Here is a 72089-nt window from a genome sequence, read left to right on the forward strand (position 1 = left end):
CATCGTTAGGTGCCTTAAAAAGGTTTTCACCCTCAGAAGCGTCCTTTATTTTTACTTTTTTGTGATCTAGAGCTGCCATTGACTGGTTTTCAGCATCAGATCTTTTACTTGGTTCATTTTTGCGACTGAGAGACTTGGCACTCCCTGGTTTACAGACATCGTTACTTTGTTCACTGGTAGAGCCTGTTTCTGGATTTACAGTACATAGGTAATGGATAATAGATTCATCATCTGGGATAATTGGTATATCATGGATTTCAGGTTCATCCCAGTCGATGAGGTCAGGAAAGATAAGCGGTAAGGAATCGTTAGGTGGATCAAGTTCTGCTACTGTAAGTGTTAGGACAAGGTTTTCATCGTGATTGTTCTTGTTTTTAAAGAAGTCCAGGATTTCGTCGAGGTCTTTGATGGTATTATCTTGCATATAGACTTGTTCATAATGTTTCTGTTCGCTTTCCTTGGTGTCATAGATATTTTGTGGTTCAAATTCAAGAGGTCTATCTTCTGCGTTATATTCTTCTTGAGAAAGAGATATAGAATCAATATCATTAGGGATATCTGTAGTAGCATTGGAGCAGGTACTCCATTCATATTCATTGGAATCAGTCTCTGAGGCATCATCCCAGATTCTATCAGTGTTGTAAACTGGTATGTTGTATGGTGAAAACAAATCTTTGATGATGGATACCATTTTGATAGTTTTTGTTGATTCTGTGTCAGATCCGGCTTCTATTTTCTGTATTTGTTCATAGACTGTGCTTCCTCGGGGAGAAATAAAGGTATTCGGAGATGATTTTATTGGTTCTTGAGATATTGGTGTTTGAATATGAGCTACTGCTGCAGATATGGCCTTTTTGTGGTTTAGAAGCTTTTCTTGATGTAACTTCTGATCTTGACGTTCCCGTGCCTTGCGGATTGTTTCTGCTGATTCAAAGAGTGCTTCCTGCCAGGATTCTTCTTTGTACTTCTTCTTTATTTTCCATTGAGGTTTTGTAGTTAGGCAGGGTGGCCTTTTTAATAGGAAAGTGAGCTCACAACCCAATCTTGCTTTGTTTCCACTGGGTTGTGAAGGAAGATCTATGGATTCAGTGACTCCTTCTCTGCGTTTCCCAATAGGTCCTTTACCATCATATCCCATTTGCTGCATGATTAAGTATCCTTTTCCATACAAGTGTGTAGGTAGAACAATGTCTAGAGCAGCTGCTCTGTTATTTTCTTCCTCATTTTTGTATAACCAGCTAAGAATATCCTTGTCTTCTGATTCATGTGCTAGAGTGCCCAATTGGATGAAGGTACCATCAAATTTGGTGATGGGCTGAGTGACCAGATGTGTTGATGTAGTAGGCAATCCATGAGATCTAGGTGATGTTGGCAATTCAGCCAAACATAAGGGCTCCAAAGAGTATTCTCCTATGCCTTGGTCTTTGATTTGTATTTTCTGTTTGAAGTCTCCAAATAAGGAGTTGGACTTTGCTGTTTGTAGATCTGATGTTAAAGATCGCTGTTTCTCTCTATTATGAGGAACCAAACTATCTTGGGCTGCCCCCATTGCATTGCAATGTTGAAATGGATTGTGATCAGCAGATATGGAGACTTCTTGTTCGTCATAAGGAAATTTGACACACTGGTGATATGTAGAAGGTACTGCTTGCATTTCATGTATCCAGGGTCGCCCTAACAAAATATTGTAGGTAAGATCCATGTCTAAGACCTGACACATAGTATCTTTTTACACTGGTCCTACTTGAATGGGTAACATCACAGTTCCTTTAGAGGACCTTTCCTCATCATCATATGCCTTTATGGTAATCTTCTTACAAGGATCAATAGACTCTTCTGAAAAGCCTAATGCACAGATAAGCTTTAAAGTACATATATTAAGTCCGACTCCTCCATCTATTAAGACTCGTTTTACTCGGTGTTTGCAAACAATAACTTCGATATGGAGAGGAGTGTTATGCGGATGACTCAAGGAAGTATTGTCATGCTCTGAGAAGGTGAGGTTATGAGGTCAAGTCATATGGGCGACCATGACTTGAAATCTGTCTGTATGTAGATTTTGAGGTACATTGGTTTCCAATAGTGCTTGTTCCAAGATGTCTTTGTGCTTCGGTGATAGTTTCAACAATTCCAGTATAGATATCTGAGCTGGAGTTTTGCGTAGTTGGCTAACCAAGTCATATTGGATTTTTGGTGGGGTAGTTGTAGGTGACGTATGTTCTTTTAAGACATATTTCTGAGTTCGGGTTGTTACATTGACAGATTCATGATCACGCTTATCTCAGATGGTGATGACATTTACTTGATGATCTTCAGCTGATATGTGATTTATGGTGTTGTTGTAGATATGGTTGATATGAGCTCCACGTGTATCGTTCAAGGTTGAAGCTCCATCTTTGTTATAATTTGGAAGAGGATTTTTAAAGGCTCCATGATCACCATTTGTTTTGAGACCATCTACTGTTAAGTCACCTTGATCAATCATATCTTGCACCACGTGTTTTAATCTCATGCAATCGTTTGTTCGATGACCCTTGTTACGATGGTAATTACAATAGTGTGAATCATTCCACCAAGGTGGTTTGATTTGGGGTTCATAGTTGCTGATTGGAGGCAAAGAAAGAATCTTGTGTGCCAAAAGTTCTCTGAATGTGGATTCTAGTGATTGCCCCAGTGGTGTGAAGATACGCTTTTGGAAATTGTTTGTGTTGTTGCGTGAATTGTTGTTAGGTCCTGGATTCATGTTTTTGCTTTAAGTATCATTGGTATTGTTTGTGTTGAGTTGTCCTTGATCAGTGTTTGGTGCATATGTGTTAGCATTTGGATTAGCATTTTTAGGATTTGTCGTATTTTGAGGATTTCTGGATAATGCGAGCACTGGTTGCTTAGATTTTGGATCATGCGTTTCATTGTTGCCTTCGTTTTTGTTTCGAGTCTAAAATCGAGATTTGTCTAAGTTGTTGTTGTTCTGGTTATTGTAGTTTGATGAGTTTGTTCCTTCCTTGTAGAACTTGAGTGTTCCCTTTTTGACACACACTTCCTCTACTTGAATGCCATTTTCAATTAATTTAGCGAAAGATGGTATGCATTGAAGTTTCAGCCTGTAACTCATTTCACCATTCAAATTATCAATGAAGATTTCCATTTTTTCCTTTTCAGGAATATCTCGAGGATATCTGGATACTATACGTCACCAGCATTGAAGGAACATCATGAATGTTTCGTTGTTCTTTTGTTTGGTGTTGCAAACATCTAGCATGGTTATGGCATGTTGAATGTTATAGGAATATTGGGTTATGAATTTGTTAACCAATTCATCAAATGATCTGACAGGTGGTGTAATTTTGGATAACCATTCCATTGTTTGCCCTCCCAAGCTTCTTGGGAATAACCTCATCAGATAGGTGTCATCATGAGCAAATTCAAGACTCATTGTGCAAAATTCTTGAACATGATCTCGGGGATCACTTTTCCCATCATATTTATCAAATTTGGGAACATCTGAGTTTGGAGGAAAAGGCACCATGTTCAATCTTCTGTCAAATGGATAAGGATAGATTTCGTTTAAAGAGTACCGCACTGTTGTCCCTTGTTGCATGTCATGTATTTGTCGTTGTAACATTTGCATTTGTTGAGTAAGAGCAGCCAAAGGTATATTGTCTTGTCGAGGGAAGAGTTCTTCCCTTGTATTGGTTCTCAACTGAAAAGGTGTGTTAAATGGTATATTTTGCTCTGGAGTTTCTAGCTCAGGTATACGCATTTCTGGTTGCGTTGTTCTGGAATGTGTTGCTCAGGTATGTGTTGTTCAAAGTTACGAGTTTCTTCTTCTCTTTGTTGTTTTTGATATGCATATTGTCGAGATCCGTTTCGAAAGATGTTTGTGTCTAAATTTTTGGGAAGTTTAACGCCTTTACTTGTGAGCATGAGCAGATATTTTTCTTTGTCATTTTCCATAAGCCTTTCTACAAGCTTTTGGAATGAAGGGTTTTCCTGACATTCCTGAAGAAGCGCTTTAGAAATTTCAGTATCTTCCAAGTGTGGAACTTCAAAAGGATTTGACAACCTTCGATTCATACTAGACTCTGCATGTGTCTCGCTTTGTTGGTTTCTTTGAGAGCGAGTAATAGACATTTTAGTAAAAACTTTCAGTGATGAAGGGGACAAAATCCTCGTTGATATGTTGCTCAGGGGTGGGTGGTTCTGGTCGAGATGTGTTACACGTGATACACTCATCGGGCAAGAATGTTGGATTGATCTTTCCTCCGCGGTTTATGATTTGATTAAAAGCAGACTTTTGACAGTAGGCTCTTGTTTTTAAAGGTTCTTTGTCAAATTCGTTGGATTTGTTTTGGATATAACATTTGACGTGATGAAGGAATACCCGATGAAATTTGAAGAGTTGACGATTGATGTATAAAAACTTATTTCTCTTGATGAACTTGGAAAAACTAGATTGTTGTTTCTTCAACGTGATGTTACGATAAAGGTTCTTTCTTCTCAGAATATGGGGATTAGTCATGCATGAGTGATCAATGGTTTCCTTTGATTTGTTTGGATTTGGTTGATCTTGTTTGGAAAATTTCAAATCTTACTCTATCAAAGTGAAGGTTTAGATGCCCCTTCATGACAAAGAGTGTCAAATGATATGGATAAAAGCCTCCCGATATGGAGACTTGATTTGACAACATAAAATTTTTAAACAAGTGTTTTTTGAGATGAAATCCGTAAGATGGTAAAAGATTCTGTTGATATTAATGATGAGGTTTCCGGATTATGATAAGATAGATATGTTTTATCGTGCAATCAGTTTAGGATTTTTACAACGTTTGTTTTGACACAAATTTAGCTCAAGAAATAGTTTTTAACGGTTTGTTTTTGCCACTTTGCTTTGATGAAAAATGATGTTGATGGAAAAAGCTTTTGAAAATGTTTTCAAATTTTTTAAAATTCCTCACTGTTTTGCCCTCTGCCTTTTTGATTTTGGTCACGTGCTAAAACAGAGACAAGATGCGCTACCCAATTTATTTCACACGCTAAAATAAGGACCACACGTGCTAGGCTGCCCCCAGACACGCGCTAAAGTTTTACCTATTCAAAAATTGTTTTCTATCTATTTAAAAAGCCATGCGCTAGCCTAGGCCTGTAACGCGCTAACTTGTGAACTTGATGCGCTAATGTTTAGCTTCCACGCGCTAAGTTGATGCTTCCACGCGCTAGACTGTTTCTCTGATGCGCTAAATGTTTTAACACTAGATTGATTTGGGATAAAACGCTACTATTTGGAACCGACGCGCTAAATTGATGGTTGGATGCGCTAACAAAAGTACCTCACGCGCAAAGAAGTTGCTCTTATGCACTAAACTGCCCTAATTTTTCCTTTGGTTGGTTTTTTTGTAAATTTTGGAATTTTGTTGTGAATTTTTCAGGTTCGATAGATGATTTTCTGAAGTAGTAAATGCAAGCACGACACAAAAAGTACAACCATTTTGCCTAATCTAACAAAAAGTGTATGTTCTGCGAGGATGTGTTCAAATCCCCAATGTTTTAACAGGTTTGGATACAAATAATACACTTTAGAAAGACTCTTTATTCAAAGGTCATAAATAACATCATAGCCCACTAGTCTCGATACTCCGTCAGCTCAAACAACCGTGTCACCCCCTAGAGGGCGCCCGTTTTTTTGCCTTTTGCCAGAAATTAACTCAAAGTGAATCGCTTCACAGTTGAGTAGTTATCTTGGGAGATATATGGTGAGTAATCTTGGGGGTGGATTCTTCCCCACCCTTGCACTATGATGTTATAAATGTCTAGTTACTGACTCGGTTCAAAGCTTCTATTTCTATGGTTCGTAATCAGGCTTCCCGTTCGGCCGTAAGTGATAAACTCCCTCAGGAGGCTTCCCAACCTTTAGAACAAAGGCTTTACATATCTCGAGGATACTGGGGGAAGGCTAATCGCTGCGTGCAACCGTTGAAAAGGACTTTCGTCACTTTCCACATTTGATTATAGTGGGTTGGAATTCTTGGCGTCAAAGCTGTTCCCCAGTTAGGTCGTTTCCTTCACATCGACCATAAATGGCTTTAAGAGTTGATTCCAACTCCTCAGGAAAGCAGGCCTGCTAAAGGTTTTATGCTTGAAATATAGAAAGCTTAAGAGTGGTTTGGCTTTTTGATCACCCAGTTAAGGGGAGAGCATATACCTTCCACTTTCGAGACAAGGCAATCAAAGTTCTTTTTAAGCCTTCAATTCAATGATTTGCTAATCTCTACTTGGAGATGTTGCTCCAAAAAAGCATGGTGTTCTTTTTAGTTCCTCAAAGCAATGATTATTTAATTTAGCGAAGGAACCTGGTCGACAAAGCAAAATTTTCGATATGGTCAACAAAAGAAAATCAAAAAAGGGGAACAACTTCCCTCTTTTGATTGTAACAAAACTTCGTAAGTGAGGTTCTTTCCTTTGCAAAATTTGAAAATGAATCCTTTTATACACCAAAGGATGGTGAGGTTCTTTTTAAGCTCTATTTTTTTGCGAAAAAGAAAATTTTGTGTTGTTCTTTTTAGAGCTCAAAAAAAGTTTTTCTCCTATAAAAGCAAGAAAATTTTCGATAGTGGTTCTTTTTATAGCCCAAAAGAAATAAGTGAGTTCCATTTTAAGAATAAAAGATTTTTAAAAATTTAAACTAACTTTAACTAAGTTAGTGAAAATCCTAACTATCTAAATATTCTAAGATTAAGCTCCTTTCTGCAACAAATTTGTTAGAATTCTGCAAGAAAACCAGAGAAAAAATGTTAGATGATTTGGTGGACTTCCCTAAGTCTAATTTTTTTAACTTTCGGTTACAAATTTTAGTTCTTTTCTTTTCTGTCTGTGATGCGTTACAGAACAAATTGTACGCGCTACAAAATCTCAGTGATGCACTAAAAGAAACCCGTGATGCACTATACTGTCTTCGGGATGGGCTACTCTGTGCACCGAAAGCACTGCTCTATTTTTCTCCCGCACCGAGACCTACAGGAAAAGATTATTGGGAGTCACGTGCTAATATATGGACTTCACGCGCTAGATGATGGACTCCACGAGCTGAACAATGAACCGAATGTGCTAGGCTGTTAACCGGATGCGCTAAACAGTTGACTTAACGTGCTAATTCATTTTTCTCGCGTGCTTGCAAAAGTGGTTAAATTCAAAAACTGATTTGATATATGGGGTTGGGCCCCACAGTGGGCGCCAGAAATGTATGCGGGAAAAGCGAGTCGATAGAACTCAATATGCGAAAAACGGAGCTCTATGGAGCCTTGCTCACACACACACAAGACTTCTTGGTGCAAGCTATAGAGTAATGAAGTATCACTCAGCTTCCCAAGGTGGGTCCCATGGTTCTCTATCTTACACGGTCCCTCAAACCAATGTTTTTGCTCTCAGATCACTGAGCAAAATGGGTTAGGGATGGTAAATGCAAGAACGAGGGCTGCTTTTTGTTGATTTAATATGAGATGCCTCCTAAGCTATGCATGATTCTAGAAATGCAATAAACTAACTATAAGATGACAAGGTTAGTAAACAAACTATCCTAGCATACTATATTAGTTAATGATTTAGCTAATGATAATAGAAATACTCTAAAAATGTATATTAGATTAATTTCTATTTTAAAGAGAGGCTAAATGATGAGCATATATGAAATGAAAGCTTGAATGTATTTGAGCATAAGTATGATACTACAAACTTGGATTCATCTTTTTAAAATGGAGGAATGAGAGCTCTATTTATAGCAAAAACAGGGCAATGGATGGTCAGGATTGAAAGAGTTGATCAAGGGTTGAGTTTGAAAGTTGGGGATCCATGTTGAAATGGTGACAAGTGTCAACTTAGGGTTGGGTTGAGAGAAGGGGTTGGAGGCATTAAATGCCTGAAAAGACCTTATGGTTATCTAGAGATAAGGGTTAAGCTTAAGTTAGGCTTACCCTAATGGATTAAGAATTAATCCAAGGATAAACCCTTGTGCAAATGATTAAGAGATAATCATGGTCAAAGCATTAAAGGCTTGATGAGACCCTTGGGTTGGATGAAGGTTAAGTTAGGCAAAAAGTCTCTAACCATGTAAGAGGGTTGAGTTAACCATTAATGGTTTGGGAGACTTTGGGGATATTAAGTGGTTGAAGACTTGAAGCCTTTAATGGTTATCAAAGACTTTAAGGTTTTGAGAAGTGACTTCCCTTTGCTTAGGGATGTGTCAAAGTTTAGAAGATGGGTTAGGCTAATTAGAAGCGATTAGAAGAGTCTAGAAGGGATTAGAAATAGGTTTAGGAAGCAAGTGGGAAATGTAGGAGAATGCAAGTGGATGGAGGGATAATAGGATTTAATTGAAATAAAGTTAATTTAATTCAATTTGGTTGCAATTTGGGGAAATTAAATAAATTAGATTTATTCAGTTTAGGATAACTATTTAATTAAATTTGAATTTAATTAAAAGTGGATAGGGGGAATTTAATTGAATAAAATGATTTATTCATTAAATGGGTATAGTGAATTTAATTGAGTAATTTACTTAATTAAATAGAGGAATGCGGGTAATTTAATTAAATTGGATTTAATTAAATAGAGAAATGAACATAAAATATTCATTTAGGAATATGGTCATTTTTATACGTCTACACCAATAATCTTATTTTCATATATTACATACAATAAGATCAAATAATTACAAATCTATCTCACCCAATAAGAAATGAGCACAAATCCAAAAGAAAGGGTACTTCATAGTCTCACATAATATGAGTAGTATTCTAATAATAACGAATTAGAAACAATCTCTAAGTGAAGAAGATGACCATTCTAATCCTTAGTGTAAGAATGGCTTTCCATACCATGTCAAATTGTGGGTAATAAATGACATTAAACAACCTTTAGATACATGCATCTTGTGTGTGATCTTGATGTCTATCATAAGTTTCACTGAAACCAAGGAAAACACTAGACTTTTTCATCTTGATCTTGATGTTAGTTGAATGCTTTTCTTTTGTGGGCTACTTGCAGAGCAGATCCCTTTTCTGGAAACTAGTATTTGTGTTATGTTTTCAATATTTTCTTAAGAATAGTATTGTCACAATAGTCCTCCTTTTGTCTATATGCTTCCTATTGGCTTTAAGTCATAGTTTCCCTGCATACTTTCCTTTCTCTCTCACTCATGCTTACTATAAATAGGTAATGAGAATCAAGCAGTATATCATTTACTTAGTATGTGTCCCATTTTAACTATGTGTCATTTGACAACCATGGCCTACACTTATAGAAAAAGTAAATGTTGTTGCAAGTTCAAGAAGTACACCATTAAAACAAAAAAATTTCATACCAAGTTGCAGAATGTAGGTGACATTCGAGGGAGATCAGATTCCTCACAAAATTCTATATAACTACTGGTGTTTGTAATGTTCACAACATAACAGTTTGCATTAGCCATCGCTTTAAAATAGCCAAGATAATTATAAGCTTTTATTCTTAGATCTGTTTGAAATGACAACAAAGCTTCTCATGCCTTCACTATTGGGTGCTAGATGAGTTTTCTTTTCATACTTCTCTTTGATGGTATGATGAAAGAATAAGTATCCGGTAGAATACTGAGAGGGGGGGGGGTGGGTGAATCAGTATATTGAAAAACTGATACAAATTCCCAAACTTAAATTCAAACTCACAAAGTAAACTTTCACTTATCAAGATCAATACTCAACATTAACCAACATCAACTGGTTTGACTGTTATGACAACTTAACAGTAAACAACTTCAATCTTGTAAACATAAAAAATGATTAATCATATGCCAACATATTCATCTCTCAATGCTTCCAAAAATCATGCCTTATCAGAATAGTTAAGTAGTTAATCAAATCAACAAATAAGATCATAACCACAAAAACGTTCACCACTTGACACAAATATTTATACATGGATAACCCAAATAGGTAAAAACCACGGTGAGATGAGACTCACAAGGATAGGTATCTGAACTCTTCTGAAGTTCATCCTGTTAGGAGCCAAGCTTGTTAAAGATTTTGCAATAAGTCTTGTTAAGAACTAATTCTGGTTAGGAATCACCCGGTTAGGGGATTTACAAATATTCCTTGATGAAAAGAACAATACCCTGTTAGGAGTAGCCTCGCTGGAGGATTTGAGAATCCAAACTAATGGACCACCTTGTTAGAGGATTTAGAAAGTAACCAAGCTTGTTAGAGCTTACTCGGTTAGGGGATTTCAATTTTTACTATAATTGTTAGAAAATGACAGGTTTTCTTGATCTGTTTGAATAGCACTACATCTATCTGATCAGATCCTTCTTAAGCTTCAATCTGCCTTTACTCAAATTGTAGATCCATCCACCTGTTAGGCAACCACACACTCAACTGGTTTCTACCAATCTTGTTAACTTTGCCAACACTTAACAAAACAATATCATCAACCTTAAATACAAATAAACTAGGTCGGTAACACAACAAAAACGTAATTCTCATCATCGAGATTACAAACAAGTCGGTACAATCTTGACCATTAGAAATCATAACAATCTATTCACATTCTTCAAGAAAATTCCAACCGCTCCATGATCACCACTTCATTGAACTTTGTAACTCATCACGCGCTATGCATTATATGCAATCCACTTGCTCCTTTCCAAGATAACAAACGCGCCAAATCAATTTGAACTAATCCTCATTCAATGATCACACGTGTCTCCATCATTACTGCTCAACATTAGATCTTAAACCAGCAAACTTGATCGGTTAGGGTTTTAACAGAAAATAACTGGTAGGGTTTACCAGTTACATAAGATAGAAAGGTTTAACCCTTTACACCGATTCAACTTACAAACTACCATATACCGGTTTACAACATCTTCCTTAAAGTTTATCATACCGGTTGCAAGACAATAGCAATAACAACAATAACATTAGCAATATCATGAATATCATTCATCGGTTCAATTGACATCAATGACAACATATCATTAATGCAATCTATATGCAAAATGCCAATAATCTCCCCCTTTGGCATTGATGGCAATACAAATATCAACGCCTCTGATTGCTGTTGTGATTAGTGAATAGGAATCCTAGTTTACATTACCAAGTATTCACCATGCTTTGTCTATCTTCAGTCCGTCACTAGTTTACCTAATCAGACACATAATTCTTCTCCCCCTTTGACAACAATGCCAAATTGAAAGTAAAACATGTAATTCAAAATTCTTACTGTGCATCAATATACTACAACTTGATGCTCCCCCTGTGGAATACATCCACTTCCAAAAACAATCAATCCATGTAAGATTCTGCAAGTAATTAAGGGACTGATGCAATCAACATCATGCTCAACTGACTTCATGAAGAGGGACAACCCCCAACTGACTTTTAAGATAATCAAAAGTGGTCTTAGGCAGAGGTTTGGTAAAGATATCTGCAAGCTACTCCTGGGTAGAAACATGCTCTAAGATAACATCTCCACTTTGAACTTTTTCCCTCAAAAAGTGATACTTCAATTCAATGTTTTTAGTCCTTGCGTGCAAAACAAGATTCTTAGAAATATTTATTGCACTTGTATTATCACACAAAATCTTTATAGGTTCTGAGATCTTCATCTTAAAACCTTCCAAAATGTGCCTCATCCAAATAGCTTGTGTGCAATTCATGTAAGCTACCACATACTCAGCTTCAATAGTAGATTGTGAAGTACAACTCTGCTTCTTAATACTCCATGAAACTAGCCTTCCTCCTAGAAAGAATTCTCCACTGGTAGTACTCTTCCGGTCATCAATATTTCCTGCCCAATCAACATCAGTGTATGTCTTCAAATCAAAATTGCCTCCATATGGATACCATAACCCTTAGTCAGCTGTACCTTTTAGATATCTAAAAATTATCTTGGTTGCTATCAGATGTGCTTTCTTTGGATTTGTCTAAAATCTAGCAACTATACCAACTGCATGGTCAATATCCAATCGACTGTGAACAACATAGTGTAATTTTCCAATCATTGACCTGTATTCCTTTTCATCTATAGACCTAGATGCATCTTCCTTATCTGTCAATGCATAACTATCAGTCTACTCTATATAAACCTCTTCTTCCAATATCCCATTCAAAAATATAGACTTAACATCCATTTGGTATACCTTGAACTTCTTATGAGCTGCAAATGCAAGTAATGTTCTAACTCCTTCCAGTTTTTCTACTGGTGCAAAAGTTTCTCCATAATCTTCTCCTTCTTCTTGCACATAACCCTTGCAAACTAATCTTGCCTTATTGTGAACTACAACACCATCTTCATTTAACTTGTTTCTAAACACCCATTTAGTACCTATAACATTCTTGTTTACCGGTCGGGGTACCAGGGTCCAAGTGTTGTTCTTATCAATTTGATCCAATTCCTCCTCCATTTCTTTCACCCAATGATCATCACCAAATGCCTCCTTAGCACTTCTTGGTTCAATGGTGGAGATCATGCAAGAGTTCTCTCTAATTTTCCTTCTAGTTAGTACTCCAACATCCTTATCCCCAATAATCTTCCCAGGACTGTGATTCAATCTCACATATCTAGGAATAACATGATCATTCTCATCAGGTTCAGCTTCTTCATTGTCTTCTTTCTCTGAATTTATTTGTTCCGGTTGAACAAGTACATCAAGATTTGCTTTACCGGTTTATGATTTAACAGTTTCAGGTTCCAAAAGAAAAATGCAAGGATCTTCATCCTTTCTCTCTGAACAAGTTCCTTATAAAATTTTAGGACATTCATCTACACGAACATCAACACTCTCAACAATTCTCTGTGTTTGGTTGTTGAAGCATTTGTAGGCCTTACTCTTGGTGGAATAGCCAAGAAATATGCCTTCATCACTCTTAGATTCAAACTTTCTTATGTAATCACCTCTTTTAATAAAACATTTACTACCAAAGATCTTAAAATAGCTAACATCAGGTGATCTTCCATACCAGTACTCATAAGGTTTCTTGTCCTTACCTCTTTTCACCAGAACTCGATTCATTGTGTAGACCGCTATACTTACAGATTCGCTCCAAAATGTTTTTGCTACATTTCCTTGTATCAACATAGTTCTAGCTGCTTCAACTACTGACTGATTGTTCCCCTTTGCTATACCATTCTGCCGTGGTGTCCTTGGTGCAGAAAGCTGCCACTTGATACCATTCTCATCACAATACTTAGTGAATTCCTCAGAAATAAATTCACCGCCTTGATCTATTCTTAGACATTTTATCTTTTTGCCACTCTCTTTCTCAGCTAAGGCTCTGAATGCCTTGAATTTACGAAAAGCTTCATTCTTATCCTTCAAGAATGTGACCCACATCATCCTTGAACAATCATCAGTGAAGATCATGAAATATCTATCACCTGAAATGCTTCTAGTTCTTATTGGTCCACATAGATCTGTATGAACCAAATCTAACAAGTGCTCTGCTGAGAAAGACTTGCTCTTGAAAGTTGAAGAAGTCATATTTCCTAACTGACATTCTTTATAAATTGCATTAACCAGTTTGTCTAGCTGAGGTAGACCTCTTACTGTCTTATACTTGCTCACTTTAACAATGTTATCAAAGTTTATATGACAAAATCTCCTATGCCAAAGCCCACTATCATCTATTTTTGCAATCAAACAGTTGCTAACTTTAGGATTAAGATGAAATAGATTACCTCTGGTCTATTTCCCGGTTGCAATCAATTCACCTTTGTTGTCAAAAATTTTGCACATACCATTTCTAAACTCCAGTGGGTATCCTCTGTCATTAAGTTGTGCCACACTTAGAAGATTGTGCTTTAGGCCTTCAACCCAATAGACATCGTCAGCACTGCTCTTCCCATTAAGAGAAATAACTCCCTTACCTTTAACTATATAGGGTGACTTATTGCCAAATCTGACAACACCGCCATCAAATTCCTTCAAGGAAAGAAATTTGCTCCGATCACCGGTCATGTGATGTGAATAACCACTATCAATGATCCAATCATTAGAGTTATCCATCCTGGACACTAGTGCTTTTTGATTTGACATCTCTTCCTTAATAGCTACAAACACAATATCTTCACTAGCATCATCATCAGATTCTTCATCAGTAATACCACTATCAATAGCAACAAGACAATCTCTCTTGCCTTTACCCTTATATTTCTTAAATTTGTCTCTCTTGAATTAATTTTCACCATTAGGGCAATTAGCTGCTATATGACCAATCTTATTGCAAGAAAAACATTTCAACGGTAACTTACCTCTGTATTTTCTAGTGCCTCTAGGCAGTCATTTTGCCAACAATGCTTCAAGCTCCACTAAATTGTCTTCATCATTAGCATCTCTACTGGATCTAGATTCATAGCTATGGCCGACATCTCTACTTCTTCTCACAGATGAGTTAGAAACAGAAGCTTTGAATGTAGATTCTGAATTTTTTACATTACCATCATAGCCATTTAGTTCAAAAGCAGTAAGTTTTCCAATGATAGAGTCAAGAGTTACCTTTATTTTGTTAATGGATTTTAGCTCTTGAATAGCTGCAACTCGGATAGCATAGACCAGTAGCAAGGTTCTCAGTACCTTACTGATCACTGTGTCATCTTCCACTTTCCCTCCTGCACTATTTATTTCACCAACTATCTCTTTTATCCTTTGACCATACTGCTGGATATTCTCACCTTCAGACATTCTCATGTCATCAAAATTTCCTCTTAAACTCTCCTCTTTGGCAATCTTAACATGTTCATCACCACTATAAATCTCTTCAAGTTTTTTCCATACTTCATATGCAGTTTCAAGACCATGAACATCTACATATTCAGCATCAGACAAGGAACTGATAATAGCCTTTAATGCTTGATGATTCTCTTATTGTTCTTTCTTTCGATCACCAGTCAGAGTTCCAGTAGGTGCAGTATACTTAGTTTCTATATGATCCCAATACTGACTACCAAGACTCTTAATGTAAATCTTCATTCCGTCACTCCATATCCTATAGTTATCTTTGTTGAACTTCGAACCTTCTTTCTTCATCATGATCTACAAGATCTTTTCCTCAAGCTATTGGACTTTATGTTAAAGAGGACCTGAAATGCTCTAATACCAATTGATGGTATGATGAAAGAATAAGTATCCGGTAGAATACTGAGAGGGGGAGGGGGGGGGGGGTGAATCAGTATACTAAAAAACTGATACAAATTCCCAAACTCAAATTCAAACTCACAAAGTAAACTTTCACTTATCAAGATCAATACTCAACATTAACCAACATCAACTGGTTTAACTATTATGATAACTTAACAGTAAACAACTTCAATCTTGTAATCATAAAAAATGCTTAATCATATGTCAACATATTCATCTCTTAATGCCTCCAAATATCATGCCTTATCAGAATAGTTAAGTAGTTAATCAAATCAACAAATAAGATCATAACCACAATAACATTCACCACTTGACACAAATATTTATACGTGGAAAAACGAAATAGGTAAAAACCAGAGTGAGATGTGTAATGTCCCTACTAGTTAGAGATCACTGTCCTACAAAACAGATTGTTAGAAAACAATATATATATATATATATAACTGATCTAATTTGCAATTAAACTTAAATTACTTAATTAACACTAATCTCAATTCTTATTTAATAAAAAGGATACGAGTGCAGTACTGGGACATGTCCTTAGGCGGTTGTGAAGCTCGCCTTCTTGGAACCCATCTTGGTTCCAAGCCATACCAGGAAATCGAAGGTTAATTCGATTCCTATCTTGGATGTAACTTCTTACACCCAAGCCATCCAGGAAATCGAAGGTTAATTCAATCCTTGTCTTGGATGTAATTTCTTACACCCAAGCCATCCAGGAAATCGAAGGTTAATTCGATTCCTATCTTGGATGTAATTTCTTACACCCAAGCCATACCAAGGAAGACCATATGGTCAATTCCTTGCCTTGGATGATGCATCTCATCATCCAGGTCTACCAGAGAGGACTGACCAGATCCATCTCTTCTTGGATGAACTTTGTCAACCAAGCCATAACATATATGCATATAGATGTTCAGTATATACTACCTACCAAGGATTATCATAATCCCTCCATTAGGCTAAGGAAATTTCCTCCCTATAGCCTCCATCATATAATCGCAGTTTTATATTACATTTTTAAAACTTATTATTATTTTCCATTCCATAATTTACATCTACATTTACATATTCTTTAATCCTTTTATTGATCCTAGATCTACATAAATATTCTGCATGGGTACCTATATTTATTGCTACATATATACAAGTAAACATTAGTAATATACGTGTAGACACCCAAAAATGGTCAACGCTTGCGAAGTAATACTTTAACATTTGCGCATTGCCTCATTTTAGGTTTTTTGCGTCGCATTAACATTTCTCCTATGTCACGCACTTGATTTTTATCATTTGCGAGCATCGAGTCATTCTTCTATATTCTTCAATCATCTCGTCCTCGAATTTGGTCTTGTCGACAACATTATCCAGTCATGATTTTGATCGATTTTATCTTGTTGCATCAATGAGCGTGCTTATTTGTCATCATTTTGGACATTGTCAATCCTAATTAGGGTTTTGTCCTCTCATCAATCTTATCATTTTGGACATCGTCAATCCTAATTAGGGTTTTGTCCTCTTTTCAATCTTGTCATCATGCGATCGATCATTGTCATTGTTCGATCTTGTCATTTTGCGATCAATTTGTCATTGATCGTGGTCATTTTCAATCTTGTCATCTTGAAATCTATTTTGTCATCAATCCTTGTCCTCTTGTCAATTTTGTCATTTTGCGATCATTTCGCTATCGATCATTGTCTGTCTCAATTATGTCAATTTGGATCAATTTGTCATTGTTCCTCGTCAATTGGCGCATTTGTCAATCAAATCATTTATCAATTCAAAATTATGATCAAATCGAATCGGCATTAATTATCTTTTGTCAAGACCTAATTGTCTTTCATCAAGACCTAATTCATCTTCTAGGGTTTTATGATTTATTCATAAAACCTAATTTGTCATTTCTTCCTCTAGGTTAAATAATTTATTTATTTATCCTAGGTCTTCGTGTCACAATTAAATGTTCATTTAATTGGCTAATTATTTCTTTTTGTGAATTAATTAATAAATGATAAATTATTAATTAATTTACCTAATTTCCTAATTTTCCATCATTTCTAATTTTCCTAATTTCTAATTTCATTATTTCCTAATTCCTAATTTCCACCTATTTTCTAATTTCCTAATTTTAATTTCCACCTAATTAACTTGTCTTTAGTGCTCCCTATTTTTGTGCTTCATGCGTCATACTCTTGACATAGCAAGATGTCATAAGGTCCTAGTTCTCTAACCATTGCATTGGAAATATGTCATAATTCATGACATAGAAGGTTTCATAACCTTCCTTTTTCCACTCAATTGTGCCATTTTTGAAATCAATTGCCAAAATATCAATTTCATGCTAATTTGTCTTTTCTCCAATTTTTCTATAAATTGGATGATCTTCATCAATCAAGGCTAATAATTAATAATGAGAATAATCCCTATCAGGCTATCGAACTTATGCTTCTAGTACTCTTGAGCTTTTCATCAAAGTCAATCTTGCTTTCAATTGTATGTGCACTTGTAGGTGAGATCCACAAATCCATTTGAAGAGGAAAGAAGAACAATGGAGCCGCATGGAAGAAGCATCCAAATTGTTATCTGGTTTGCATGATATTTGCTTTTGAATGCTTTGTTTTTATGTCTCTATTGAGTGTGCTTAGGATTAGATCATTGCAATGTGTGATTGAGCTAATAATGAATAATATGTCCTTTTATATATTGCTTTGATGATTCCTAATTCCGATGCTACAATACGTATTTAGAAATATGCCTTAATATATATATGTGTGTGTGTGGCACACATGTCCACACACATATATACCTTAAGACTCTTAACATCCATTACCTGTATGCGGATTGCAGCCTGCGGTTGAAGTTTGCATTGTAGCTGTCATCTGCAGAAGAGAGCCCATAGTTCTCCTTCACATCCTCACCTCCGTTCCTTTTCTCCCTTTTGTGCTCCACAGAGGCCTTCCCTTATATCCCGTGGAGGGGGAGGGTCGTGACCCACCACGGGGTCCCTTCCGCAGGAAGGGGCGTGACGGTGGTCGTAGCCTAGGTTGCGACCCCCGTCCCACCACTTCCTGCGGGGGGCCCACCGTGGTGTCCACCGTTTATTTCAATAGTTATTTTCTTTAATTAATAACACTTTTCTATATTCATTTACATATTAAATATTAACATTTTAAATTAATCAATCGCCTTTAAATTAATAATACTTTTAATCATTTGTTTATATTTAACTTTTATAAATGAATGATTTAACATAAATAAATAAATAGATGATTTAACATAAATAAACGATTTAACATAATAAACGATTTAACATAAATAAATGATTTAACATAAATAAATGATAAATTAACGGTATTATTTAGCAATTTTACATCAGGTGATAAATCCAGGTTTATCACAGTCCCTCCGTCTCAATTTTGCTTGTCCTCAAGCATATTTAGATCCTCCTCTTTTTCCCAAGTAGCATCCTCAATTGGGAGATTCCTCCATTTAATCAGGTATTCGATAATGGTTTGGTTCCTAAGCTCTTTTTTCCGAGTGTCCAAGATGATCTCGGGGTACAAAATGAGTTTCCCTTCATCATCTAGGGGAGGTAGTTCATTGCATGGAGACAAGTGTTGCCCGAGAACATTTTTGAGTCGGGAGACATGGAATACATTATGCATTTTACTCTCTTTGGGGAGTTCTATTTCATAGGCTACTTCCCCAATCCTTCGAATTACTTTGTAGGGTCCATAGAACCGGGGTTTCAATTTTTCAGCCCCATTCTTCTTGAGGGAAGATTGTTTATAAGGTTGTAACCTTAAAAAAATCAGATCTCCAGCCTCAAATGTCATTTCCGTATGTTTCCTATTTGCATAGATGTTTTGTTGATTTTGGGCTTGTTGTAAATTTTCTTTCAAGGTCTTCATGATATCTCTACTCTGTTGAACAAAATCCTGCGCTCTGGGTACCTTGCTTTCTTGGGTTATTAACTCTCCAATGTTTGTGGCCTCATAACCATACAAAGCTTGGAAAGGACTCATCCCTTTTGACATGTGATGTGTCGTGTTGTAACAATGTTCTCCTAGGTGCAACCACTTGACCCAAGCGGTCTGTTGCCCTGTAACATAATTCCTTAGATAACCCTCTATCCATTTGTTCACTATTTCTATTTGCCCATCAGTTTGAGGATGGTAACTGGTACTAGGGGTCAAGATTGTTCCTGCCATTCTGAAGAGTTCCTGCCAAAATTGGCTAATAAACTTGCTATCTCTGTCACTGACAATATTCAGAGGGAGTCCATGGAGTCTAAAAATTTCCCTGAAGAATAGATCGGCTATTTGGTAGGCTTTGTATTCGGTGGAGACTGCAAGGAAATGGGCATACTTTGTGAGTCTATCTACCACCACAAAAATGCTATCCTTTCCTTGTGTCCTTGGCAACCCTGTTATGAAGTCCATAGAAATGCTCTCCCACTTCTATTTGGGAATAGGCAATGGTTGAAGCAATCCAGCTGGGTGAGTGAGTTCGGTTTTATTGCGTTGACAAGTTAGGCACTCTTGTACATATTTTTGGACATCTCTCTTTTGGTCTTTCCATGCATACTTTTCCCTTATGTGTTTATACGTTTTATAGTATCCTTGATGTCTCGCCAGGGGGTTATCATGGAATTCCTTTAGGATCTTTTTTTTGAATTTGGTTTGAGGGGTCAAGTATACCCTTCCCTTGTACAAGATGAGGTCTCCCCTAGCTTTAAAATCTTCATTGGGAAGGTTTCCCTCCAAGATTTCCTTTTCTTGTGGATCTTGGTTATATTCATTAAGGATTTCTTCCTTCCAGTCCCTTGAGATGCTGGTAGGGGCATTGAGGTGGGCTCTTCAGGATAATGCATTTGCTGCCCTATTATTCACCCCTTTTACATATTCTATATCAAAGTCATAGGGTTTTATTTTGCTCACCCATTTTTTTTGCCTATCATTAAGGTCCTTTTGGCTCAAGAAGAAGTGCAGACTGTTATGATCGGTTTCCACACCAAACTTCCCACAGACGAGGTATTGGCAAAATTTGGCCAAGGCGTGCCTTATGGCTAACATTTCTTTGTCATAGATAGAGTAGTGTCTTTCCGCTTTGGTAAGTTTATGACTCTCAAAAGCTAGGGGGTGTTTCTTTTGCATGAGGATTACCCCAATTCCCTCCCCAGATGCATCACACTGTAGTTCAAAAGGTATAGAGAAGTCGGGAATGGCCAATACTGGACATGAGCTCATGGTTATTTTAAGTTGTTCAAAAGCCTGTTGGGCTTGGTCATTCCATGTGAAGGCTCCTTTCTTAGTTAGGTCGGTGAGGGGTGCTGCTATCTTGGAAAACCCTTTTACAAAACGTCTATAGTAGCTGCATAGTCCAACAAACCCTCTTAGTTGTGTTAAGGTTCTAGGGGTGGGCCATTCCTCGATGGCCCTAATTTTTTCCTCATCCACACTTACTCCCACCTCACTTATTTTGTGTCCTAGGTAGATGATTTCTTTCATCCCAAATTCACACTTGGATACTTTAGCATATAAGGATTCAGACTCAAGAATATTTAATACCTCTTCAATGTGCAGGAGATGTTCTTCCCATGTCTTGTTGTAAATGAGTATATCATCAAAGAATATTAGAAGAAATTTCCTCAACTATTGTCTAAATGTATGATTCATGCATGACTGAAAGGTGGCCGGGGCGTTAGTGAGACCAAATGGTAGAACCAAAAACTTGAAATGTCCATAGTGACATCTGAATGCTGTTTTGGGGATATCCTCTTCCCTCATTCTAATCTGATGGTATCCTGACCTTAGATCAATTTTAGAGAAATATCTTGCTCCGTGTAGTTCATCCATTAGTTCATCAATTATCAGAATAGGGTATCTATTTTTTATAGTCTTTTTATTCAGGGCCCGATAATCTATGCACATTCTCATCGTCCCGTCTTTCTTCTTGACCAATACTACTGATGAAGCAAAGGGGTTGCTACTTGGTTGGATGTGTCCCATTTATAATAATTCTTTTATGTTTTTTTCAATCTCCTCTTTGAATTTGTGGGGGTGGCGGTAAGGAGTGGTAATGACAGGTTTTGCTCCTTCTTCTAATTCAATGGAATGCTCAAATCCCCTTTTTGGGGGTAAGCCTGGGGGAACATCTTTGAAGACTTTTTTGTGTCTCCTAAGGATGGGTTGTATATCACTCTGAACGATTTGACCTTCGGTCGGAGATTTATCCAAGACCATACATTGGGCGACCCACTCTCCTTGATCATGTCTAAGGATTTTCTCCATTTTATTACATGATACTATCTTTGGAGAGCCATCAGGAATTCCTTTTAATGTTATCTCTCTCCCTTCATGTTGGAAGCATATCTCCCAATTTGGACTATCCATGGTGGACCATCCCAATGAGTTTATCCATGGCATCCCCAAAATGATGTCATTCTCTAGGTTCGCCACAAAGAAGTTCCTCTTAATTGTATGCCCCCCAAGGGTGACTTCCAATTAAGGTATAACTTTAGTGCACTTGTCTATGACTTCGTTGCCCATGATCACTTCAAACCCTCCAAACTCTTGAGTTTTTAACCTTCTCTTTGCTGCTAAGTGTTTGTTAATGAAGTCATGTGAGGCTCCTGTCAACTAATGCGATTACTTTTTGTCCTTTGATAGTCCCTTTGAGTTTGAAGCATCTATTCTCACTTCCTTGAGTGATGACTACCAAGGTACTTGGTTCATTGTTTTCAAACCTGACCCTTTTATGGTGTCTTTCCTCATCCCATATTTCTTCTATGTTATTTAACTATCCTCTTTTACATTCATGGCCTTTCCCTCATGGGGCCTTGCATTTGAAACATAACCCTTTCTCCATGAGTTCTCTCTCCTTGCATTGGTGATTAAAACTCCAAGGTTTATTGCAAAAGCGGCAGGGCCTCTCTTGGCTGTCCCTCTGGGGTCCCTCATTCCTATGCGGTGTTTTGGTTGAGGTGTTCTTGGGAGCACTAAATTCGACCATCCTAGTTTTCTTAATGGCCTCTACTAAATTCTGTGGTTCCAAGGGTTTTACAAATTTTTTAATAGAGTCTTTCAAGCCTTCTAAAAACATGTAGGTAAGCCTTCTCTGGGATAGGTCGGGAACCATTACTGATAGGTTTTGGAATTGGTCTATATAGTCTTCAATGGTTCCTGATTGCTTAAGGTGTGTTAACTCTTGGAAGTACCATTCAACGTCTTTCTAGTCAAACCAGCTAATGAGCTTTTGGGTAAACTCACTGTAGGTGGAGACATTTTTGTGTCCTAGGGTAATGAGACCGTTATGCCACCAATTATGGGATGCTCCGATTAAATGGAGTATGGAAAATTTTATAGCATCTCCTTCAGTCATGGAGCTATATGAAAGGTATGCATCTAGTTTTTGTACCCAAGCTCGGGCGACATCCTTCCCTGACCCATCAAAGCATGGTAGGGACATTTTGTTGACTTTAGCTTTGAGGTCTTTACCCATAGGTTTTCTCATTCTACCTTCATTAGTATTGGACTCACAAAAGTCCCTAAAGGAAACCACCCTTTGAGCTTCTGGATCTAATCTAGCATAAATTTGGGTGATTTCTTCCACCCCAAGTGTGGCTAGTTCCTCTTCATCCCCACATGTTCCTCTCTAGGAAGAAATTCGAGAATTGTTTGTCTAGAACTTTGAGGAGATCGTTCGTTATCTGCGTGATTAGAGTGCATGTCTCTTCTAGGGTTTGGAATATCTCTATTGTTTCTATTTGTACTTTGGAGGATTAATTGGCTCATTCTTTCGAATTTCTCATTGGTTTGCTCCATGAAAGTCTGAAGTTGTTTGGCTAATTGATCAGCCATTGCTTTCGCGCCTTTCTTTCTCTGATATGTGATCATAAACTAAGAATCCTTCCCATAGGTTGGTAGGATTATACTCTGATACCACTATAATGTCCCTACTAGTTAGAGATCACTGTCCTACAAAATAGATTGTTAGAATACAACAAATATATATATATATATATATATATATATATATATATATATATATATATATATATATATATATATATATATATATATATATATATATATATATATATATATATATATATATATATATATAACTAATCTAATTTGCAATTAAACTTAAATTACTTAATTAACACTAATCTCAATTCTTATTTAATAAAAAGGATATGAGTGCAGTACTGGGACATGTCCTTAGGTGGCTGTGAAGCTCGCCTTCTTGGAACCCATCTTGGTTCCAAGCCATACCAGGAAATCGAAGTTAATTCAATTCCTGTCTTGGATGTAACTTCTTACACTCAAGCCATCCAGGAAATCGAAGGTTAATTCGATTCCTGTCTTGGATGTAATTTCTTACACCCAAGCCATCCAGGAAATCGAAGGTTAATTCAATTCCTATCTTGGATGTAATTTCTTACACCCAAGCCATACCAAGGAAGACCATATGGTTAATTCCTTGCCTTGGATGATGCATCTCATCATCCAAGTTTACTAGAGAGGACTGGCCAGATCCATCTCTTCTTGGATGAACTTTGTCAACCAAGCCATAACATATATGCATATAGATGTTTAGTATATACTGCCTACCAGGGATGATCATAATCCCTCCATTAGGCTAAGGGAATTTCCTCCCTATAGCCTCCATCATATAATTGCAGTTTTATATTACATTTTTACAACTTATTATTATTTTCCATTCCATAATTTACATCTACATTTACATATTCTTTAATCCTTTTATTGATCCTAGATCTACGTAAATATTCTGCATGGGTACCTATATTTATTGTTACATATATACAAGTAAACATTAGTAATATACATATTTATAAATATGCCTTAATATATATATATGTGTGTGTGTGTGTGTGTGTGTGGCACACATGTTCACACACATATATACCTCAGGACTCTTAACATCCCTTACCTGTATGCGGATTGCAGCCTATGGTTGAAGTTTGCACTGTAGTTGTCGTCTGCAGAAGAGAGCCCGCAGTTCTCCTTCACGTCCTCACCTCCGTTCCTTTTCTCCCCTTTGTTCTCCACGGAGGCCTTCCCTTATACCCCATGGAGGGGGAGGGTCGCGACCCACCACGGGGTCCCTTCCGTAGGAAGGGGCGTGACGGTGCTCGCAGCCCAGGCTGCGACCCCCATCCCACCACTTCCTGCGGGGGGGCCACCGTGGTGTCCACCGTTTATTTCAATAGTTATTTTCTTTAAGTAATAATACTTTTCTATATTCATTTACATATTAAATATTAACATTTTAAATTAATCAATCACCTTTAAATTAATAATACCTTTAATCATTTATTTATATTTAACTTTTATAAATGAATAATTTAACATAAATAAATAAATAGATGGTTTAACATAAATAAACAATTAAACATAAATAAACGATTTAACATAAATAAATGATAAATTAACGGTATTATTTAGCAATTTTACATCAGGTGATAAATCCAGGTTTATCACAAGATGAGACTCACAAGGATAGCTATCTGAACTCTTTTGAAGTTCGCCCTGTTAGGAGCCAAGCCTGTTAAGGCTTTTAAAATAAGTCATGTTAAGAACTAATTCCGGTTAGGAATCACCCGGTTAGGGGATTTACAAATATGACTTGATGAAAAGCACAATACCCTGTTAGGAGTAACCTCGTTGGAGGATTTGAGAATCCAAAGTAATGGACCACCTTGTTAGAGGATTTAGAAAGTAACCAAGCTTGTTAGAGCTTACTCGGTTAGGGGATTTCAATTTCCACTGTAATTGTTAGAAAACAACAGGTTTTCTTGATCTATTTGAATAGCACTACATTTGCTTGATCATATCTTCTTAATCTTCAATCTGCCTTTACTCAAATTGCAGATCCATCCACCTGTTAGGAATCCACACACTCAACTGGTTTCTGCCAATCTTGTTAACTTTGCCAACAATTAACAAAACAATATTATTGACCTTAAATACAAATCAACTAGGTCGGCAACACAACAAAAACCTAATTCTCATCATCAAGATTACAAACAAGTCGGTATAATCTTGACCATTAGAAATCATTACAATCTCTTCACATTCTTAAAGAAAATTCCATCCGCTCCATGATCACCGCTTCATCGGACTTTGTAACTCATCACACGCTATACATTAGATGCAATCCACTTGCTCCTTTCCAAGATAACAAACACACCAAATCAATCTGAACTAATCCTCATTCAATGATCACACATGTCTCCATCATTATCGCTCAACATTAGATCTTAAACCAACAAACTTTATCAGTTAGGGTTTTAACAAAAAACAATTGGTAGGGTTTACTGGTTACATAACATAGAAAGGTTTAACCCTTTACACCGGTTCAACTTACAAACTACGATATACCGGTTTACAACATCTTCCTTAAAGTTTATCATACCGGTTACAAGACAATAGCAATGACAACAATAACATCAACAATATCATGAATATCATTCACCAGTTCAATTGACATCAATGACAACATATCATTAATTCAATCTATATGCAAAATGCCAACAATCTAAAAATGTCAACACTCTTTCTGTTTTTAGCTCTTTGTTGGATGCCTTCACTATTACATGAGGGTTATTGCTAATCTACTTGTTGATGATATTGTTCTTCTCTCTCATTCTTCCAAAGGGTTGCAACATTACTTTATTTTTCACTCATCTCTTCATTGGTACTTTAGAGTTGTACATGCCATCATCGATCCCTTTTGCCAACCCCTACCTTCAAACCACATTCCTGTCATTTTTTATTACCCCTCTCAACCTACCACCCTTGGCATTATGAATACCATTAATGAATACATTAATTTGTAGCCTTGTTGTGCCCCTTCAAATTCTTAATGGCCAAAGAGAATTTTTGTAGATAGATCATCCACTTCACATGCCACACATTTTCCAATTTACTTTGTGTGTAGTAATTGAAGTGGGCGATGATCAATTGAATGGTAGTCTCTTTGTTAAGAATATAGTGGCACCATCATTTGATGAATTGTATGAGGGTGCAAGGCTCCTTTTCATAAGTTGAATAGTGCGACAAGGTATCATTAATAGATTTTGAGTGATGGGCAATAGGTTGGCCATGCTAAATTAGCATGATGCCTAGTACATAATCAAATGCATAAATGTAAATATCAAATGATTTTGCAGTATTCACTAGAGTAAATGCTAGCACAAAGTAGAGGTGTTGTTTGAGGCCATTAAAGGCATGTTTTTTGTGGAGTCCATAGCAATGTTGCCTTGTTGTATATAACCTTGTTGAGTGATCAAGGAACATGTGAAAATCCAAGGACTAACCTTTTATGGAAGTTCTCAAGTTTGAGAAAGCTGTGAAATTATTTGAGTTTGCATGGGTATGATAGTATCATGTCACCTTGATTTTTTCAAGATCAAATTGAATGGGAGAGTGGTTGATAATGTAACTAAATTTGCATGTGGCCAAAATTTCATTTGTTGAGGTTGGTTTGCAACTTGTGTTGGAATATCATATGTGGTACATGTGCAATGTGGAACATTTGTTCTTCCAATATTGTATGGGATAGGCTAGTATTTAATCACCTTGATTTTCTCTGGATCAACATGAATGCAAGTGTGGTTGATTATGTAACCAAGGCATTAATTTTGTGTGGTGCCAAAATGCATTTATCAAGGTTAGCTTGCAACTTGTGTTGATGTAGTGTATTTAGTACTTGTGCAACATGTAGCATGTATTCTTTTAAGATCTTGTTAAAGATTAGGATGTCATCCATGTAGACAATGATAACATTTTTTATCAAGCACGTGTGTCACAAGAGCATTAGAAACTGTCAAAATGCATAGCCATCCATTCATAGAGTCCTCACATTTTGAATATAGCTTTCCAAATTTGTTTTATTGGATCGAAACTTGATGATATGTTGATTTGGTTTAGTGTGCCTAGAGATGACCCAAGTGATTGTTGATGTGTAGAAAGAGATACATGTTCTTCATTGAGATCTTGTTGAGACATAAGAGTCAATGTAGAGTCACCATATGTCGTCTTTCTTGGGTGCAAGCATAGTCAAACTACCACAAGGATGATCTTGACTTGATACTTCTTGAATTTACTAATTTTTGGACTTTGTGTTGATTTTGTTCTCCTTAAATGATGCGTTAAAGATATATTTGGAATAAGATATTTGAGAATCAAGTCAATTTTGTATTGTATGAAGTAATGCATAGGAAGTCTTATCGATAAAATATCAATGTGGCTTCATGTGGGATTCTAAATGGCATTGAAATTCATCCCAGTATACTTGAAATTGAACTACTTGGGTCCATCTAGTAGGACATGCTAAAAGGGAACCAACAAGCACCATTGTAATTGGCATGCGTATTACTTTTTAAAAAAGTAAATAAAATCACTGTCAGAATTCCGACATTGTCCCAACTTTGCACCGACGACAAGATCGTCGGACAAACAACATCCTCATTGGTGCATAGTTCCTAGCAGGCATCAAAATTTCAGTGCCAATTGAAGAAACATCCGACGAGGATGTTGTATGTTCGATGACACTTTATTGTTGAATGCTCATCGTAATCGTCATCGCTGCAAGTTCCTGGTAGGCGTCATAATTCCGACCTCCATCTGACGAGGATGCTTTCTGCCCGATGATATTCTTTGGTCGGATGAGCAAACATGGCCACCATCAAAAGAGTTCAGGATGTCGTCTCAATTCCGATGTTAGATGACACCATCAGAATTACCGATGATGAGTTTTTGACGACTTCATTTGTCGACAGTCCGATGAAAAATAGTCAAAATTCTGACGATAGGCTATCGGAAATCAGCCCCAAATGTACTAGTGAAGGCATACTCCTTTAGATTTGAGAAAATATGGTTGATGGCCCCTGGAATCCATGATAAAATTATGGAGTGGTGGAATATTGATATCTAGGGTACGACCATGTTTCGTATTGCCAAGAAGTTATCCAAAGTCAAGTCCAATATTCAACGTTGGAACAAGTCCTCTTTTGGTAATATTTTTAAAATTAAAGATAAGCTCAAGAAGGACCTTGAGGAGGTTCAGAAGCATATTCAAGATTTCAGGTTTGATAATGACGTCTCGAACAAAGAAATTGAGATTTTAACTAAATTGCATGATATTATTTCCAAAGAGGAGGAATTCTGGAAGCAAAGATCTAGAGTCTTATGGCTTAAAAGTGGTGACAAAAATACTAGGTTTTTTCATATGACGACCCTCAAGCACATGATTGCTAATAGAATTAGTAAAATTCAGGTTGGCCAGAGTTGGATTGATAAGCATGAAGAGATTTTCCAGGAAGCCATCAATTACTTCACTAATCTATTATCGGATGATGACCCTCTTAATGCTTTGGCCCAAGATGAGATCTTGCAGGAAGTTCCCAACATTGTCTCTCAGGATATGAACATGGAGCTAACCAGAATCCCCACTCATGATGAAGTTCGCAATGTAGTCTTCTCTTTTGAAGGTAACAAAGTCCCTGGCCCTGATGGTTTCCCTCTATTCTTCTTTCAAGAATTTTGGCAGATCTTAGGCTCTGATGTGGTCATCGTAGCGCAAGATTTTTTTGGGTCCCGCTCTCTCCTAAAGGAACTGAATGCCACCTTCTTTGTCCTCATTCCCAAGAAACTTGATGCCTGTTCTTTTTAGGATTTTAGACCTATTAGTCTATGCAATGCTATCTATAAAATTTTCACCAAGATCCTGGTGCTCGGGCTTAAGAAATACTTCTCCTCTTTAATTTCAAAACACCAGAATGGGTTTGTTCCTGGGAGGCAAATTTTGGATTCCATAATTGTGGTGCATGAGAACATTCACTCCTTATCTATCAATAAAAAACCTGGTTTTTTTTTGAAATTGGATCTGTTGAAAGCTTTTGATAGAGTCAATTGGAGTTTTCTTCTCAAAATCCTTAGGGCGTTTGGATTTGGAGATAACTTCATCTAGATTATTGATCAATGTGTGTACACTCCCAAATTTTCAGTCTTGATCAATGGTGCTGCCTCTGGTTTCTTTTCTGCGTCGAGGGGCATTAGACAGAGGGATCCTTTATCTCCTTTCCTTTTCATTTTGATGAGTGATGCTCTCAATAATATTATCCGAAGGGAAGTTAGAAAAGGTAATCTTTTGGGCTTACGACCCTCTTCTCAGGCCTCTACTTGTTCTCACCAACAATTCATGGATGATACTTTGTTGATGGGGGAAAGTTTGGTTAAAGAAGCTAAGAATTAAAAAAAGACTCTAGGTACTTATGAGAAAGGTATTGGACAAAAAATTCGCCTGGCTAAAAGTTCCATTTTTTTCTTTAACACCCCGGACCACAAGAAGATGAAGACTATCATGATTCTAGGGTGTAAAGTTGGGGTTCTGCCCGACTCTTATTTAGGTCTTCCCCTCTGCCATGGTCCAGCCCCAGATTCTTTCTGGGTGAATCTTATTGATAGATTCTAGAATAAGATGGTTGGGTGGAAAGGTGCTTTGTTAAGCCAGGTTGGTAAGCTCCAACTGCTCAAAGTTACGCTATAGAGCCTCCCGGTGTATGCTATGAGTTTATTCAAAATTCCCGTCAAAATTGCCTATAGACTGGAAATAATTCAAAACAAAATTTTGTGGACAGGGACTAAAATTAAGAATAGGTTGCATCTTGTGGCTTGGAAACAAGTTTTCCTTCCCAAGTCCATGGGGGGTTGGACATTAGAAATCTGAGAGATTTCAATAAAGCCTTGATGGCCAAACAATTGTGGAGATGTATTAAAGAGAATAATGACTGGATTGACATTTTCAAACATAAATACCACATCCAGGGTATCCAAAACATGTTGGAATCTTATGACCTTCCCAACTATGTCTCTGATTTATGGAGCAATTTCTTTGGTTCCACCAATATTATCTTGCATGGTTGTAGATGGGTGCTGGGGAAAGGAACTAAAATAAGATTTTGGGAGGACTGGTGGATTGTTGATGGCCCCCTTTCGGATTCTGTTTGGGCTCCTCCTTTCAAATAATTATGTCTCAGAAAAATTGGCTCCTTGGTGGTTGATTATATTAGAGATGGAGCCTGGTTAGATCTCAAATTTGTGGATGATGCTTTGATACCTTTGCAACCTTGGTTAAACTGTATTCATACCCCTCACTCTCATGTGGAGGATGAAGTGTTATGGAATTTCTCCTCTTCAGGGAAATTCAAAGTTGTTGATGCCTACAAGTTCATCTCCAAAAGTTTCTCTCCCTCCCCCTTCTGGGCTGGTATCTGGAATAACCTTTTAACTCTGAAAATTAACATCTTTTTTTTGGCTTTTCATGCAGAGTAAGATTTCTACCATTGACAACCTTTGCAAAAGAGGTCTTCCTATTACTAACAGATGCTTCCTATGCAAAGAAGCGGCGGAAAATGTTGGTCATTTTTTTTGCACTGTTCTTTTGCCATGGATATCTGGAGTTTCTTCCTTGATGTCTGGAACACTAATTGGATCTTCCATAAGTCCTCTAGAATATGTCTCTTCCTCATATTGCTTGGGGTATTTTGAAAGAAATAAATAATAGAGTTTTTAGAGATTTGGAATCTCCCACGCTTGTAGTGGCTATTATAATTAGAAATGCTATCAAGGAGAATTTTCTTCACTCCTGCCCCAGTAGAAGGAACGAACATCCCCTGCCTAATCTCCAGGATGAGTGGGATACTATCGAATGGTGGTAAATTGGCTGAAATATCTCCATTCCCATGCACAAAATTAAATAGTGCAGACATAATGTTCTATGGCATCCCCCCTATGGGATGGATCAAAATCAATGTGGACAGAGTGGCTAAAGGGAATCTTGGGCCAGTTGGGTGTGGGGGAGTGGCTAGGAATCATACGGGTCTACTGGTTTCTGCGGTGGCGCTCCCTCTGGGTACCTAGTCCAACCATTTTGCGGAGGCCAGCGCTGCCCATTTAGGGATACACATGGCTAAAAGGGAAGGATTTAGAAAGGTCTGGCTAGAATCTGACTCACTTAACATTATCAACTGTTTGAATGGGTGTACGGATCCTAGATGGACTATTGCCAACTTGATCAAAGATTGCCATGATATGATTAAAGAGTTGGATGAATTCAAAATCTCTCACGTATTTCGGGAAGGCAATAAAGTGGCGAATTTATTGGCCAATATGGTGGTGGGCCACGTGGTGGAAAAATGGTGGAGCAATCAGGACTCTTTCCCAAAAAACTTGTGCGACCTGGTATATGATGATACCATCCACTTGCGGTAATTAATGAAGAACAATCATGATTTGATTAAGTTGTTGGGGAAATGGTTTCCTTTCGATTTCCCTATTCGAAGATCTAGAAACTTCCCTTGTGCCTGTATTTTCTGTCTTCTTGTGTGGCCTCTGTCCTACTTTTGTTTGGAGACTTGTCTTGTGTGGTCCATTTCCTGCTTCTGTTTGGCGAACTGGTCCATTATGGGTGGGGACAAGAATAGGCAAGAACAACCCACTTTTGATAAATGGAAGAAAAATAAGGAGGTGTGACAAGAAATTATTGATGGGGGGATGGTTCCCTTCTTGGAAAGACTCCATGGCCCTTCTCCTTTTCTCACATAAACTTTTGTCAATAGGTGGAAGAAAGGGTTTTTGAGGGCTTATGGTGCTGAATTTCAGGTGGATGAAACCTTGGTGGCTACGGTTATGGGTTTGGCTATGAATGGCAGAAGGTTTTACAGAGATAGAAAAATAGGGGAGGAAGACATGTGCAAATTTTTTTGATAAAGATAAGGAGCATTTAAGAGTTAATAAAATAGTGGATGGTGGCTACAACAGAAAGGACCTAATGGCTCCCTGGGTGGATATGGCCGAATTCATTATGAGGTACATTACGCTTGATGGCAGATATGCTAGTATCCTTTCTTATCATTTTACCATCTTAAATCACTTTAGGCATGACAAAGTTATTTCGATTCCATTGTATCTGGTTTCTTCTTTGGAGAATAGTCTAGAAAAACATGCTGAGAATCCGAATAATCCGGTCCTCCATGAAGGGCTTATTGTGCTCATTATGAAGTACGCCAAAGCCCATGAAGTTGTGCCCTCTCTCTCTGAGAAAGGCCAAATCCCTAATACTGATGTTCAAGATGTCTCTGATACGGATATGGAGATGGAGGATAATGGGAGCGCCAAACCTCTTGTTGACCTTGATTACAAGCTGATTGAAGAGGGTGAGATGTTGGTCACTCCTGGAACCCATAGCAACAAGAACCCCCCCAGATGGGCCACAAGTAAATATAAATCAACCAACAAGATGGTTTCTCAAACTGAGCCTTATTCCAAAAAGAAGAAGTTGGTTGCTAAAGACTATGGTCTCAAGACCTTGGAACAGGAAATCAAATTGCACATTCCTCTTCATGTCCTGAAGGAGAAGCAGGGGAATTTGCCTAAAGATGTGGATAATGGATTACATAAGGAAATTGATCTGATGAATCTGGTGATGGAAGCGACTAGAAGCCAAGAGAACTATTGGAAGTGGGTGGGGAAGGAGATTGATACCCTCAAAGAGGAGATTAAGGAGGTAATTGATATCTTTACTAATTTGGTTGAGCCTTACAAAATGGAGAAGCTCATGATCATGACCCAAACGCTTTCCCATGATGTGGAGGTTATGAAATGTAATCATGAGCAAAGAATTGAGAAGGTTGAGCAGTCTATGAAGGAGATCAAGAATAACTTTAAGAATCTGGTGGACATAAGCAAGGAGGCCATGAGAAACAGTATGGAGGGGCTGGAAAAGATCAATGCCATGGTGGCAGAGTATAGATCCAATCCTATTGACAGTGATTATCCTAGTGATAGTAACAAAAAGAAAGAACTGGGCGGTGAAGACTCTGATGTGGGTGGCAATAAAACTACGGGCCCTAGTTCCAGGACTAGAAGAAGGAGCAACAATAAGGGTACCTCTAGGTTCATTATGGAGGACTTGGAGGAAATCAACAAGGTTACCATCTAGAAGAACAAGGAGCTGGTGCACTCGCTTAATTGGGTGTTTGTCTGTGCTTTGTTTTGTTGCCTGTTGTTTCTTTTTTCTTTTGAGCTCGGTCTGGGGTGTTCCCCTGTTTTGCTGTTGGTTTCTGTTTGGTTGGCTGATGACCAGTTTATGTAAAAATCTTGGTTTTGGGTCCATGTAAAACCCGTTTATCTTTATCAAAAACAATTCCCTAGCATACTTAGTTTGACAGATGAAAATACCTTTGTCAGTCTGAGTAATCTGCAAACCTAAGAAAAATTTCATTTCCCCAATCATAGAGATTTCAAATTCTTTCTCCATATTTTTAGAAAATTCCATGCACAACTTATCTTCACCTCCAAAAATAATGTCATCAATAAATACTTCAATAATCAGTATATCATCACCAGTGATCTTATAATATAAATTACTGTCAGCATTACCCTTGGTAAAACCAAGCTTCAAAAGATATTTATCCAACCTTGCACACCAAGCTCTAGGTGCTTGTTTCAATTCATATAAAGCTTTCCTTAACCTGAAAACCATGTTTGTATCATCTAATAGTGAAAAACCATCAGGTTGCTCAATATAAACTTCCTCATTAAGATCCCCATTAAAAAATGCACACTTAACATCCATCTGATAAACCTTGTAGTTTTTGTGGGGCAACATAGGCAAGGAATAATCTTACAGCTTCAATCCTAGCCACAGGTGCAAAAGTCTCCATAATCAATTCCTTCCTTCTGAGAATATCCTTTACAAACCAATCTAGCCTTATTCCTTACAATTTGACCATCCTCATTCAATTTATTCCTAAAAACACATTTAGTTCCAATAACATTCTTATTTTTAGGCCAGGGAACCAAAGTCCATGTGTTATTCTTCTTAGTCTGATCTAATTCTTCTTCCATAGCTTTCAACCAATATTCATCTTTACATGCCTCAATTACTGATACCGGTTCAACTTGAGAAATTAAACATACCTCATTAATTTCCAGTCTCTTGTCATCACTCCATTGTTCTTATCCCCAATGATCTGATCTTCTGACTAGGAGTCTTCTGACTCTCGGTTCCTCTTCCCGGTTCTTTAGTTACTATAGAATTTTCTGATACTGCTGGAGTAACTGGTTCAACACTCTGTTCTGGTAAAGGTGATACTGGTTCAGATATAATCATTTCCACCACCGGTTCCTTCTCATAAACTCTGATTTGACCTCTATTTAGCTCATCCACTTTGACATTAGCACTTTCCATAATTCTCTGCAATCTCTTGTTATAACATCTATATGCCTTGCTTTCATTAGAATAACCAAGAAATATGCCTTCATCACATCTAGGACCAAATTTTCCAACGATATCATCTCTCCTGATATAACATTTACTACCAAAGATTCTGAAATACTTAACTGTAGGTGTATTGCCAAACCATAATTCATAAGGTGTCTTACCGGTTTCTCCTTTGATATGTACTCTATTGATTGTATAAAATGTAGTGCTCACTGCTTCTCTCCAGTAGATATGAGGTAGACTAGCTTCTATCATCATTGTTCTAGCAGCATCCAAGATAGTTCTGTTCTTCCTTTCCACAACTCCACTCTGCTGAGGTGTCCGGGGAGCAGAAAATTGTCTTCTTATACCATGCTTCTCACAAAAGTTATTAAACTCACCGGATGTGAATTATCCACCATGATCTAACCTCAAACATATAATCTACAATCCTATCCCAGTTTCCACTTTAGCCTTAAAGATTTTAAACTTTTCAAATGCTTTAGATTTTTCCCTTAGAAAAGTAACCCACATCATTCTAGAATAATCATCAATGATTAGCATGAAATATCTATCACCTTGAAAACTTTTAACTCTAGCAGGGCCACACAAATCAGTATGAATAAGATCAAGAACATCATTAGATTTATCTTGTATACTCCTAAAAGATGTTCTGACCTGTTTACCCATTTGACATTCTTTACATACCGGATTATAGGGCTTCAAAATCTTAGCTATATCTCTAACTGCTTTAGTTGAACTAGTCTTCATATTGCAATCAAAATTCACATGACACAACCTTTTATGCCATAGCCAACTCTCATCAATTTGTGCAATCAAACATGTCTTCTCATCGGAATTCAAATGAAATATATTACCTTTTGTCTATGTACCGGTTGCAATCTCCAAACCAGATCTGTTAATGATTTTGTATTTTCCATCCTTGAACTGTAATTGAAATTCCTTATCTACCAATTGTCCTACACTCAAAAGATTATGCCTTAAACCTTCAACAATATAAAAATTATCATTATTGTTCTTACCATACAATATAAAAATTATCAGTATTGTTCTTGCCATCAAATTCTTGCAAAGATAGAAACTTCCCTTTATCTCCAATCATATGATGTGAACAACCACTGTCAATTACCCATTCATCCTTGTCTTCAATTTTAGTAATAAGTTCCTTCTCTTCAGGTACATTCTCTTCCAGTTCTGGAACATTTTCCTTGATAGCCAAGAACACCCATTCCTTTCCATTGCTGGAACCACTAGCAGAGTCTTCTGCCAATTCATCATTAGAATCAATAATTCCTTCCTCATCCATTATGTAGCATGATTTGTCTCCGTTTTTCCTTTACTTATACTTGTTTTGATATCCAGGGTTAGGCTTAAACGATCTTCTAACTCTTTCTTCAAATCTTGAATTTCTTTCAAGACATCTAGATGCAAAATGAACAATCTTATTACATGCAAAACATTTAAAATATGCTTTTCCTTCATACATACTTCCTATCAGTCCTTTAGGTACTCTTCTAGAAAATAGTGCTTCAAGTTGCTCAAAATCATCATATTCTCTCTTCATATCATCCAATTCCTTTGCATATAAAGCTTTCCAATCTTGCTTATCGGTTGCTGATGCAGATGCATGAAAAGCAGGTTCAATCTTCACAGCTCCAGAAGGTTCGAATTCTTCAAGCTCAAAAGTAGATAATTTCCCAACCAAGGTATCTCCATTGACAGATGTATTAGCCATTGTTCTCAACTCATTAATAGCAGTATCCTTCATCTTGCAAGCCAGTGGTAGGGCTCTCAAAACTTTAGAAATAATTTCATCTTCACTCAAAGTTCCACCACAACATTGAATTCCCATAACAATCTCATTTACCCTTTCCATGAATGCAGTAATCCTTTCATCTTCTTCCATCTTTAGGTTTTCATATCTCACCCGATAACCATCAAGTTTAGCAATATTCACTATAGGGTCACCTTCATTAAGAGTCTCCAACTTATCCCATATAGCCTTTCCAAATGATTTGTCAGTCAATCCCATTATTTGCTGATCAGAAAGAGCACACAAGAGGGCTTCTCTTTCTCTACAATCATTCTCAAGCTCCTTATCCAATTTTTCCGGAGGAGGATTGCCACATGTCGGATTATGAGGTGTAACACCATTCTGTGTGATCTCCCAAATCTCCTTGCCAAGACATTTCAGACGAGTCTCCATCCGAATCTTCCATACTGTGTAATTTGTTCCATCAATCCTAGGAATATCTCTCCAAAAGATAGCTCCAAATGAACTGGATGGATTTGAACTGTTAGTCGCCATAGGATCTTCCTCAAGCGGTTAAGATTTCTACAGAGAGGACTAAAGCTTTGATACCAATTGTTAGACAATTCAAATAACCGGAAGACAACTAAGAGGGGGGGTGAATCAGTTGTCACAGATTACCAAAACATTTAGCAATTAAAAATTTAATACCGAAACCCAAAACATTAATACCAAAATGCTTAAACCAAATACCGAAATAGCAGTTAAACCAATTAAGCATAAACAATAATCAAAGAATAAATACCATCCACATGACACCAAGTTTTATACGTGGAAAACCCAGTAAAGGGAAAAACCACGGTGGGAAGCCTACCCACAGTCGGATAATACTTCTACAGTAAGTATGTGAATTACAATTCAGGGGCCTACACTTGTAGGAAGGCCAACAACCTAGAGCACACTGCTCATCACAAAATGAGTCTCAATGACTACATAGAAATCAAGACTACAATCCGGAAGAAGGAATGAACAGCAAAGATAGCATCTCCTATGCCTGAGTACAGTTCTGATTAAGCTCAATACCGGAGGACTAAATCCTCTTACATAAACCCAACTCGATCTCCAATGATCGACCAAATCCTCTGCCTGAATGGTATTACATTATTCTTACATTACACATCCATATCCCCTTCCTATATCCTAATTCCCATGATGATTCACAATCAGATCTTAAATCATATATATACAAACCCTCAACCATAAACAATCAGGTCGACCACCAGACAATAAACTAATTACAGAATTACAAAACATGTTGGCCTTAGACCAAATAAATAATATCCAACACATAAGACATCCCATAAACACATCGAGAGGTCTAATCCACACGTTACATTAAGCCAGTCCATAACCTAGATCAACTGGGACCCAATATAGGTCCACATGCTAAGGCAATGATCTCCATCTGCCAAGTCTCAAACATGATCACCAACAACATCCTGAATCTCCACTAGAAGTTGCACCAACACCACTTATGCATATCATCAAAGATCTTCAACAAAAGATCTGCCGGTGAAACCCTCGCTGGAATCACAAGCCAAGATTCCAAGCAAATAGGATAGCATCCGATCACTAGACCAAAACCAACTGTCTGAATATGAACATTAGTATCATGGATAAGACAATTCCATAACCAAATCATACCGGATTCAAACCAACCAGAAACCACTCAACCTACCGGGACCAGAAGGGTGCCAGTAAAGCATCCAAACAACTAGTGTTGACATCAATGCAACACATAATCAATTCCTCCAAATGGCCAACTCACATATGACCCCTTAGGATACTATATGATCCTAAGGGGTATGATGTGTACACTAAGATGTTATAAGGGGTCATATGTGGTCCTAAGGGATCATGCATGTGTTAGAACACATGTGTGACCCCTTAGGGCCATATATGACCCCCTTAGGACACTATGTGATCTTAAGGGGTATGTCGTACACACTAGGATGTTATAAGGGGTCATATGTGGTCCTAAGGGGTCACACATGTCTTTGAACACATGCGTGACCTCTTATGACCACATATGATCCCTTAGGACACTTTGTGATCCTAAGGGCTATGTTGTATACACTAGGATGTTATAAGGGGTCATATGTGGCCGTAAGGGGTCACACATGTGTTAGAACACATGCGTGATCCCTTAGGACCTTATATGAACCCTTAGGACACTATGTGATCTTAAGGGGTATGTCATACACACTAGGATGTTATAAGGGGTCATATGTGGTCCTAAGAGGTTGTACATGTGTTAGAACACATTAGTGACCCCTTATGACCACATATGAACCCTTAGGACACTATGTAATCCTAAGCGGTATGTCGTACACACTAGGATGTTATAAGGGGTTATATGTGGTCGTAAGGGGTCACACATGTGTTAGAACACATGCATGACCCCTTAGGACCACATATGACCCCTTAGGAGTACATCGTACACACTAGGATGTTACAAGGGGTCATATGTAGTCGTAAAGGGTCACACATGTGTTAGAACACATGAATGACCCCTTAGGACCACATATGACCCCTTATGATGTAGGACCATCCCCGGTCTATGAGCAATCTTGCATCAACCAAAAATATTTCCTTTCAGTTTAGTTCTTGTTTAGTTCAGTGTGCAGTTTTGTGTGTTCTTACCGGTTGGTACTGGTAATTGCTTGCTTTTCATTGCAGATCCTATTTTTGGTTTCCAGGATGGTTCATTTGCTTAATTCTAGATTTTTTAGTTCATTTGGATTCTTTTTCGGTTAGTTATCGCTCTCGGTTCACTGTTTCTAGGTTCCGGGATAGTTCTTGTTCTTACCGGTCAATTTTCCTTCATTACCGGAGCTGTTCTTGGCATGTGGATCTATTTTGGGTCTTGTCCTATGTTCTTTGGCATGTGGCTGACCTTCCTGCTGAACTGCACTTCTTGGTTGTTATTTTCCAAAAAGATTTCTTTAATTCTTAGGGCTGACCTAGTTGCACGTTTCATTTTCTTGCATTGGTAAATGTAATCTTATGAGGCCGACCCGAATATGTTCCAGAGGGTATTTATATGGCATTATGTAATCATTTATAGGGGAAGAGAAAGTATAATTAAGAATAAGGATGTAGATTTGCATTTAGTGATCCGGTTGATTCTTAGAGTCTCGGTTGGATTTTATCTGGCTTGAAGCCTGCATGTAACCAGTTAAATATTGGATGTTCTATGATGATTGTATGATGATAACCAATTGGTTGCCAGAAGTTCTAAGGCAATAATATGATCTATTTCTGTAATCTTGCTATGTTTTCTTGTTGCTTTTGTTGTGTTACTCTTGCTGCATAAGCCGATCAATTCTCTCTTGAGGGTTTCATCGGTTATGGCTGCACCAAGTGGTATCAGAGCTGGTTATGAACTGATTAGTGGAAGAGTTGTTTGTGAACATTGAGGCATTCCTTTGGGTGGATAGATTGCCAATTGGAGGTAGACTGCGCCTGTGTTCAATAGATCACCAAGGGGAGGCAATTGAAACCGGTAGTCAGATCGCCGAGTTAAGGAAGTTCACTAGAACAGAAGAGGAGATGCCACCTAGAAGGACAAATCCTTGGAGGGTAGAGCAGATGATGGAGGACTTTAAGAATGAAGTGAGGAGCAAAATCCAGAATTCTTTGGCTGGTTTGCAGAGAATCCCTGAATCTGAGGATGACTATGAAGAATTTGGTGAAGAGCTTGAAGTAGAAGAGGCTGAAGGACTGGAAGATGAAAGAGAGGAAAGATTTCTGAGAGCAGTGACACAAGCGAGTAATGTTCATAAAGTGGAAGTTTCAAACTTTCTCGGAATGCTGAACCCAGAGGATCTGATTGATTTGATTAGAGAGTTGGAGGACTACTTTGAGCTTGAGGATGTCAAGGACCCATAGAGAGTCTGGTTGGCACAAACTAAGTTGAAAGGGCATGCTGCCTTATAGTGGAAAGAATTGTAGAAAGACAAAGTGGAGAATGGTGAAATGAAGATCACCTGGTGGAGACAGATGGTTGCAAGATTGAAGGCCAAGTTTATACCGAGAGACTATGAGTTGGAATTGTTCAAGAAGTTGCAGAACCTGAAACAGAGAAACATGACTGTGAAAGAGTACACTGAGGAATTATACAAGGTGATGATTAGATCTGGGCATAGAGAGATGGATAGAGAAAAGGTGGCAAGGTACATAAATGAACTTGTATTTAACATTCAGGATGAGATGAGTATGTTGAGGGTTTCCACAGTTGAAGAAGCTTACTAGTATGCTTTGAAGGATGAGGAGAAGATGAGAAGAAGACAACCGAATAACCCTAGAGGGAAGGAGAGATTCAAGGGACAAATGAGTACATAGAAGAAGAATGTTGAGGAAAAATCAAAACCTAAGTGGAGTAAAGAAACGAAACACAAAATACAGAGGAAAGGCACTGACAGTACCGATAGAGAATTTCCTGGCAAATATTTCAAGTGTGGAGAAACTAGACATAGATTTTATGAATGTAAGCAGGGAATGGCAAGAAGTTATGTGGCAAATGAGGAACCAGAAAGTGAAGTTACCAGACCTAATTGTATACTAGAGCAAGGAGAATCCCTTATGTTCAAAGAGTCATGATGGAGCTGAGCACTGAGGATATCAAACCTACTTAAAGAAAGAGTCTTTTTTCAGACCGTGTGCAAATCACGTGGTAAGTGTTGCAAGGTTATTGTGGATACTGGAAGTACTGATAATTTGGTATTTGAAAAAGATGGTAGTGAAGCTTGGATTGAAGAGAATTTAGCATCCTTGTCCTTACAAGGTAAGTTGGTTACAAGATGATCAAAAGATAGAGATAAAGGAACAATGTTTGGTGAATTTCAATATCGGGCCTTTTAGGGATGAAGTTTTTTGTGATGTTGTATCTATGAGTTCTTGTCATGTCTTGTTGGGAAGACCTTGGCATTTTGATAGAGGAGCTATTTATGACTATAGAAGAAACCTAGTCACTATTGAGAAGGATGGGCATAAGTTCACATTGACTTCTTTGAAGGAGAAAGAGAAGGAGGTGAAGAATTTAAGTCCCGAGAAAAGTTACAGTATTGAGAAACCGGTTGCAGAGGTAATACCAGAAGGTGACATGAGTTTGCAGAAAGATTTGATAAATAAGTCTGATGGACAGATAGAACCGGTTGACAAAGAGCTTATGGTGACAAATCGGATGAAGACTTGTGGCAGAAACAAATCAGAGTTGCAAAAGAAAGAAAGCAGTAAACAAAGACAAAGTGCAGATCTGAAGCAAAGGAAGACAAATAAAGAGAGTCAGGGGTTAGAGAAGCCGGTTGACGCACCAGAGGATCTAAAGAAGAGGTTGGCAGATAAAGAAGATGTTTGGATAAGAAATGAGCATGGGGTATTTATCCCAAATATTTTTAGATGTTCATGCGTTGCCTCTCATGGAACATATTTTCTACCTGGGGTGTCTGATGCAGGAGCATCCCCAGTCTATGAGCAATCTTGCATCAACCAAAAATATTTCCTTTCAGTTTAGTTCTTGTTTAGTTCAATGTGCAGTTTTTTGTGTTCTTACCGGTTGGTATCGGTAGTTTCTTGCTTTTCATTGTAGATCCTATTTTTGGTTTCCAGGCTAGTTCATGTGCTTAATTCTAGATTTTTCAGTTCATTTAGATTCTTTTCCGGTTAGTTATCGCTCCCAGTTGACTGTTTCTGGGTTCCGGGATAGTTCTTGTGCTTACAGATTAACTTTCCTTCATTACCAGAGTTGTTCTTGGTGTGTAGATCTATTTTGGGTTTTGTTTGATGTTCTTTGGCGTGTGACCGACCTTCCTGCTGAACCACACTTCTTGGTTATTATTTTTCGGAAAGATTTCTTTGATTCTTAGGGCTGACGTAGTTACACATTTCATATTCCTGCATCGGTAAATGTAATCTTATGAGGCCGACCCAGATATGTTCCAGAGGGTATTTATATGGCATTATGTAATCATTTCTAGGGACAGAGGAAGTAGAATTAAGAATAAGGATTTAGATTCACATTTAGTGATCTGGTTGATTCTTAGAGTCCTGGTTGGATTGTATCTGGCTTAAAGCCTGCATGTAATAGGTTAACTACCAGATATTCTATGATGATTGTATGATGATAACCGGTTGGTTGCTGGAAGTTCTAAGACAATAATATGATATTTTTATGTAATCTTGCTATATTTTCTTGTTGCTTTTGTTGTGTTACTCTTGCTGCATAAGCCGGTCAATTCTCTCTTGAGGGTTTCACCGGTGATGGAAGCACCACCTTAGGACACTATGTGATCTTAAGGGGTATGTCGTACACACTAGGATGTTATAAGGGGTCATATGTGGTCCTAAGGGGTCACACGTGTTAGAATACGTGCATGACCCCTTAGGACCACATATGACCCCTTAGGACACTATGTGATCCTCTATGGTCCTAAGGGGTCACACGTGTTAGAACACGTGCATGACCCCATATGTGGTAACACGTGCGTGACCCCTTAGGACCACATATGACTCCTTAGGACACTATGTGATCCTCTATGGTCCTAAGGGGTCATATAGTGTCATCAGAGGCATATGTGGTCTTAAGGGGTCCAAAGGGGTCATGTTGTGTGTGTAATAGGATGTGAAAAGGGGTCATGGAGGTTTTATTTTGTCTAATTTATTTAAATTTATTATCTAAGCATTATAATGTTTTTCTAAGTTTTAATTTATTATTTATTTTTTCTAACGTTTTAATTTATTATATTTAGTTTTCTAACATTTTTCTAATTTTTAATTTTGCTAGTGTTTTTCTTAACGTTTTTCTAAGTTTTAATTTACTACCTTAGTTTTCTAAGTTTTTCATAACGTTTTTTTTTTAAAGTTGAAAAAAATAATACATACACAGTTATTTACTAAAAAAACAAATTGACGTTAAATTCAAACATTAAATTAAGTTTTCTAACATTTTTCTAAGTTTTAATTTTGCTAATGTTTTTCGAAAATTTTTCAGATGTTTTTCTAAGTTTTAAAATTTTAGTTTAGATATGTTTTCTAAGTTTTTGTTAACGTTTTTCTAAAATGCTGAAAAGAACAATAAATTTAAAATTATTTAATTAAAAAAATAAATTAACAAACAAATTATTTAGTATTTTTTAAAAAAATTTAATAAAAAATAAAAAAAATAAAAAAAAAACATTATTAAACAAAAAAAAAGGTTATTTTTTGCATGTGAAATAATGTAGGTCGAAAGTTGAAAGATGAGAAGCGCTGGCTACTGCTGACAGGACACAGTGACATAATGTTGACGTCGGGTTCGCTCTAACCCCCTCTCCATAGTAAACTCCAAAGTTTCGGATTTTATAGAGTTTTTTACAATTTTTTTTTAAAAAAAAATGGTTCGATCAAACAGGGGGTTCAATCGAACTCCATAAAAATGAATATTTTATTGGGTTCGATCGAACCCCTTAATCCATCTCGGGTTCGCTCGAACCCGGATCCGATGCTGGGTTCAATTAAACCCACGGGGGTGGTTCGCTCGAACACCCCCAGTTCGTTCGGACCACCCCAAATTTTTTTTTTCCCATTCCGCGAATTTTGTTCATGGGAAAAAGTGGGAACCATTATTGTGAGTTCACCCCCTACACTTGTTTCAATTGGTCCTTGGTTTATTTCCCCTTAGTCCTTTTAATTAGCTTAGCTGTAGATACTTGGAAATTATGAACATCACCTTCATGTGATGAAGGACCAAAATCTATTCTGGTAAATTTAAAATTAGCTACAATGGCTTCATCCACATTTTTCTCTCATGTAGGTTGAGCCTCTTCAACACACATGTTCCTAGATGAAGGATAACTATTAATCTTTCAATACAACCTTGATCTTCTTGGCTCTATTTGATTTCTGGATCAGATTGGTCACTATATCAAATTCAAGAATGGCTATCTTATTTGTTTTTAATCTTTTCAAAAGGGAAAAATATAATGCCAATAAATAATAAATAAACGGTCTTTTCTTTCAAATATAATATTTTGTGTGTGCGTGCGTGCGCAAATGCATCTACATGTATGTGTGTGTATCTACACACAAACACATTTATTTAAAAATGAGAAAAACTTGAACACTCTCTTTCTTTGAAAGAGAATATTGATCAAAGAGGATATATAATTTAAACTTACTAACTTTACTCAATTAGGATCATAATCTCTAATATTTTTTATAGTATTGATTTAGACAACTAATAAACTAGATTATTGCCATCCCATTGTAAGTGAATGCCTTAAAATTCAAACCAATATTTAATACAAAAAATGAAGATGTAATCAAATGTACTACTTACACACGAGACAAAGAGGTGAAACCTCGATTCTTCTCATAGTGATTCAATTGTAAAAGAGTTAGGAATTTAATGGTAGCTATGATTTCTTTTAAATCCATAGATATATAACATAATAGATCTAACCATCATGATAGATATTAGCCATTAAATGTGTTTAAAATTAATTTTCACCTATTCCAACAATAGATAATCTCAACTCACATAAGTAAATTAGTTCTATAAGCATAGTAAGTAAAAGGTCCCATACTTGTACATTCCAATTATTCAACCTCTAGATCCATCTCCTATTTACTATGTTAGTGCAAGCCTTACATGTTATGCAACTCCATCTCCACCATGTTATACAAGTCCAAAGACCAATGAATCAATAGTATTTTATTAGAGCTCGCTTGATTTGTATATGTATAAAAAATGTAGAATGTTTAGGAAGTATACAAGTGTGTATTTGTTTGAACTTGCAAAAGAAGCCACTATTAAATTCTAGATGAGAAATTTGTTGTTTTCATAATATTAATAAAAAAAATTAATAGAAAAAATTTGTGCAATAAAAAAATCTCTCCTAAATTGATATTAAAGTTTTCATTCCTAATCAAATAACATGAAAAATTTATTGATTCCATGAAAACTTTGATAATCATTATAATTAGAATCAAGTTGATGTTTCTCAACATCAATTATAAATATTAAATACACAAATACATAAACCCTAATTCAGCTCTAAATTCACATAAGAGAAAATCCAAGATCATAAAACAATAAAATCCACGGAAAACCTCTCATAGATGTAGCAAGAACATAAAATCATTAACCAAACAAGAGTTGCGATGAAACAAAAGTCCTTGCAAATACGAGGATAAAATATATATTTTTACTTTAACTACAAGACTAGTTGATATTTAAAAATTGCATTTAGAAATACTTTTATATCAAACCCACATGACTATTCATCAAGGAATGCATGACTAATAGTAATGGAATTTGAGTTGATTTATTTAGCCTTACCATTCTATATATACTTTTGTCAATTGTAGGTCAAGCTTTCTTATGGCTTTACCACATGTTCATTCTAATTTCAAATATAACAAGAAAATTGAAGTGTAGAAAAATCAATAAATATTTCAAGTAATTTTATGACGGACTACTAGATTTTGTATTCGAGTATAAAGAACAAAGGTATTTATTCTTTAGAAAGACCAAAAGTATTAAGACAAAAATATAAAAGACTGAGTCTTCCCATGAATATTAATATAAATTCAATATGTTCAAAATATCTAGTGATGTTTTGGCCATTGAAAAGATGAGTATTTTGATTTGGGAAAAATAAAATTTAATTTTGTACTATTTCTTAAGTTAAAATTCTTTCGACATATGCTCTTGTCAATCTGTTGTTATTTGCAAATCACAAAACTTTACAACAAAAAAGCTGTTCATTATTGTAATTTGATATGCAAGAAGCATTTGGTCAATAAAAAGTCCTAATAGTCCACCACAAGCTATGACCAATGGTTATTTGTGCAAGAAAAAGTCTAGATAGTCCACTACAAGCTATGATCAGTGGTCTTTGTTTGGATAGAGAAGTGAACAACTCATGTTTTGAGACAACATCTTCCAACCCCAGTGCAAATTTCAGAAGAAAAGCAACATAATTTTACTTGTTATAAACACTCGGTGAGAAGCATTTGAGATTGGCCATTAAGGATGACTTGCGAATTTGGCACCTTTGTTGTTTTTGTTGTGTTCACGCACATGGCCCAAACATGCAAGGGCAAAACACACACGAGAGTTGGACAATTTATTTGAGGCCACTTGAAATGACTGAAAGATCTGAGAGAAAACACAGTATACACAACTAGGAAGAAGATGTACTGCCTCTATAGGTGTTCTCATTGTCTGATCTATATGATGGAAGATGTAGAAAATGAGCCAAATTAGCTAACTATGAGGCTATCTATAGTCTCTATGCATTGGCAGAAAAGAGGTGTAGTTGACCAAATAATTGATCCCTTACTTGTGGGAAGCATAATTTCTAACCCTTTGAGAAAACCTATAAAGACAACAAAAAAGAGCTTGGCAAACCAGGACTAGGGTATTGGCAGTCCTTTTGTGGGGTATTTTCTTTGGAACTTAGATTATGCCCTTCAACTTTAGTAGACTATAATTCAAAATGATCTAGATGAAAACGGTATCAATTGAATTGATGAGATTTGTTTGTGTGTTCTTTTGTTTGATAAGATTTGTTTATATGTTCTTTTGTTTAGAGCATTTAGTGAGAACGTTCATTTTTTTTAAATAACAAGACATGACACCAAAAAACTACGAAAAAAACAAAAGAAATATCCCAAACTCACATGAAAACTTAACAATAACATAAACAATCTATAAACATAGTTTGAAAGGTGCTAGAGACCTGCTTGGCCTGGAGGATATTGTAAGACACCTCATCTAATAAATCTCCTGAAGTACATCCCGGCATACAATAAGGACAAAAGGCTGAATTTGAACTCTATCATGACTTAATGATCCATAAACAATGGACTGGTGATAGAGCCAAAGCCTCTAGCTAATATTATTCACAAAACCAAATTTTGTGAGCAATAGGTTCAAAGTCAACAAGAAATACAGAAGTAGATACATAGAACTTGGAGAAAGGAACAAAATCAGAGAGGTTTAGTCTTGTGGCACCAAAACAAGGTGAAGCAAGGCCCTAAGCTGAAGAGGGACATAATTCATTTTGGCTACTATGGTGAAAAGAGATGAAAATTACATGACTACTTGGAATCCTCAATGAGAATTTAAAAGCCTATTGTTTAGAAGAAGCATCTACAATTAAATTAGTAATTGGTGCGATCAGTGAGCGACCAATGATTGAGCTTAACAGCCAATGCTCCCTTCATTTGTACAGAAGGAAAAGGCCAGCACATGGGGCATAATCAAGCCTTGAGCTAAGATCGATTGTGATGAAAAATATACTGCTAATCAACACTAATAACTATAGCCATTTAGATACATAATGAAAAAGTGTGAAACTCTGCCATCAAACTGATGATTCATTCAAGCTGACACAGTTATTTAACGCTAACAACTACAGCCATTTGAATATTTCACGTTAAAAACTCTAATCTACTCAATATTGTGCATACAACAACTGAAAACAACAATAAATAGTCTGGCTGTGTACAGATTCATAAAAATAAAACCAAAGCTCACTGAATCCATGGCAAGCGAAATACCCAAGATTCTGCACAAATTGTATGCAGTCAATAATGTTGATGAAAATGGGCAAAGTTTGCAGGAAAATATTACATAATCCTAACAGATCAGAATTTCAATTTCGCTCTTTCCCAAACCTACCCACTTGGATTTTTTAAGGTCTGTTTTTGCCATGAATAGACTGAGGTAACAGGATTCAGATGGCCAATGAATCTGATAAATGAGGGCTCTGCTTCAGTTTTCATTTTCGTGCATCCCAGATTTCTTGATTTTAAAGCCCTCAATAAAAATAAACTCACTGGAACCAGGGAACGATGCCAAACGAATTACCTCAAAATTCTGCTATACAACTACTAGGTTCTTCATCCCTCTCTTACGCAATATGTATACAACTACAGGTAGGGACTAATACAACATTGATCTTATTAAGAGAAGAAACATAATCCTTCATAATTCAGCGATGATGTTCACACTCCACATATAGTATCGAACGTTGATTTTCTCTTGAATTGTTAGCATTAGAGTTGCCCAAATCTAGAAGATTTGGAATGAAGAGATACAAGTTATTTGATGAACTAGCTTAATTACTGTTCATAGAATAACATTGATTGATATCTATATGAAGATACTGATTATATAACGACTAATGCCACGTGTTTTATAAAACATGGAATCATCAAAGGGAAACTTTTCTTTTACCTTCATCCTAGAAGAGGAGATCTAGATATGATCATTACGTCATTAGGAGAAGAAGGGAATCTACTCTCCAAAATAGGCTCTATCGAAATTAAGCTGATCAATCTCATTCAATTTAGAAGGAAGTTAAGCAACAATTGAATTCACAAATTGCTAAAAAGCCTAATTAGTATGAAACAGAGAGTCGGAATTATTGGTGACAAAGATATGTTATTCAAAACATGCACTCAAACCACTTGAAAAGTGGAGCATTGAGCTGGATATGAGTAACACGTCATGTGCAAGGAGAAGGTTAACTATAGGAGGCAAAAGAAGATATAAGGCTTTTGTTTTATAGAGGTTAACTGTAAAAGTAACAAACTGATTAAAAACAACCCTGGTAGCAATTTGGATTGCTAGGAATCCATGCAATACGCAAAATGGAAACTCAAGACCACCCCATCATTTTAAAATTTGATAGTAAACTAAGACTCAGCACCAGATAGGAGCATTTATATACAATTCTCAGCCTGACTGTCATTTCATAGGAGCGTAATGGATGCATGGGTGATAGAATATTTGTGCCACCATGAATTCATCACCCTGTCTGTCATTTCAAAAACAAAGTGAAGAAAAATCTCTTGCAGATCCAAATTATAAATCAGTTTAAAAAGGTAAGGATGATCCATGTAACAAGCAGTTAATTGAATATCTAGTTATGGACTAATAGTTACTGTACGGGAACATCTGTCACATCATCGAATTCGATGTTTATGGTGCATCGCGAAGGCTGGATAGACGGTGCCTCACGACCCTTTTCCGGATATACGAGGAAATTTTGGGGATATCGTTAAAAACAGTTTCCAGGCACCACAATTTAAGTTTACTAAATTCGCCTACCTGGTTAATTGTTTTTTCAGCCATCTCGATAGCTTTTTTGGTTGAACTGAAAACCAATTTCAATCCCCCTTGCTGCTTGATATATTCCACTGGCACTTTGGCCAATATTGTCTTTATGCATTCACCATTCACCATTCCCCCTGTTAGCCGAGCTTCGAAGCTGCAAATGGCCAAGTTAGTAACAGCCAACACACAAGAAAGAACATAAACGTAATAAATATATAACAATAAAAAATGAAAATGATAGTTGCTTTATTCTTTCTCAAAACAACATAAATATGATCTTTTAGGGATTATGTTATAAGGCTCTTTACATGACTGAACATGAGAACAAATAACGTTGGAAATAATTGGAGCTTATATCTAAAATTAATAGTTCGATGGTAGAGTGGGTGAACAAGTTGTGAGAAGTTTAATTTCAGATAATAACTTTTCAATAGAAGAAGTAATGAAGTGTAATAATTTTCATTAATTAAATTTATTATATTTTTAACTAAATTTATTATATTTTATTATCATATTAATTTATCAATTGATTTTTTTTCAATTTAAAAGTGTTAGCTTTATAATTTCATCAAATATAACTATTGTAAGAATTTTATGTCACAATCTTACAATATTGCGCTAAATAGAGTAAACTTTCATATCATGGAAATTTCCTAGACCCAAACCCTATTATTTGGGGTTTCATTTGAAATGCTAATGTTTGCATGCTTTTCTAAAGGAATTAAAGGCTCTATTTGCCTATACATCAATATTAGAAAGACTTTATCCATAGATTTGGAATGAGACTTTGATATTTCTTCGAATCACAACTATTAATTATATTGGTTTACAATTCCATCTGTATACAACATTATGATAAATATATTTCATACATATATTAGTATTCATGCTAACAACATAATATGAAAAAAAAACCACATAGCATCTTAACTTTTGTGTATCTCACACATACACATGTATTGTTGTTGACTCTTACGTACATCACATGTTCGCATTATGATAATCTTATACATAAATTCCATGTACACAATCATCAATTCATACAGTTATCATGTATGCATGGTACCAATTTGTAGAAAGGATGTGGATGCGACCCTACTATCGATGTCTCCCCCTTTATTAAATTCATTAACACATAAGTTGTCATAGTAAGGTGACAATAAGAAAAAGGGAAATAAGTGCATCCTATGCTATAATGTGGTTCCATCTTTATTCTATTTCATAGCCAATTGTGATGATTAGACATGCATCCCACACCATTTGTCATCCCTAAGAAGGGAAGAGGTGTCACAACGCATGCAACAATTAATTGTATTTTTACAACTACCTAGTCCTTTTGAGATAGTGCATCCATACATCTATCATCTCCATGCTACCAAAAAAAAATGATCCAAACTAATATGGGTAACTCATAACATCTACCACATGCATGGTACTAGTGAAACTTGTATATGCCATATCATACAATGCTTATAACATAGGCATAACCTCTACCACCTGTATGATACTACCAACAATCAGCTAATTCCGAGGGTATTATGATTAACTCCATGCATATGTCACCTACAAATTACTTGTGAAAGATAACTCATTGAACATATTATGTTGACTCTTGATCTACACCTAATCATATTAAGTCTCATTTGCATTCCTTTTTTGGGAAGAAAGATATAATATCAGTTGGAGATTGAACTTACTGTAGACACTTAAAAAAAATTATTTTAATTATTTTTTAATTTCCTCACATAATTAATTAATTATGTTAATTCAAATTCTCCTCAATATTAATTAACTAAAATTAATATTTTCACTATAGTATGTGACTGATTTATTTAATAAATCAACCCCTTTCTTTATTCTTCTAAAAAATGAATCCTCACAAATCTTCCTCCTAGCTAATTAATTTCAATTAATTAGTTAACCCACATGACCCCTCCAAATCATCTTCCTAATTTATCATTAGCCTAATAAAGTCTTCTAGAAACTCTATTCTTCTAAAAATTGAATCCTCACAAATCTTCCGCCTAGCTAATTAATTTCAATTAATTAGTTAACCCACATGACCCCTCCAAATCATCTTCCTAATTTATCATTAGCCTAATAAAGTCTTCTAGAAACTCCCTAAACCCGCTTAACATTATTCTGCTAATTTTTAATTCCCCCACTCATTCTCTCTCCTAGTCAAATCCTCCTACAAATGCTATCCCACCTAATTCTTCCTCTAATCCCCTCCTAATGAGTTGCTAGTGGCTAATCATCATGATTATTAGCCACAAAGTCAACTCCTTGTCCCTTCCATCCAACCACTAGCTTTTAATGCTCTTTTCCTAGGTGAATGTAAGATTTTCAAAATCTCACAATCCTCTAGGCATCTCCTCTCCCAAGGACTTTTTAATTCTTTCTTATTCCTCCAATCCCCATGATTATCCCTTTTTTAAGAATTTTAAATTCCTCTCCATTCTTCAAGGAATGTCACATCCCTTGCTCCTCTCAAGGCACATTGGGAAGTCTTCCCAATGCACCTTGCTCTTCTCAAGGTACCTTGGGAAGTCTTCCCAATGCACCTTGAGGAGTGTGGAGACAAGAAATGCCTTTAAGGCATATCTCTTGGTCTCCACACCCTCTCTTGGGCCTTGTGTGAGCTCACAAGCAATCCTAGCCCTTCATCTTGGATCCATCCTAACCATCCATTCTTCCTCTCCTCTTCCTATAAATTGAGGACTCCATCCCTTCATTCTTCATCTCCAAGCTTAGTAATTTTATGCTACCCTTTTGAGCCTAGGAAATTCATCTTAGTAATCTTACCATGTCAAAATCATATCTCATCCATATCATCCTCCAAAATCCATTTCATATTATGCACAACATTGGAGAGCCATCCACATCAAGCAAGCAAGAGGAGCACATCAAGTGGAGCATCATCTAAGGGTGCCTTCACTTCATCAAGCTCCATCCGAAGGAGAAGGTATAAGGTTTGTGAGGTATATGAATTTCATTCTTGTTTTGGGCATTTCAAATTATGTCTTTCAATTTCATATGATTATATGTTTGATTTGCATATTTGCTATCTAATCCACCTCACTAGTCTTTTCCCCTTTTCATTTTGGCACGCCCAGTGGGACCCACGTCCCTAAGAACTAATATTTTTATGAGTTTTTGTGAGTTGTGAGACATAGGTTCTGGAACAACGCAAGAGACTGTAAAACAACGCGAGTGACTCGGGTTCAGCACGACAGAAAACCTACTTCGGCGTGAGCGTAGGCGCATCAGTGCGACCGACCTGACATATTTCAAATTTTTTCCCGCTTGTTGTTTAAAATTTAAAAATTTACTATCTGTCTGTTTGTTTACCGTGAGCATAGGCATTTTAGCACGAACGCAGGCATTTTAGCGCGACCGATTTTTAATCAGCACGAGCATTTTTATGTTATTCTCGTCCAGCTATTTGAATTTAAATTTTGAAAATTTTACCCGCTAACTCCCACAGGTCTCTGTTTTAAGGTCCAGCGCAAGCGCAGGCATTTCAGCGCGAGTGTTTCCAACCAGTGGGATAGACAGGTATAAAGTCCTTTCCTATTCTGTGTGTTCTATCATTTTTTGTTTTACTAGTTTATTTAGTTCAGCGCATACGCAGGCGTTTCAGTGCCTGCGCAGGCATTTCGACGCGACTGACTGCACTTCGGCGCGTGCACTGTTTGTGCAGTACAATTAGGACTAATTTCCATCTTTTTAGTTTTGCAGTTTAATCCGACCGTCCAAGACTCAAAAAAATCAGAAAAACTACTAATCCCACTATTTTCCAGGTTGCCTAGCATATTCAACCAAATTTTGTGCATTTATTTAAATTAGGCACCTAGATATTAATTAAAATGGAATGAACCATTGTCTTACGTGTTTTTAAGAAAATCATAAAGGTAGGAGAGTATGCTCTCATCTAACTAGATGATCAGAAATCCAAACCCTCCAACCTTTTCTTGTTTGATTTCGTGTTTACCTCTAACGGGCCTGCCCTCCCAACTTGCTCTTTGAGAAGGTAAGAGGGGAACTGTTGGCAAATGCACACTCCAATGAGATATTGTAGGTGATTGAAGGATTTGTCATTGATGGCAACCTTACAATCCTATGACACCGGCAAGACAATTTACCGACACCAGCAAGGTCAGACTCTACACCGACACACAGACCACCGACAGTGAAAGGAATTATACCGACAAGGAAGCTGACAAGAATTTTGTTTATAATGTATTTTGTAAATTATTGTAAAATCATTGTAAGCCGACTTGGCAAGTTGTAAAATGACTCATATATATAAGAGATCATTGTAGAACATTTTAGGAGAAAGAAAGGAAGTTAATAGGCGAAATAAGATAGACCTATTATGCGAATTATAGGTTAAGGGTTTATGTATGAAGTAGAGCTATAAACCGGTACTGGATCTGGCATAGTAGATTCTATTTCGAAGCAGTACAAGACATTGGATTTATATAATCCATTTTGTAAGTCAGTGAGACTTCCCATTTTGTAATTGAGTAGTGAGCTCTAGGCACTTGGCCTTCCTGCATGTGTAGGCCCTTCGTGTAGCAGTAATATTCTCTTATTGGCCAGTAAGTGAATATTGTGGGTCACAAATCCCATCGAGGTTTTTTCCACACCAGGTTTCCTTGTTAAAATACTGTGTTATGGTGTGTTTTTCATGTAGTTGCTGTTATATCTGTTTATTGCATTATTTCTTGTTTACTGGTATATAGTATTGATATGCTCTACATGTTTTAAGTTAAGAAAATCTTATAACTGGTTGGATACCGATTCACCCTCCCTCTCAGTATCTTTGGGAATCCTAACAATTGGTATCAGAGCTTGGTCCTCTATTTTCAGAAGCCTAACAGCTTGAGGAAGATCTTGACATTGGTAGAGATGGAAAACTTGATGAAGCAATTAGAAGCAGCTCTCTCAGACTATGATGCAGAAAAGTTAAAAAATATCAAACTTGAAGATGATCTAAAGGTTGCACAGGATATTATTCAAGCACTTCAAGAAAATCTTACTATTGCAAGAAGCAAGAGAAGAGAACTTTGTGAAAAGATGCAAAATGAGAATGATGAAAAGGAAACTCTTGGTGATCTGATAAACAAGTTGAAACAAAAAAACATGACAACAAAGAATGAGATGTAGGATATGACTATGAGATTTTGTAAAGAAATTAAAGATAGAAAGAAGAATGAAGAAGACTTGATTAGAAGACTGAATGATACTGCAAATGAAAACAAAAGACTTAGTTATGAAAATGATATGTTGAAGACAGATCTGATACATGCACAAAATAACTCAAATGAACTCATGAGACAGAAAGGTATCTTGGAAAGAGAACTGGATACTGCAAATCAGCACAAAGAAAAATTCAAGAAAAGCTCAAAAAAACTTGGTGACTTGTTGAAAAATTAGAAACCTAATGGTGACACCAATGGCCTTGGCTTTGAAGCTGGTGAAAGCTCCAGTACTGCAAACACATAGGATCAAGGCAAACCAGTAAGACAACTTACTGCTTATAAATTTTATGGCAAATGCTTTAACTGTAACAAGTATGGTCATAGAGAAAATCAATGTAGATCTAAAAATTATCAGAATACCAATACACCCACCGGTCAATGTTCAAAATACAACAAAGTTGGTCACAATTCAAAAAATTGCAGAATGAATGTAAGATGTTATGTTTGTGGAAGATTTGGACACTTATCTAATCAATGCAGAACACAAATCGGCATAGGATATGGAAAAGCTATTCAGAAAAATAATGTGACTTGTTATGCTTGTAACAAGATTGGACATATTGCTAAATTTTGTAGAAGCAAGTCCTCACTGGTAAATAACAAAGGTCCTAGTTTGAAAGGTAAATAAAAAGTTGAAAAGGTAAAGCAGAAATTCTCAAAACAATGGATCAGGAAATCAGAACTAAATGGTGATAGGAATACCCCTCCACCGACAGAACAAAGTAACACTCCACCGACAGGAGACTCTTCATCCAATTGAAGAAAATTCCTTTGAGGGTTTGGCAATCAAATGTGAAACATGCTATTATTCCCTCGGTTGATGGTGAGAAGTTGAAATTACTTCTATACCGGCAGATAAGTTAAGTCATTACTTAACCAGCAAGCATCAAATGTGGTGGTTGGCAAAATTAACATTATAAAATAGTGTTTTGGCTCCATTTTCATTTCACCGAGCATTCAAACCTTCGAGAGTGTGAAAATTCCAGAGCAAAGGCATTCTGAGCAAAGAAGTAAAGCAACTCATCAAGAAATCATTCCTAAGGTAGCTAAAGGTATTTATAATCATGGCTTCTTCTTCAGTCCTTGAATTCATTGCAAACCCTACTGTAGTCAAAGTGATTAAACACCCTAGACCCGTATTTCAGTTAGTTCCCGAAATTGCCAAGAAAGATGATAATGTTGGTGCTTTTTCTCAAATCCCTAAAGGAGTAGTTTTTGCTAAAGACCCTAGAATGTACATTCATTGTCACATAGAGGAATTAGGTGATGAGGAAATCAAGAATATGTATAAGTCTGTAATTTGTGACGAATCCGGTAATGTTAAACCTGAACACAAGATAGTAGAAACCCTAGGTTTCACTAAAATTCTCAGTATTCCGGATTTTCCTAAGGATGTTATAAGGATAGTACTAACCAGGGTACATGGTGCATTCTTCTGGTTGGACTCAGTTCACAAAATCACTAAAGAAGCAGTAAAAGCTGTGACAGGGTTACCCTCCACTGGTAACAGACCTGATAAAACAAAGAAGGTCTCAAATGACCTAGTGATTAACCTAACCGACGCAACATCTGATAAAAGATCCTTAAGGGTGAATGATGTAATAGATATCAATGTCAGATTCATCAGTATGATCTTAGGCTATAAAACTACATATGCAAATAGGTTAAACTCAGTCTCTAGCCTATGCATAAAGAGTGCCTATGACATGATTAATGATAATGCAAAAATAGATGTGTGTGAATGGCTTAAAGATGAGCTAATTGACAATTTGGGAAAGATTAAGAAAGACAAAAAGGGGACATTCAGATTTGGAAACCTACTTGTCTGTCTAATGCTACACATAACCAAACAAGTACCCGATATCGGTAACAAAAATCTTGGTTTTGACATACCGGTAGGCAAATAGTTGTCAGATTTACTAAATAACATGGGAGAGAACAGAGAAAAGAACATAGATGAGTATTTTCAGGTATTGAAGGCCCGGATGAAGACCCGAGTCAGATTGTCACAAGAAATTGTAAACAAGTATAAGGATGAAATTTGTTTTGTTATAAAGAAGGATGAAATTTGGATGGAGGCAGTTATCCCAAGAACCATTTGGGTTACTAAAATGGGGTATGAAACTAATGACCACATAATAGAAACATATGCAAAAGCCCTCCTGGAAGCACCTAAGGAACCTAAAGAAGAGGTATTTGGCAATGCTGAGACTATTGAAAACCAAATTCAATCAAAGAAAAGGGTTAAGAAGGTTGAAGAAACAGTTAGAAGAGGATCCAGGCAAGAAAAAGCTATTAAGGATGATGTACTCAAACAAACCGGTATTACTGAAGATGAGTTAGAAGCACTTCAATCAGAAACTCACCTTTCACCGGTTGGAAATTCTTTGGAAAGTGATATACTAGCTACATTCAAAAGAGTTGTGAGAAAAAGGAAACCTTCACCGGTATCTACACCTTCTCCTAGAAAAACCAGACAAAAACAACAGGTAGTAAGGCCCACAACTAGGAAATTAACTCCAAAGAAGAAGTTAACCCCCAAGAAGAAGACTCAAGAAACCATTGCTCCAATTGACAAACTTCTCAATGAAATAACAGAGGATGGAAAGCTGAAAAACATCAACAAATTATATGACTCATTATCAACTGATAACAAGGAAAAAGTTGAAAACAATGTAATCCTACACTTGGATATTTACAAGAAATTTTTGATGTAAATTGTGGATGAATTACCGACAGAACTGTTCAAAAGACTTGAAGCAAGAAGGCAAGCTGTTGCAGAGCTTGATAAGAAAATAAAAATTGAAAAACTACTTGCTGTATATCCAGTCAACTCACCAAATGAGATAGATAAATTGATCTCTGAGGCTAACCGGTCAGTATTTTCAACTGCACACCGACTTGTAGCACTTATGGTTGGTAGAGTGAATGAGGTTGTAGAGGAAACAACTAATGCATGGGACATATTCCTTGTAGAGAAGGAAAAGTAGGAAGAATATCGAAACCCTAAACCCATCAAAGTATACCAAAAAGATAAGGATAAGGGAAAAGGTAAGGTTGGTGGTCCACACAGCATAAAAATAACAGATAACTTATCCCTACCACCTCTAGATACTCCACCGGTAGTTACCATTGACAATCAACCGGCTAGTGAGAGTATGGATGTATCACATGAGGACACAAATCCAGATTCTGAGGTGTTATATACAATGAACATTGACACTCAGAAAGTCAATATTATGGTAGATAAGGATTCAATAGGGAAAACATATAGCACAGAAAGTAAACCGGCAGGTGACAACATTGAGAAACAGGCAGAGCAACAGGCTCCCTCACAGCAACAGGTTCATGCAGAGACAGTGCCACCGGCAACAACTGAGCAATCCAAACCTTTGTTTAAAGAGATGCAAACACAAACTAACCTACCAGAGGTCACCACAAGCAAATAAATTGCTCCCACTGGCGGAATACAGATTGTTGACTCTTCAAATGTAGAATTCAAACCGACAAATGTGACATAAGTTCTTTTGGATTCCATCAAGAAGATAACAGTGTGTAGTTCACAAGCATACAAAGCAATTGATGACACAATTCTAATTTTGAAAATGATAGCACCTAAATGCAATGTAGATAATAAAGATTCTTTGAATCAACTTGACACATTGTCTAAGTATATTACTGACAACACTGTGACAGTTGAACAAATAAATGAGGAAGCATTCAAGGAGAAACTAGAGAAGGAAAAACACAAATTCTTTGAAGAGGAAATAAAGAAGTGTATGAGACAATTTGACACTCTTTTACCATAACTATGCAGTACACTAAAAGAATTTAAAACCTTGTACAAAGATACATGTAAAACTAACTTTTTGACAGTAGATATAGATCGGAAGATCAACAAGATACATGAAGAAATAAACCAACTAGCTGATAATTTCATTAATTCATCTGAACCATTATCAGTTTTTGAGCAGAAAATAATAGGTTTTGAGGAGGAACTTCTAAAGTTTGAAAGAGAATAGGAGAAAATAAAAGGAAAAGCAAAAGACCTAAAATGGAGACTTAGTCCAAGATTGGACTACCTCGCCTCCTTAAGAAAAGAAATATCTGATGTTTTAATTCAAGGATAGAAAACACCGATAGAGCAAATGCAACACCTCACCGGTACAATTTAGAGGATAGAGGCCGCATTAAAAGATAGCAAACGGTTCATTAAGAGCCTGAATCTGGTACTGGCAGATCTTTTTCAGATTGTAACCAATCGGTTACAAGGATGAAATAGGAAACCACACTCAATTGACACTTTGACAACCTTGGTCATTGATGCCAAAGGGGGAGTAGTGGAATGAGAAAAATAACCAACAAATGACTCATCAGCTCAGGGGGAGCACATATTCTTTTGGTACACAATTTTTGGCAAGACAATTCTGGCAGATTCTTTTTGGATAACAATTTTTGGATTTTTCTCATGAGTGTTGCCATCAATGCCAAAGGGGGAGATTGTTGGCAAATGCACACTCTAATGAGATATTGTAGGTGATTGAAGGTTTTGTCATTGATGGCAATCTTACAATCCTATGACACCGGCAAGACAATTTACCGGCACCAGCAAGGTCAGACTCTACACTGACACACAAACCACCGGCAGTGAAAGGAAGTATACCGGCACAGAAGCCGACAAGAATTTTGTTTATAATATATTTTGTAAATTATTGTAAAATCATTGTAAGCCGACTTGGCAAGTTGTAAAATGACTCATATATATAAGAGATCATTGTAGAACATTTTAGGAGAAAGAAAGGAAGTTAATAGGCGAAATAAGGCAGACCTATTATGCGAATTATAGGTTAAGGGTTTATGTATGAAGAAGAGCTATAAATTGGTACTGGATCTGGCATAGTAGATGCTATTTCAAAGTAGTAAAAGACATTGGATTTATATAATCCATTTGGTAAGTCAGTGAGACTTCCCATTTTGTAATTGAGTAGTGAGCTCTAGGCACTTGGCCTTCCTGCATGTGTAGGCCCCTCTTGTAGCAGTAATATTCTCTTATTGGCCAATAAGTAAATATTGTGGGTCACAAATCCCACCGAGGTTTTTCCCACACCGGGTTTCCTTGTTAAACTACTGTGTTATGGTGTGTTTTTCATGTGGTTGCTGTTATCTCTGTCTATTGCATTATTTCTTATTTACTGGTATACAGTATTGATATGCTCTACATGTTTTAAGTTAAAAAAATCTTATAACCAGTTAGATACTGATTCACCCCCCCTTTCAGTATCTTTGGGAATCCTAACAGGAATGACCCAAGTGAGTACACCTAGACCTGGGGTTCCGAACTCACTATAATAAATAGGCCATTGACTATGAAAGGGTCAATGGTTGGGGCTATATGAGAGTTCACTCTCACATGGGGTGCTTAGTAAGATCCTAGAGATCTCAATCATGCTTGTGTGACTACTAAGTTCTTTGTGCTTCGTTGGGCTATAGGCCTCAATTGCGTTTGCACAACTGCGAAGGGTAGCTCCTAACAGGAAGACTTACTAAACACCTTGTTTATAGTGGCCAAAAACCTTCTAGTCATTGGTGCAGGAGGTCAGACCTCTGAAGTCGCCCATATTTTTATGGCCCTTAGTAGAGACACAAATTTCGCCATGAGGAGTTTTCATGGGAATTGATGCTTGGTTGCCTCGAGAAGTGAGTGCTGTGGAGGGGAGCTAGTGGGGTCAAGCATCTAAGTGTCCGCTCTGGGTAAGCGTAGTTGGGAAACCAATTGGGATCCAATGGCTATTGTCCTTTCCAGCCTTAAGAATGTTGTATATAAGCATGCATGTCTTTTAGATAATATGCATTTGATCATTGTGTTTGATTTGTTTGGTACACACTTGCCAAGAGTAGACTAAAGACACATCACTATTCCCCAAACACTTTGCAAAAAGGAAAAAAAGGAACACTTGTCAAGACACAAACAATTATCCAAGTCATTACCCACACAAAGTCCAAAATTGCGTCAAAGCTCTGTCCGTCCCATACTCCATAAACCCAAGTGAGAGGATAAGAGTCCAACCTCCCCGTCAAGTTTGTCCTTTTGAAACACCAACTATCGTCAAAATCCGGGTGGTCGTGTCCCTTCATACAACTTGCCATTCGGATTGATCCTCTTTTGAATCATGTTCATGCCAAGAACAACCTAGTCATCAAATTTTTTCTAAGTCATCACTATCACACCTCCTCAATCAATCATCCTCAAATTTCCTAAGGACTTAGCATATCAAATCAATCTCTCACCACTATCAAATCAATTTATCAAAATCCAAATCCAATCATCCTTTATCCAATTTAACCTCACATCAAGGTTGCATACCTTGTGAAGATCCATTTAGACCTCATCATTAATCAATTGGCTCGCGTGCTTGAAGAAGAATCCTCTCCAAGTATCTTTTGCCTAATCCTTTTGAGTCAATCAAGACTCTTAACTCACGTCTTTTCTTTGCCTAGGGTCATTAGTCAACCCTTGGTGTAAGAGGGGCTTTCTAATTATCATTCCCAGATCTAAATTCTATCCAACTTGGTCATTACCTTGCTTGTGGTTTCATCCACCACCTAAAATCCTCATCCAAGGACTAAGGTGTTAAATCCTAATCAAATCTGGGCTCTAATCCAAGAACCCCCACCAAATCAATAAAATCCCTTGTCATCAAAAACAAAATCCAAAATTCCAAAAACATCTTGCTAAGTCCTTTCATCAAGACATTTCCTCCTCCAAGATTTTCTAACTCTCATTGCTTATGGTCACAACTCGATCCCAAAAGAAAAAGATGGTTGAACAACAATATGGCATGCCGAACATTAGTGTCCTATATGAAGATCCCATGCAAGATCCTACACAAAGTGGGAAACCTAGCAATCAAGATCAAAGCCAAAATCCTAACATGGTTAGCCAAGATGAACTCTCCTCGGAGGTGAAAACCTTTCTAGCAGACCCTTATAACCAAGAGATGGTTGAAAAGTTCATCCAACACAATCCTACTGCACTTCTAAAGACTCTCCTTGAAAATGGAGCTCAACTTCCACCTGAATTTGATAAATCCACTCTCAGCCAACAACCACAAGGGGATCTTATGTCCACACAAAGCACTGTACCCGCTCCTCAAATTCAATCAATCGCAGCCCCATCAATCATCCAAGCTCAATCAATGCTGCCCGCGACACCTCCTACCGTGGTCTCCATCCCACCTTCTTCCACTTTACCATCTGTACCACTATCAAATCCGATCTCATCCATGCTTCAACACACTTCTATACCACCTCCTTCTATTCAACCACATATTTCTATTCCACAAACTTCCCTTCCTGTCAACAATGTCGCAAATTTTATCCGGGCCGTACTCAATCCCATCACAATAGTTTGCGGACCCCAACCAACTATCACCTAAGTTCCTATGACATCAGTCATCACATCTCACATTCCCGCCTCCTCAGCATATCAATAAATTGGTGGTGGTGTACCTTCCTTGACTCATCCAATTCTTGGGGAAAATACAATTCATCATTATCAAAATCCACAACAAGACCTCATCAAGGAAATTCAAGACATGAAAAATATCACCAGGGACATGAAAGAAGGGACTAACAAAAGGAAACCTTACTCGTTTGAGGAATTTTGTCCTTGTCCTTACGACTTGTCTATATCAGTTGCACTGTACCCTCTAGGATTTGAGATCCCTAAATTCACCAAGTATGAGGGAAAAGGAGACCCCCATGACCACGTCCGAGAATTTCACATCTTATGTCAAGAAGTCTCCTATAGTGACCTTTATCTTCGCAGACTCTTTCCCAAGAGTCTCACGGGAGACGCCCTGGAATGGTTCTCATCTCTACCACGAGGCTCCATTGTCTCCTTTCTAGACTTGGCAGAGAAATTTGTGGCCCACTATGCTTACAACATGGCTAATGATGTTTCTATGATGGACCTATGTAACACAAAACAAAGGCCCGGAGAGACTTTTGCCAACTTCCTACAAAGATGGTGACATCTTATCAAGAAATTCCAGTGGGACATGCCAGAACAACATCAAATTGAGCTATTTCAAAAGAACTTGGTGCTTGAACTTTCAAGACCCTTGACATCCCAATGTATCAAATCCTTCCAAAAATTGACTGATAAGGGTCTCTCTCTTGAACGTGTCTTGTTGGAGGAAGGAACCTTGAAACATTACCAGAAATCAACACAAAGTTCTTCCTCTTATCATAACGATAAGCCAAAATTCTAGTCTAAAAATAAAAACGTGGTCAATGATGGTGTAACTGACGCAAAGCAGGTCCAAACAGTGGCTGCTCCCCAAAAATCCACCATCAATAATCATCAATTCAATAATCAAAATAACCAAAATCAATCACAAAAGCCTCACAACAATGTTTCAATCCAGTGACGACCACCCTAATCGAATAAAAGAGCTCCAAGAGACTTCACTCCTCTTGCTGAGCCTATTGAAATGGTGTTTCAAAAACTTGTCTAAGCAGGCGCAATGGTTTTTCCGATCACTTTCCTGTTTGACCCCAATCAACCCAAACCTCGATGGTATAATGAGAATGAGTATTACAAATATCATCATATCAAGGGACATGACACACGAAAGTGCATGAAGATCAATATATACATACAAGATCTCATTGATAGGGGTGAGATTGAAGTAGCAAACGGAAAACCTGGTAATAACAATGACAAACTTAAAATGTACCAGGAACCATTCCTGAAGCATGATAAAGGAAAAGGCTCATCATCTTGTAAGGAAGTTAAGTAGCGGAAACAACTTCCTACACTAACCTTGAGAGGAGGGTAATGCAAAACTTTTTCAGATCGTTACAACAGTTACAGAAAATTAGAAATAGATATAATAGCATTCATACCACAACACAGTGATTTACGTGGGGAAAACCCTTTCGGGAGAAAAACCCCACACTCCAAAAGCAGCTCAATATTTTATTCAGCAATCAAAAATAGATTACAACATACTTGTAGAGCAAGCTCTTCGTAGGAGTACCACTAATTAGAGATTCAGAGGCAACTCAATAGCCATAAGACTCTCTTACACCCAACCTCTATCTCACACACCTCATAAATAGGAGATACAATACAAGAAACCGTCAAACGGTATTACAAAACCATGGGCTAAAACCACCCAATAAGGTGTAGCTGACCTTATCTCCCTTCTAGATGCCCTATGACATGTTAAAGCACACATCAACACGTGTTGCTCCCTTTTACAGCTCATTTATGTATCCGATACAAATTATTTTTCCTATTTCAGGAGTACAAACTTCCGGAGGCCATAACTTGAGAACCGGGTGTCCGATTGACGAACCGTTTGAAGCGTCGGAAAGCTCGCGAAGTGCTCTATCACCTTGTAACCCACTGCGCCGGTTACAGCCACTTTTCAGGGCATTTCAGAGCCTATAAAGCCCCCAAAATTAAGTTTAAACATTTTATCGCACCCCTCCAGGACGAAAACTTTAATATCTTCAAAACTAGCTGTGACTTTGCGACGCAACTTTACCGGAATGCTTATCTAGCCAACCAGAAGCTTCAGGGAGAGTTTCGCACCATTTCGTGCTCAAATGAAAACTTACTATAAATAGTAACCTCGCATAAATGCAAGGTTGAGACACCATTTTTCCCAACACATCTAACACAGTGGGTTATGACTATACCAATCACATAACCGACTTTGACTCTTTAGTGGGTCGCATCGAGCCCATAGACAACCATGCTAATGTCATAACTATCGAAGGAGTCAACTCTCCCCCTCCCCAAAGCAAACCAAATCCGGCTAGGATAGTCATTCAAGGTGCCATGCCTTCCACCTCCCAAAATAACTGTAATGTAACCACACGTCGGGGCAAAGTCACTATCCAAGAAGTTCCTCCCCCACCAAACCCCCCACCCATGTCTTCCACCCGCCAATATGACCTCTTGGACCAACTTGGGAAGGCCCCTGCACATATTTCCATTCTCGAACTTCTCAAGACTTCCCCTGTACATAAGGAAATTTTGAAACAAGCCCTCCTTGATTCCTGCGTTCCTGATAACATAAATGCTACTCAATTCCAAGCTCTCATTGGAAACCTTGCTTCCCAACAACACCTTGTATTTACCTCCAAAGATGCTCCTACAGATGAAGATCACACCAAACCTCTGCACATCGAAGCCCTTATCCAAAAACACAAGGTCAAGCGTATTTTGATAGACAATGGATCTAGACTTAATCTGTGTACATACAAGTTAATAAAACAATTGGGACTTTCTGAGGACTTGGTGGACATATCAGGAAGGATCACCATAAAAGCATATGATGATGTAGAAACAGTTTCGAAGGGCATGATCACCTTACCTCTTCAAGTGGGCCCCATTACAATTGAAACCCCATGCCAAGTACTAGATCTTGATCTCCCCTATAATATTCTCCTCAAGTGGCCATGGATTCACTCCTTGCAGGCCATGCCCTCCACCTTCCACCAATGCACCAAATTCCCCTATAATGGAAGAGAGATAACTATCAAAGGTGATCCCCAACCTTTACAATATTGCAAACTATTAGAGGGGAAGCATTCGATCATTGCCCATTAAATAGACCCTCGCCAACACCTCCATCTGACACAACAAATGTTGCCTCCACTTCATCCCAACCAAATAATCAAATCAAGATCTTGGACAATGGCCATGGAGAATACAAATTGGAGGACGTCTTATTAATAGACAACCTCCCTCTCTCTCCTAAGTCATTTGGAAAATTGAAAGAGCTCAAAAAGGACCCGAAACCAGTCATGCAATGTCAAAACACCACCTTCCAATAATGGGGCCCACTTGATGAGGAGAGCCTTGAAGCAGATGTCTCTTCATGGCTGTACCGGGAAGAGGACGAAGATCCAACAAAAATATCCAAAAAGATGTATCCAAAAGCATCAATCATAGTTGAAAAAATGGGTTACAAAGGGCATGGCCTGGGACTAGAGGAGAAAGGAAGAAAAGAACCCATAAATCCTATCTCCTACAAGTACAACAAAGGCTTGGGATACACCCTGATTCCTAAGATTACTATCACTGGTGCCCCTTCTAGTCCTTCTTTAGATATTGAAAGCGCTGATGAAGAGGAATTCCACGAAATGCCTTATGAATACAAAAATGATATCTTCTTCGACACTCACGTCAATACCATTTCCCCCATCCCCTCTTCCCTCTCACACGAGCTACATCTTGTTCATCCTGAACTCATAGACTGGGGCCAACAAGACAAACCCACGTTAGACATCTGCGCCGATGATAATGCTCTCATTACTCTCCTAACAATGCAAAATCTGGAAGATTGTAATAGAGTAGAGGGCATTCAAATACATGAAAAGGGATACTTTGGTAGTCAGGTCAATGCCCTTAGCTGCAAAAAAGATAATCAAAGCAAAAAACATGATTCCTTAGGTGAAAACCTCTCCGAGGCACCTTTGGATGAGCAAAAAAGAAAAACAAAGGGCGTATTCGAAAGTGAAAACCTGGAAAAGGTACTTGACGATGAGGGACTTGACCTCCCTACCATTGGTTACCTTTCACAGGATAGATCGAATTTGCTGATAGAAGAAACATATAGCATCAACATGGGCATCGAAAGCATCCCACAAAATATGCTCATTGCTAAGTCCCTCACAGAACAAGAGAAACAAGATTTTATCAACTTCCTTACAGAGGTAAAAATCAATTTTGCATGGTCCTACGCCGATATGCTAGGGTTGGATCCCGCCTTGGTGGTTCACAATCTTACCGTCCGCTCAGATGCAAAACCTGTAAAACAAAAATTGCGCAAAATGTACCTGCATATTTCTCTCTTGGTCAAGGCAGAACTTTAAAAGATGTTGGATGCATAATTCATCAAACCTATAGACTACGTTGAATGGGTTTCCAACATTGTACCTGTCGGCAAACCCGCTGGAGGCATCCACATCTGCACAGATTTTCGAGATCTAAATAGAGCTTGTCCTAAAGATGATTTCCCACTCCCCAATATAGACATGATTGTGGACCTTACAACAGGACATGAAATTCTATCACTCATGGATGGGTTTTTCGGGTACAACCAAATCAGAATAGTAGATGAGGATCAGCATACAACTGCATTCACAACACCATGGGGTACTTTCTGTTACCGGGTTATGCCTTTTGGCCTTAAAAATGCTGGAGCTACATATCAACGCGCCATGACAACAATCTTTCATGACCTCTTGCATAGAATTATGGAGGACTATGTGGATGATCTGCTAGGCAAATCCAAGACAAGACAAGAACACATTCCTATTCTAAAGCAGATCTTTGAAAGATTAGAAAAATACAAACGACATCTGAATCCAAAAAAGTGTGCATTTGGAGTCACATCGGGAAAATGATTAGGATTCATTGTTTCCCGCAGAGGTATTGAGGTTGATCCTGCAAAAGTAAAAGCTATCATGGAAATTCCTCCACCGAAAACTCTTCGACAACTACGTAGTCTCTAGGGGAAACTACAATCAGTTAGACGCTTTATTTCACAATTAGCAGATAAGTGCCATCCATTTGCACACCTCTTGCGGAAGGACACAAAATTCAAATGGGATTGCTTATGCCAAAAGGCCTTTGAGAAACTAAAAGAATATCTAGCATCACATCCAGTGTTGATGCTGCCTACTCCTGGAAAACCCCTTATTTTGTATATATGTGCTACTGCAGTGGCATTGGGGGCATTATTGGCACAGACAGATGACCAAGAGAAGGAACATGCCATTTACTACATCAATCGAACATTGGTAGGGTATGAACTCAATTATACCCCCATTGAAAGAGCATGCTTAGCATTGGTGTTCAACACATAGAAACTCTGACACTATATGCTAAACAATAAAACAAAACTAATTGCTAAAATTGATCCACTGAAATATCTCTTGTCAAAGGCTGCTCTCACTGGCAGAACCACTAAATGGGTCATGTTCTTAAGCGAGTTTGACATTGAATACATGGACAAAAAGACAATCAAGGGACAAGTCATTATAGATCAGTTGGCTGAAGCTCCGCTTCCAGGTGACCATCCTCTTCTCATATAATTACCAGATGAGTTCATCATGACTATTACCACATCATCCACATGGCAATTGTACTTCGATGGCTCCTGCACCCAAAATGGATCGGGGAAAGGAATATTATTGGTCACACCTCAAGGAGATGGCATCCCAAAATCATACAAGATAGCCTTCACATGTACCAATAACATAGCAAAATACGAGGCACTTATCACAATTTTGCACTTGGCCATTCACTGGAAAATAAAGGAGTTACAAGTCTATGGCGATTCTCAGCTTGTCATAAAACAAGTCAATGATGAGTACCGGACAAAAGATGATAAACTCCTTCCCTACCATACTATGGTTGAAGATCTTAAGAAACATTTCATGATAATCAAATTCGATCAAATCCCACGAATAAACAACAGGGCTGCAGATGCAATGGTCACCATTGGCTCCCTCCTTCAAATGCCAACACATAGTCAGAAGTGCAAGTTCTTGGTTGAAAAATTGTTTATACCGGCATATGACCTACCATAGTCTGAAATAGTGTGTGTTCTCGTTGGTCCTGAGTCCCCTTGGTACCAAGAAACCTTCGCTTTCCTCAATGACAACACTATTCCCCCACATCTCACTAAAACCCAACAACAAAGCTTCATCCGCTGATGTGCTTGTTACACCATCCTTGGAGACACCTTGTTTAGAAGGCATTTTGATGGTTCCCTCCTAAGGTGTTTAGATAAACAAGAGGTAGAATGGGCATTACGTGAAGTACACGAGGGCATCTGTGGGGCACACTCAAGTGGGCTCACATTGGCTAAATTTTTTTTGAGAATAGGCTATTATTGGCCTAAGATGGAAGTAGATGCATATAACTATGTGAATAAATGTATCTCTTGCTAGCAACATGGCGATAAGATTCATGCATCGTCACAAGAATTGCAGCCATTTATTACACCATGGCCCTCCGCACAATGGGGGCTCGATCTCATTGAGAAAATTCACCCTCCATCTTCCAACGGACATAAGTTCATTATCACCGCCACCGAGTATTTTACCAAGTGGGTAGAGGCTAACCCTTTTACTTTCACCACTGGCAAGCAAATATCCAAATTCATCCTGAACTATTTGATATGCCGATATGGCATCCCAAAAGTTATCATCACAGATAATGATAGACAATTCAAAAACCAGGATGTCAAATAACTCCACCAAAAATTCAACATCCATCATCGCTTTTCCACTCCATATTACCCCCAAGGCAATGGCCAAGCTGAGGCTTCTAACAAAACCCTAATAAAAATCCTCAAAAAGACAGTCAATGAAGTTGGCCATGATTGGCACCTCCAACTCCATCCTACTTTGTGGGCCTACCGCACCTCCATCCGCACCCCCATAGGCACCACCCATTATTCCCTGGTCTTTGGCTCCGAAGCCATCCTTCTCCTTGAGATCAAGATCCCCTCTCTAAGGGTATCACTGCAAAACATCCTACCAGAGGAAGAATACAAAATTGCCCGCTTACAAGAGCTAGAATTGTTAGATGAAAGGCGCCTCAAGGCCTTGAACCATCTCTGGGTATATCAGAACCACTTGTGTATGAGTTATCACAAAAAAGTCAGAACCCAGGAATTTCAAGCTGGTGATCTTATCCTCATGGAGAATCAAAAAAATCTACAAGAAAGCGAAAAGAAAGGCAAGTTCGAGCCTAATTGGCTTGGACCATATGTAATCACAACAAAATATGGATTGGGAGCTTATCAGTTGGCTACTCCTGAAGGTGATCCTTTGGATGATCCAATGAATATCATGCACCTCAAAAGATTTTATGCCTAGTCCTCAGAAAGTCTTAAATTGTCAAAAAATCACAAAAATAAAAAAATTTGAAAAATCAAGAAAAATACAAAAAAAAAGAAAAGAAAAAGATCCTGAAAAAAGTGTCACTTTGGTGAAAACCTGGAAAACAGGCGCCATGTGAGACACACAAAAAAAAAATCAGAAAAAGAAAGAAAAACAATTCGTCCACTAGTGAAAACCAATTTGTGGCGCTATGGACAAGTACCTTGGTGAAAACCTCCATGTGGGCGCCAAGGTAAATAAATGGATCTATTGTCTATCAAATCGACACTGCAAATCACTCGCCATTTAGTCCGCCCATTCACAACATTCCTTCTCTTCCGCCTCCCAATAAAACACGCATATGATGACGAGTCTTCGCCTGAGTCATGAACAAGGAATATCCCATTAAACTAAGCTTTCATGCCTCTTTGTAAGCTTCAAGAAGTCTTGAGAAGCAATCCCAAGTCCACAAGTCACCTTCCAAAAAATCATTAAATCGCTTGCCTAAATCCACAAATCCACTTTGCCCTAGGGATGATTCCTTCCCTCGCCTAGAAACCTAATCCACCATCCTAAGTCCTACTCTTGGCAAGAGGTATCATTTGGTCATAGAATAATTGACTTGTTAGATTTTGTTGGATCTTGTCATTTAGACTTGCATCTTTTTCCATATGACTGCAACTATTTACGACTGCCTGGGTTTTTCCATATCCAGGTATGTTACAATAGGCACATACCAGGGCATATTTTCATAGCAGTGCATGTTTTGGATCTCTCTTGTATAAACCAACGATCTGGTATTAGTGTTTGTCAACACCTACCTTTTTCGTGTACAAGGGTTATCGGTGTATTTGAAGATCTCCTTGCACATACCCACAACTTTGTATCAGTGTTTCTTAACATTTGCATAGTTGTGTGTAAGGAATTCCCGTTTATCTGAGAGTTAGTTCATGCCCTGGTTTTCTCATAGCATCCTGATTTTTATAATCAGTCGTGCAAGTCACCCAGGGCAATATCAAACTAGGTTGGCTCTCCACATTTGTTGTGCACAAATTCTCATCATCATTCCATAAAATCCTAAACTCAATAATTCCATAGAGTTCTCAATTTCCCCCATTACCCATCTATTCCATATTGTTCTATCTAAGATCATTATATTATTATTGGCATATTCCCTCTTTGTTTATTTATTCACGTCATATAGATTGCATTGTTTAGATAGTCATTTTTCCACAAAACATTTAGCATATAAGGTTGCACTTAGGTTGCATCACATAAATATTCATCCATATAACATTTAGATTGCATCATAAATCATTTCACATCTACAAAACCATTTCACATCTACAAAACCATTTCACATATACACTTATACATAAAAACATAAAAAACACTCATCCTGCATACAAAAATCATGTTAGCAACACATCATAAACACACATGTATAAGCATCCACTCTGCATCACAAAATAAGTCAGCATAACACATCCATGATTGCATACACATATGACATCATAAGAAGAAAAAAAATAATCCATCACAATAAACGCTACACATCATCTGTCACCAATCAAATCATGTATATATATAAAGAGGAAAATGTGTCTGTCATGATACAATGATCACCCCAAAGGGTCAAAATATAATACACAAGCAATACAAGGAGCTAGCTCTCCCCCCCTAATCCTCCTGCACCCCCTGCTGGTGGCTGAAAACCCACTGATCCCCCTGTCTGTTGACTTTGAGTCGACCGCTGACTATGGGTCCTGTGAGACCGCACACTCTTAGTATACGAGGCTTCTCGCTGTCCTGTAGGCACCACTCTGTGATATAATCCCTTGTAATACTGTGCCTCTCGAGCTGACCTCTCTGCTCTCTCTCGCTGCTGCAGACTATCAGAAAATATCTGTGCTAATCCTGCCGGAACCAATGCCTGCCGAGCTGCATCCCTCTCACCCCGCAGCCGTGTTTCCTCCACCTCCGCCCTCTACACTCTGGCCTGTAATCCCTCTAACTCGACATCCTGCCAACGAAGAGAATCCTGGAGCTCTGCAATAGCTATACCTGTCCAAGCCTCCTCCAACATCCTCTCTGCCTCCTCCCCCTCTGCCCTTAAGGCATCCACCTCTGCCCTAGCAGTACGAAGACTCTTTGTCAGATCAGCTATCTCCTGTGTCAGCCACCCCACCTCTACCTCCATGCTCTCGCTCCGAGCCCTCTCTACTTTCAGCTCATCCTCCACGGAATGAAGCCTCGCTCGATAGCTATACCGCTCCTGCTGTAATCGATCAAAATCAGGCTGTGTCAGTCCTCCCCTCTCCCCCGCCTGTGTCTTAGGGATATCCATGGGAACAACTTCCCCTCCCTTCCCAATTGCAGCCTCCTCTCTCTTGCCAACTGTAGCCTCTGCAGCCTCTCCCACTGGGGCATCCCCTCCATCCCCCTCCTCCTCCTCTGGAGCCCTCCGCCACACAACTCGAACTCTCCTCTGCCCTCCACCCACACCACGCC

The sequence above is a fragment of the Cryptomeria japonica genome, chromosome 4 (assembly GCF_030272615.1).
Source record: "Cryptomeria japonica chromosome 4, Sugi_1.0, whole genome shotgun sequence".
Classification (NCBI taxonomy): domain Eukaryota; kingdom Viridiplantae; phylum Streptophyta; class Pinopsida; order Cupressales; family Cupressaceae; genus Cryptomeria; species Cryptomeria japonica.